The sequence below is a fragment of the Stigmatopora argus genome, chromosome 10 (genome assembly GCF_051989625.1).
Source record: "Stigmatopora argus isolate UIUO_Sarg chromosome 10, RoL_Sarg_1.0, whole genome shotgun sequence".
NCBI lineage: Eukaryota > Metazoa > Chordata > Actinopteri > Syngnathiformes > Syngnathidae > Stigmatopora > Stigmatopora argus.
The window spans coordinates 18,297,871-18,369,959 of record NC_135396.1 but is presented as its reverse complement, the minus strand read 5'-3'; positions in this window follow the sequence as shown (position 1 = coordinate 18,369,959).

Sequence of the window (72,089 nt, the reverse complement as noted above, 5' to 3'; positions counted from 1 at the left end):
CCTTTTGCATATGGCTTTTGCAACTGCCCTGGCGTCCGCTTTCTTGGATGGGCATATCTCAACCCACTTGGTCGATGGCCACCAGACAGTACCTGTATATGCCACCTTGGTTCAGCTCGATGAAATCCATGTTCAGAACCTCGAAGGGATATGTCCCTGTCTGCCTTGTTCCGCGCTTGGGTCTTTCATTGCCTTGAGAGTTGTGTCTATAGCAGGTGAGACAGTTTCTGCAATTTTTTAAGTAGGTTTAAAGACCTTTGGGGACATGCAGTTTGTTGTACTATACTATATATAGGATTTATTGTATCCTTGCATTTAAAGTAGTAGCCATTTGGACACGCAATGCAATTTATCAAAGCTGGGGATTTATGTCTGACACAGAAAAAACAACACTAGAAGACTTATGTGAAATTCTAAGTGCCTTGGACAGACTAGAGGGCTTGGAGAACAATACCTGGAAATGCCATGGAACACACTTTTACTTCTAGTTTAATTTTAAATAATTTCCCATTATTTTAGGAAATAAATATTCAAAATGATTTGCTGAGAACCTTAATTCAAAGATTAATCTCAATGTTTTCTATGCTGGTGTAAATTTTCTGGAGTAGGATTTCTGGATTTACAATTTCATTACAGGAGTACTTACTGTTACTACTACTTTGTTTTCTCTATTTCTTCTGTCACATATCTATCTGTGTGATCTCCAAATGGCTACTACTTTAAAAGCAAGGATGAAATAAAAAATATAAAAAATTGGCAGCACATTGTACTTGTATTTAGAAATATGTCCAGCGGGGGGCAGTACATGCCCTTGTTATTCCTAAATGAATGTTATCTGTAACGGGCCGTATATGGCCCGCGGGCCGAGGTTGAAAAACATGTACACACACGATCTGGGGGCGGGTCGAGCGCTTCGGCGAAACATCCGTTCTAAACTGTCCGTCGGCCAAACGTCCGTCGGCGAAACGTCTTTCGGCGAATCGTCCGAGCACCCTGTTCCTGAACAGTGGTTCCTAGGATGTGTGATTGGTCAATGATTGTATTTGAAACTGAGTTTTCGAAAGGTCAACTGAAATAGTGGAGGATTGTTTTTACTGTAGTTGCACATTCAACACCATTTATAAACAGAAAGATCGAGCAGCAGGACCCAAATATTGAACGTTGCACAAAGTTTGCAAATCAATTGAATGATGCCATACAGTGCTACCGCATCATTTATGATGAAAAAAAGAAGAAAACTGTGCAATCGTCATTAGGTCGCTTCTTTTGGCCAGTTTCTAATACATAAATCTATCTCTCTCTCTACAGTACTGTACATATTCTCTCCATTTTATTAAATGTTTTTTTTTTCAGTACAAACCAATGCGTGTTACTTATACAAGCCTTAAACATACAAATGCACTTATATAAACCTTCAATATACTTATATCGGCCTTAAACATAAATTATAATACAAAATATAGCACTGAATCAACTTACAAACAAATTCAACTTATGAACAATCGCTCGGAACCAATTGCGTTCGTAAGTAGGGGAGCGTCTGTACTTTGTGTTAATTTTTCCAACCAACACCACGGCTAGCTCCACATCATGTTAAATTGAGATTATAGTACACAATTGTTATTTGCAGATAATACAACAGTGGTGGGGATGATCACAGGGGAGATAGACTCAGCGAGTGGTATGCTCTCAAAAAATTGGTGCTGAACGTCTTCAAAACCAGAGAACTCATCCTGTACTTCTGAGGGAACGAGGCTTCTCCGTCGCCCCTGTATATCAATGGCGGATGTGTGGAGAAAGTGGAGAGTTTCAAATTCCTAGGAGTCCACATCTCTGCTGATTTCACTTGGGCGGCAAATACCACAGCACTTGTCAAGAAGTAGAGGCTACATTTCGTGAGTTCTCAGGAAGGAGCAACTGAACACCAACCTGCAGAGGGTGATCAACACAAACCAGAAAGATCATCAACTGCCTACCCACCCTGTCAAGCATCTACGAAACCCGGTGCATTAGAATTTCAGAGAGCATTATAAAAGACAATGCACATCAAGTCTTCCACCACTTCAACCTGCTGCCCTCTGGAAGCCATAACTGCCAAGACAAACAGTGTTTCTTCCCAAGAGTTGTCACCATACTCAACTCGAGTTCTTCACCTAAGACCTAATCAAGACTTATTACTACTACTTATACTACTTATTTATTATGTTGACGACTAATTTATCTATTACTATTTAGTTATTATTGTTTTATCATTACTATATATTGATTATCTATGCGTTTGTTTTTTGTTGCATCCATAGACTCAGCGAGTGGTGCACTCTCAACAACTTGGAGCTGAACGTCTCCAAAACCATGGAACTCATCCTGGACTTCAGACAGAGCTATGCTGCCCTCACTCTGACTACTTATTTATCGATTTCTCATTTATTGATTATTTATTTGTTTGTTGTTGTTATTTGTATACTATGGGGTAAACGCTTTAAATCTAATTATACTTGTATAATGAGAATAAAAGCATTCAATTCAATTCAATAATTGTTGAATATAAAGTGCAATACTTGGGCTGATTGAGTAATCCAAATTGGCTGTAGATATGAGTGTATGCCTGCGTGGATGTTAGCATGCATATGTTCTGTGATTGGCTGGAAACCAGTTCGGGGTTTCCCTGCCTATTGGCTCTTGATGATAAGCGGCTCAGATAAAGAATGAATGAATGAATAGTTGTATTCATATAAAATATTATGAAGTGAGTTTTTTTTATTATTATTATTTTGTTAACACCCGAGACTCTAACCATCCTGCAGAAACATTTTCATACATAAAACTGGTTCATAGTGCAAAAAAAGCTTGGAGACCACCCCAATTAATGAACATGAAGTTCAGGGTTTATGTATTTTGAATATTTTTCAGGTTTTAATAGTGTAATGTCCTTTTGCATTCGGAGCACATTCGGAGCACACAGTCAACCGCCAGCCTTCAGGAAGGTAGACAATTAAACAGGTCAGCATGAGGTAACCTCAGTCAACCTGTGGGGGTGCAGCAGACACGCAGCTGGAAGTCGCAGGACAAGTGAGAAGAGCAACACCTCCTACAGATGCGGTCTCAGTTTCAGAAGCATACAATGACAGAGACAGATAGGATACAGATGCACTTGCTCAAACAAACTAAGCTTCTGATATGAGAAACTGAGGAATAAAGATTGTTGCCGCTGATCTGGGAAAATTAACAAGAAACCTCAAAGAGAATGTATCAAAATAGTAAAGTAATTCAGCTTTTGTCAAGAATTAGCAAATCAACGATTTGGAGTTTTGAACGCTCTTTAGTGTTGGAAGCAGACACAATCCATTTCTGTATGTGAGTGCACAGGTTTTTATGGTAGTGTCACTCGTTTGAGTTACTTCAATTCACGACATAAGTAAGCAATACATTTCTAGAGTAGAGGCTAGTTCTTTGTTCATTAATTAATTATTTGAATTATTTGCCTTCTCTAAAATGGGCTCCCTTTACAATTGTACCGTCTTTAAGGGGGGAAAAAGGCAGTCGTAAAAATGTCATGAGAAGACATCAGTTTCAGAATTTGAGTTACACTGCCATCAAGTGGACAGAGTCACACATTAATCAAAACATGTTTATGCCTTTACAAAGTATCGTGTCTTGTCAGTGAGATTTTTTTATTATCTTTATGTCTAAAGACAAATTACACTGTAGGCACATTTATTAAATGCATATTATATGTTTAATAATATTAAATAATGCCAACCACTGATGGAGTGGTTCTTCAGCCTGAATCAGTGCGGGCAGTCTGGGTTGGATTCGCACTCGGTGGTAGTGTACTTTTGAGCGTGAGTGGTTTTGTGTTTCATTGTACCCTGTGATTGGCTGGCACTGTGTTGTCGTGTTGCCACAGTTTGTCTCACTAAAGTTTATAAATAAATATTAAGTACGTGACAAAGACAATATATAAAGAAATTAAGGATGGCTAAAACAAAAGTGGGGCAAGGCAGAAAAAGGTGCATTGTATGGGCCAATCAGGGGTTGATTGAGTCATGTTCCTTATTGGTATAATGTTTTGTATATTGTACCTTTAATATTTTCATATTTGATCATTGCGATGATTTCATAGCATAGTTACATTTAGAATGTGTTAGTTTAAAAGTATAGACAGAGACAAGGGAGATAAAAATATATATTTAGAATTGTGTACATGGGGTTGGTCATGTGACCTGCTCTCGCTGTTGAGAGGTGTGGCCCAGGTTTCTCCAGTCAGTTGAAACCGCCTTCTGATAGCGTCACAGTTTTTTGACCATACGACATGTTTTGTATTATGAAGATTGTTATTTATTAGGTTAAATATAACTTGCTTGTCCTGTCGTCTGCGTTCAAGACTTTACAGTTATCCGGTTTAAAGAGGTGTATTGAAGATGTTGGAATTACCTATACACCTACATTTATCAAAAAACTTGCTAAGGTACCTTGCATCACATTGATTTAAAGAAGAAAAGTGGCTGACGAGTAGACAGATCTTATCCCAAGGTGGGTGGATGCTCATAAAGGGAGACGATTGGAAGTAGTGGGTAATCCAGGGGTGTCAAACCGATTCCGCAAAGGGCCGCAGTGAGTCCTGGTCTTTGTACCATCCGATCCAGTGCCGACAGTTTAACCAATGAGTTTAACCAATCAGTGTCTTCTAAAATAGGTAGCACCTGACTTTAATTCAACGTATTATACTTGCAAACGATTTCCTCTTGTTCAGTTGGAATGAAAACCTGCACCCATTGAGGCCCCTTGAGGACCGGTTTGACACGCCTGGCCGGTACTGTATTTTATCGCATAATAGCCGCCTCAGCATGTAAGCCGTAGCCTTAAAATTGCCTTAAATTTGTTTAATTTTACAATTTCTCTCATATAAGACGCCCCCTGATTCACAATGTTCACTTCCATGTTCATGAGTACAAATGTGTTACTTTGAAGGGAAAATCTTAAGAAAAAACATCGCATGTGGTAGTTCTGAGATACTGTATCAATCAAAAGGATTGTCTGCTGGATTGCACATTTCTAAATGGTGTTGCCTAAAAGTAGACAAATTCAAGAAGGAAGTCACCTGGGCAGTACAACCAGGAAGTGTGTCCGTAGCGGTCTAGTTTGTCATCCTTGAGTAAGATGGCGGCGCGATGAGTGAGCAATGATAGGCACAGGTAAGTGAGTTTTTTCACGTTTTATGCAAGATACATTCTTTTTTCATGAATTTCATTCAGAAACGGCTAAATGAATGTTCTTAATGTTGTTTATGATTTCTCTATTTTGAAATAAATGACCGTATTGGCCACATTGTCTTGCGTTATGGTGTGGGAGATTTATAGATAGAGGGAGAGAGGGAAAGGGAGATTGATAGATAGAGGGATAGAGGGAGAGAGGGAGATTGATAGATCGAGAGACAGAGACAGAGAGAGAGATTGATAGATCGAGGGAGACAGGGAAAGAGGGAGATTGAGAGATGGAGATTGAGAGATGGAGATTGATAGATCAAAGGAGAGAAACAGAGAGGGAGATTGATTGATCGAGGAGAGAGGGAGATTGATAGATCGAGGGAGAGAGATTGATAGATCAAAGGAGAGAGGGAGATTTATGGATCAAGGGAGAGAGGAAAAGAGGGAGATTGATAGATAGAGGGAGAGGGGGAGTAGGGAGATTGATAGATAGACAGAGAGAATGAGATTGATAGATAGAGGGAGAGAGGGAGATTGATAGATAGAGGGAGAGAGGGAGACTGATAGATAGAGGGAGAGAAGGAGATTGATAGATAGAGGGAGAGAGGCAGATTGATAGATAGAGGGAGAGGGGGAGTAAGAGGCAGAGAGGGAGTAAAAAGCAGAGAGGGAGTAAGAGGCAGAGAGGGAGTAAAAAGCAGAGAGGGAGTAAGAGGCAGAGAGGGAGATGATAGATCAAGGGAGAAAAGGGGATTGATAGATCGAGAGATAGAGGGAGATTGATAGATCGAGGGAGAGAGGGAAAGAGGGAGAGAGGGAGTAAGAGGCAGAGAGGGAGATTGATAGATCGAGGGAGAAAGGGGGATTGATAGGTCGAGGGAGAGAGGGAGATTGATAGGTCGAGGGAGAGAGGGAGTAAGAGGCAGAGAGGGAGATTGATAGATCAAGGGAGAGAGGGAAAGAGGGAGAGAGGGAGTAAGAGGGAGAGAGGGAGATTGATAGATCGAGGGAGAAAGGGGGATTGATAGGTCGAGGGAGAGAGGAAGATTGATAGATCGAGGGAGAGGGGGAGATTGGTAAATCGAGGGCGAGAGCGAAAGAGGGAGATTGATAGATAGGGGAGAGAGGGAGATTTATAGATAGATGGAGAGAGAGACAGAGGGAGATTTATTGATAGAGGGAGAGAGGGAGAGAATGAGATTGATAGATCGAGGGAGAGCGACAGAGAGGGAGATTGATAGATCGAGGGAGATAGGGGGATTGATAGATTGAGTGAGAGAGGGAGATTGATAGATAGAGGGAGAGAGGGAGATTGATAGATTGGATTGGATTGGATAACTTTATTCATCCCGTATTCGGGAAATTTCGTTGTCACAGTAGCAAGAGGGTGAGGATATCAAAAATAGGAAAGGCATTTTAGACATAAAAAGATAGGTAATAAGTAAGTTAATAAATAAATACATGAATAAATATATAAATAAATAAGCGTGTTTCTTAGCACATATATACATACATACACATAAATGTGCATGCATGCATACGGTAGGTCTTAACACTCAGCCATTTTTTTGTTAAAGAGCCTGACAGCTGATGGGAGGAAGGAGCTGCGGAAGCGCTCCTTCCTGCAATGAGGGTGCCGCAGTCTATTGCTAAAGGAGTCCCTCCACAGACTAATGCAGGGGGTGGGAGGTGCTGTCCATGATGGACATCATCCTGGTCAGCATTCTCCGCTCTCCCACTTCCTCCACAGAGTCCAGAGCTTATTCAGCCTGTTCCTGACCCTCTCCGTGTCCCGCATCCCCAACAGAGCACTGGATAAAACACTGTAGATGCCACCACTGTGTCATAGAAAGTCCTCAGCAGTGTCCTGATCACTAGGGTAGGTAGAGGCTGCTCTGGCCCCTTTTGTACAGGGCATCTATGTTTTGTGGACCAGTCTAGTTTGTTGTTCAGGGAGAGAGGGAGATTGATAGTTCGAGGGAGAGAGGGAGATTGATGGATCGAGGGAGAAAGGGAAAGAGGGAGCTTGATAGATAGAGGGAGAGAGGCAGAGAGGGAGAGAGGGAGAGAGGGAGATCGAGGGAGAGAGGGAGAGATGGAGAGAGGGAGAGAGGGAAGGGAAATTGATAGATAGAGGGAGAGCGGGAGATTGATGGATTGAGGGAGAAAGGGAAAGAGGGAGCTTGATAGATGGAGGGAGAGAGGCAGAGGGAGAGAGGGAGATCGAGGGAGAGAGGCAGAGATGGAGAGAGGAAAAGAGGGAGAGAGGGAGATCGAGGGAGAGAGGGAAAGGGGGAGATTGATAGATAGAGGGAGAGAGGGAAAGGGAGATTGATAGATAGAGGGAGAGAGGGAAAGGGAGATTGATAGATAGAGGGAGAGAGGGAGATTGATAGATAGGGGGAGAGAGGGACATTTATTGATTTAGGGAGAGAGGGAGAGAATGAGATTGATAGATCGAGGGAGAGAGACAGAGAGGGAGATAGATAGAGGGAGGGGGGAGTAAGAGGCAGAGAGAGAGATTGATAGATCGAGGGAGAGAGTGAGATTGATAGATCAAGGGAGAGAGGGAGATTGATAGATCGAGGGAGAGGGAAAGAGGGAGACTGATAGATCAAGGGAGAGAGGGAGAATGGGAGATTGATAGATCGAGGGAGAGGGAAAGAGGGAGATTGATAGATCGAGGGAGAGAGGGAGATTGATAGATAGAGGGAGAGAGGGAGACTGATAGATAGAGGGAGAGAAGGAGATTGATAGATCGAGGGAGAGGGAAAGAGGGAGATTGATAGATAGATGGAGAGAGGGACAGAGGGAGATTTATTGATGGAGGGAGAGAGGGAGATTGATAGATCAAGGGAGAGAAACAGAGAGGGAGATTAATAGATCGAGGTAGAGAGGGAGATTGATAGATCGAGGGTGAGAGGGTGTTTGATAGATCGAGGGAGAGAGGGAGATTGATAGATTGAGGGAGAGAGAGAGATTGGTAGATCAAAGGAGAGAGGGAGATTTATAGATCAAGGGAGAGAGAAAGATTGATAGAAAGAGGGAGATAAGGAGATTGATAGATAGGGGAGAGCGGGAGATTTATAGATAGAGGGAGAGAGGGAGACTGATAGATAGAGGGAGAGAAGGAGATTGATAGATAGAGGGAGAGAGGGAGATTAATAGATAGAGGTAGAGGGGGACTGATAGATAAAGGCAGAGAGGGAGATTGATAGATCGAGGGAAAGAGGGAGATTGATAGATCGGGAGAGAGGGAGATAGATAGATCGGGGGAGAGAGGGAAAGAGGGAGATTGATAGATGGAGGGAGAGAGGGAGAGAGGGAGATTGATAGATAGAGGGAGAGAATGAGATTGATAGATAGAGGGAGAGAGGGAGACAGATAGATAGAGGGAGAGAAGGAGATTGATAGACCGAGGGAGTGAAGGAGTTTGATAGATCGAGGGAGAGAGGGAGATTGATAGCTAGAGGGAGCGAGGGAGAGAGGGAGATTAATAGATGGAGGGAGAGAGGCAGAGAGCGAGAGAGAGTTTGAGGGAGAGAGGCAGAGAGGGAGATTGATAGATTGAGGGAAAGAGGGAGATTGATAGATTGGGGGAGAGGGGGAAAGAGGGAGATTGATAGATAGAGGGAGAGAGGGAAAGGTAGATTGACTGATAGAGGGAGAGAGGGAGATTGATAGATCGAGGGAGAGATAGACAGATCAAAGGAGAGAGGGAGATTTATAGATCAAGGGAGAGAGAAAGATTGATAGAAAGAGGGAGATAAGGAGATTGATAGATAGGGGAGAGAGGGAGATTGATAGATAGAAGGAGAGAGGGAGACTGATAGATAGAGGGAGAGAAGGAGATTGATAGATAGAGGGAGAGAGGGAGATTAATAGATAGAGGGAGAGGGGGACTGATAGATAAAGGCAGAGAGGGAGATTGATAGATCGAGGGAAAGAGGGAGATTGATAGATCGGGGAGAGAGGGAGATGGATAGAACGGGGGAGAGAGGGAAAGAGGGAGATTGATAGATGGAGGGAGAGAGGGAGAGAGGAAAATTGATAGATAGAGGGAGATAAGGAGATTGATAGATAGGGTAGAGAGGGAGATTGATAGATCGAGGGAGAGAGGGAAAGAGGTAGATTGATAGATAGAGGGTTTGAGACAAAGGGAGATTGATAGATAGAGGGAGAGAGGGAGATTGATAGATAGAGGGAGATGGGGAGATTGATAGATAGAGTGAGAGAGAGAGGGAGACTGATTAATTGAGGGAGAGAGGGGAGAGGGGGATTGATAGATAGAGGGAGAGAGACAGATTGATAGATAGATGGAGAGAGGGAGAGAGTGAAAGGGAGATTGATTGATAGAGGGAGAAAGGGAGAGAGGCAGATTGATAGATAGATGGAGAGACGGACAGAGGGAGATTGATAGATCGAGGGAGAGAGGGAGATTGATAGATTGAGGGAGAGAGGGAGATTAATAGATCGAGGGAGAAAGAAAAAGAGGGAGCTTGGTAGATAGAGAGATAGAGGCAGAGGGGGAGAGAGGGAGTTCGAGGGAGAGAAGCAGAGAGGGAGATTGATGGATTAAGGGAGAGAGGGAGATTGATATATAGATGGAGAGAGGGAGATTGATTGATAGAGGGAGGAAGGGAGATTTATAGATCGAGGGAGAGAGGTAGAATGATAGTTTGAGGGAGAGGGGGAGATTGATAGATTGAGGGAGAGAGGGAAATAGGGAGATTTATAGATAGATGGAGAGAGACAGAGGGAGATTTTTTGATAGAGGGAGAGAGGGAGAGAATGAGATTGATAGATCGAGGGAGAAAGAAAGAGGGAGATTGATAGATCGAGGGAGATAGGGGGATTGATAGATCGAGGGAGATAAGGAGATAGATAGATAGAGGGAGATAGGGAAAGAGGGAGATTGATAGATCGAGGGAGAGAAGGAGATTGATAGATAGAGGGAGATAGGGAAAGAGGGAGATTGATAGATAGGGGAGAGAGGGAGATTAATAGATAGAGGGAGAGAGGGAGACTGATAGATAGAGGGAGAGAATGAGATTGATAGATAGAGGGAGAGAGGGAGATTAATAGTTAGAGGGAGAAAGGGACTAATAGATAGAGGCAGAGAGGGAGATTGATATATCGAGGGAAAGAGGGAGATTGATAGATCGGGGAGAGAGGGAGATGGATAGATCGGGGGAGAGAGGGAAAGAGGGAGATTGATAGATGGAGGGAGAGAGGAAGATTGATAGATAGAGGGAGATAAGGAGATTGATAGATAGGGGAGAGAGGGAGATTGATAGATAGAGTGAGAGAAGGAGATTAATAGATAGAGGGAGAGAGGGAGACAGCTAGATAGAGTGAGAGAAGGAGATTGAAAGACCGAGGGAGAAAGGGAGTTTGATAGCTAGAGGGAGCGAGGGAGAGAGGGAGATTAATAGATGGAGGAAGAGAGGCAGAGAAGGAGAGAGATTGAGGGAGAGAGGCAGAGGGGGAGAGGGAGATTGATAGATCGAGGGAGAGAGGTATATTGATAGTTCGAGGGATGGAGGGAAAGAGGGAGATTGATAGATCGAGGGAGAGAGGGAAAGGGAGATTTTATTGATAGAGGGAGAAAGGGAGAGAGGCAGATTGATAGATAGACGGAGAGAGGGACAGAGGGAGATTGATAGATCGATGGAGAGAGGGAGATTGATAGATCGAGGGAGAGTGGGAGATTAATAGATCGAGGGAGAAAGAAAAAGAGGGAGCTTGGTAGATAGAGAGCGAGAGAGGCAGAGGGGAGAGAGGGAGTTCGAGGGAGAGAGGCAGAGAGGGAGATTGATAGATTGAGGTAGAGAGGGAGATTGATAAATAGATGGAGAAAGGGAGATTGATTGATCGAGGGAGTGAGGGAGATTGATAGATCGAGGGAGAGGGAAAGAGGGAGATTGATAGATCAAGGGAGAGAGGGAGATTGATAGATCAAGGGATAGAGGGAGGAAGGGAGTTTTATAGATCGAGGGAGAGAGGGAAAGAGGGAGATTGATAGATAGGGGGAGAGAGGGAGATTTATAGATAGATGGAGAGAGACAGAGGGAGATTTAATGATAGAGGGAGAGAGGGAGAGAATGAGATTGAAAGATCAAGGGAGAGAGACAGAGGGAGATTGATAGATTGAGGGTGATAGGGGGATTGATAGATTGAGGAAGAGAGGGATATTGATAAATAGAGGGAGAGAGAGATTGATAGATTGAGGGAGAGAGGGAGATTGATAGTTCAAAGGAGAGAGGGAGATTGATAGATCGGGGGAGAGAGGGAGATTGATAGATAGAGGGAGAGAGGGAAAGGGAGATTGATAGATAGAGGGAGAGAGGGAAAGGGAGATTGATAGATAGAGGGAGAGAGGGAAAGGGAGAATGATAGATAGAGGGAGAGAGGGAGATTGATAGATCGGGGGAGAGAGGGAGACTGATAGATCGAGGGAGAGAGGGAGATTGATAGAGGCAGCAAGGGAGAGAGGAAGATTAATAGATCGAGGGAGAGAGGCAGAGAGACAGATTGATAGATTGAGGGAGAGATGGAGAAAGGGAGATTGATACATCGAGGGAGAGAGGGAAAGAGGGAGCTTGATAGATAAAGGAAGAGAGGGAGATTGATAGATAGACGGAGAGAGGGACAGAGGGAGATTTATTGATAGAGGGAGAGAGGGAGATTAATAGATCGAGGTAGAGAGGGACATTGATAGATCGAGGGTGAGAGGGTGATTGATAGATCGAGGAAGAGAGCAAGATTGATAGATTGAGGGAGAGAGAGAGATTGGTAGATCAAAGGAGAGAGGGAGATTTATAGATCAAGGGAGTGAGGGAGATTGATAGATCGAGGGAGAGAAGGAGATAGATAGATAGAGGGAGATAGGGAAAGAGGGAGATTGATAGATCGAGGGAGAGAATGAGATTGATAGATAGAGGGAGATAGGGAAAGAGGGAGATTGATAGATAGGGGAGAGAGGGAGATTGATAGATAGAGGGAGAGAGAAAGAGGGAGATTGATAGATCGAGGGAGATAGGGGGATTGATAGATCGAGGGAGAGAAGGAGATAGATAGATAGATAGAGGGAGATAGGGAAAGAGGGAGATTGATAGATCGTGGGTGAGAAGGACATTGATAGATAGAGGGAGATAGGGAAAGAGGGAGATTGATAGATAGGGGAGAGAGGGAGATTGATAGATAGAGGGAGAGAGGGAGATTAATAGATAGAGGGAGAAAGGGACTAATAGATAGAGGCAGAGAGGGAGATTGATATATGGAGGGAAAGAGGGAGATTGATAGATCGGGGAGAGAGGGAGATGGATAGATCGGGGGAGAGAGGGAAAGAGGGAGATTGATAGATGGAGGGAGAGAGGAAGATTGATAGATAGAGGGAGATAAGGAGATTGATAGATAGGGGAGAGAGGGAGATTGATAGATAGAGTGAGAGAAGGAGATTAATAGATAGAGGGAGAGAGGGAGACAGATAGATAGGTAGAGAGAGGGAGACAGATAGATAGAGTGAGAGAAGTAGATTGAAAGACCGAGGGAGAAAGGGAATTTGATAGCTAGAGGGAGCGAGGGAGAGAGGGAGATTAATAGATGGAGGAAGAGAGGCAGAGAAGGAGAGAGATTGAGGGAGAGAGGCAGAGGGGGAGAGGGAGATTGATAGATCGAGGGAGAGAGGTATATTGATAGTTCGAGGGATGGAGGGAAAGAGGGAGATTGATAGATCGAGGGAGAGAGGGAAAGGGAGATTTTATTGATAGAGGGAGAAAGGGAGAGAGGCAGATTGATAGATAGACGGAGAGAGGGACAGAGGGAGATTGATAGATCGATGGAGAGAGGGAGATTGATAGATCGAGGGAGAGTGGGAGATTAATAGATCGAGGGAGAAAGAAAAAGAGGGAGCTTGGTAGATAGAGAGCGAGAGAGGGAGAGGGGAGAGAGGGAGTTTGAGGGAGAGAGACAGAGAGGGAGATTGATAGATTGAGGTAGAGAGGGAGATTGATAAATAGATGGAGAGAGGGAGATTGATTGATCGAGGGAGTGAGGGAGATTGATAGATCGAGGGAGAGGGAAAGAGGGAGATTGATAGATCAAGGGAGAGAGGGAGATTGATAGATCAAGGGAGAGAGGGAGATTGATAGATCAAGGGATAGAGGGAGGAAGGGAATTTTATAGCTCGAGGGAGAGAGGGAAAGAGGGAGATTGATAGATAGGGGGAGAGAGGGAGATTTATAGATAGATGGAGAGACACAGAGGGAGATTTAATGATAGAGGGAGAGAGGGAGAGAATGAGATTGAAAGATCAAGGGAGGAGACAGAGGGAGATTGATAGATTGAGGGAGATAGGGGGATTGATAGATTGAGGAAGAGAGGGATATTGATAAATAGAGGGAGAGAGAGATTGATAGATTGAGGGAGAAAGGGAGATTGATAGTTCAATGGAGAGAGGGAGATTGATGGTTCGAGGGAGAAAGGGAAAGAGGGAGAGAGGGAGAAAGGCAGAGAGGGAGAGCGGGAGATCGAGTGAGAGAGGGAGAGAGGGAGATCGAGGGAGAGAGGGGAATTGATGGATCGAGGGAGAGAGGGAGATTGATAGCTAGAGGGAGCGAGGGAGAGAGGGACATTAATAGATTGAGGGAGAGAGACAGAGAGGGAGAGAGATTGAGGCAGAGAGGCAGAGAGGGAGATTGATAGATTGAGGGAAAGAGGGAGATTGATAGATCGGGGGAGAGAGGGAGTGTTAGGTTCATCCAATAGTAGGTTTATTCCTTAGGTATTCCCAATTCAGCTTTCAATAAAAAAGGCATCTGTAGTCACATCACATTTAATTCTTGCAAGAAGAGAATACATCCGGCAGCTCGCCCCACAAGATTATTCTAAAGAGCGGCATTATGTCCTGCCCATTTAAGGCTTCAAATCAAAACAATTACAAGGTTATCGATTCCATTTGCGTAAGCAAGAAACAAAACATTTCAACCCAAGCGTCAACCTAGCGTCACAAATTAAAACAATATGCGAGTAATCGATCCAATTGCGTAAGCAAGAAACAAAACAATTCCATATCAAGCGTCACAAAGGAAAAACAATATGCGAGTTGATTGATAGCCATCCGCTGACCCAACAACAATTTAAGCGTCCTTCACCGATCTTCATTGCGAACTCGCATCTGGGGAAGGGGTTGAGGCGTATCTTCCAGTAATCAGTCCTCGGAGCAAGAACTCAGTGGATTGTTTTATGTCCTTTCGAACTTGTATCTATCGCTGGACCCAGCTGTCCTGGAGAGCGACCTTGGCGTAAGCGTTTGTCTTCGTTGAAAGCGATCAACACATATAACTATATTGTTTAATATAGTTACACATTTAGGATGAGCATTACTATTCCTAATAAGCAAATATATTGATTAATATAGTAAGCATGTATATTATAAGGCTTTATATTCATTGCAAACACATTTATAATAATGATTACCCCAACATTCCCCCCTATATTATAAATTTGCACATGATCCCCTTAATAAAACTTCCTTTCAGCTTTATTCCATTAATTCCAAATGAACATATAGTAACATCCCAGAATTAACCCAACATTCCCCCCTTTTTTATTATATGTTCGTTATTTATTTTATGGCAAATCCAAGAAGAGAGGGATATCTCCGTTGGCTGTTTTAATTTTACCCGCTTAGGCCCTACTCGTTCGGCAGGTCTGAAAGCAGAAAACAAAATAATTTTCGCCATCATTTTTCATCCTCGAAATTACCATGCTCTTGAAATTCACTGCTTCCCTCAGTATGTCTCATCAACAGAGGATATAATTCATGCAATTTAGAATTCGTAGGGGCAATCGCAGTGGTTATAAGTCGGCTCATCAAAGATCTTAAGCAGGGAATAATACAACACCCACATAATGTCAAAATCGTAGCAAAAAGGGCTACCACAAATTAGGCCAAATCATTATTAGTGAGGCCACAAATCTGTCAGCGGACATTATTCTACTCCAGGATGCTTTTTCATCTTGCGGTTTAGGGTCTGCAGGCCATCGTTGGCCCTGGTGTGGGACCCAGTGGGGGGCGTGTTGTTGAGTGCAACATTTTCAAACGTTGCATACGCCCCCTGCTCCTTCAAGAAGCATTTCAACCGCTGCACGATCCTGGAACGCCATCAGACTAGTGGCTGCCAGTTGTTCCTTTATCGCCACAAATCCCTGTTCAGTATAATTTCCAAGTTTTTGGACATTGTAATGCAGGTAATTTATCCAATCAACATTTTTGTTTGGAGTAGTTAAAAGAAAAATATACTCCCAACCTGCTGCGATCTGATTAGCCAACTTATACTCATCTGGTACGCCCCGTGGATGCCAATCGCATCAATGTATGTCGGATCACCCTCTCTCCATGCCGATCGACGCCGTCGCGAGGGGCCCACCATCATACCGGATTTCTGTGCAGCCAATTGTATCTCCTCTACTGTAGATGGAAAAACAGACACTGGTAATAGCAGTGAGACCAAGGCACAAAGTCCTGCTGTCATTTTGGCAGGCGTCGTATAATTTATTTCCACCCCACCACCATTATAGGTCAGAACGTGGTACCAGGGTGTAGTCGGGTTTAGGACGTGGGCACACCACGTCTCATTTATCGCCTCCAGCTTCAGACCATGCCCTGTAAGATTTTAAGCAGGTAAAATGATTTAAAAGCTTACATTTTCATTTGTCATTATCTCCATTACACAATCAGGAGTAATTTGCGCGGGTACTGCTCGTAAGAGATGGCGGGGCACAATACATGTTATCCAGGTTTGATTTATAGTATTAGCTGCATTTTCCATCAACAGTAACCAATTTTTCTTACTGCCTCCCGTTTGGGAACTCCCTGTTGCAGAAATGAATTCTCTGGTCATTTCAGATTTTAATTTTACTATGGCGGATCCGGGTGTTTCCATCTCTGACGACCTTCCCACCGTCTCCATAGACATGGTTCTCCACCTGCCCATGGACTTAGAAAAACGTCAGACAAGGAGCCACAAGTTAATTTGTCAGTCTGAATTATGATTTGTAATGCCCCCACCGTATGGGTTAATTTTATCGAAGGCCTGATGTTTTTTTTTGCACGCGTGTGTCATCCCAGCTTGCCAATCTAGACCAGTTTCTGCAACAAGGTTTCCCCAATCTGTTTTAGGACTGTTATGTACCACACATATTCTATAAAATCCATGTGTATCCTTTGAAATGGATATGTAGCTTGACATAAGGGGGAATCGCCCGTGTTTTTGCCATATATCTGCATATAGGTTGATAATAATAATAGTATTATTCCTTAGCCGCTGACTGTGACCTTCACGCTCGCTGCAGAAGCAGCTTATCAATGTTGACATTCCTAAGCGACCTCTTTTTCTTTCTGCGCACAATGTTTCACCTCCTGTTACAACGCTTTTTAGAGAAGACTAAATTAATTACACCAAATTAATTACTCTCCCGATTAGTCGCTTGTGCGGTCCGCGCGCATACTATACTGTATTATAATGTCAACACCGTCAAATCAGCCGCACCAAAACAGAGCGCTTCCCCGCAATCAACGCATTATTTGGCAAGTTTAGAATATGACAAAAACGCAATCAACGCAGTTTTGGCAAGCCCGCTAAATATTTAATTTGCCGTTTTGTATTTCTGTTAACCAAAATATTCCCGCTGACAGGATAAAACCAAGATAATCCGCAATAAGCCATTTTAAATTGACAGTACATTTAGGTACTATTAACAAAGTATGCCTAGGACTTGGAAATAACCATTTTAATTGCCGTTTTACAACTTTCAGCATCACACAAAAAATTCCAATTGAATTCATTCACAAAGAATGTGATCTCTGGTTTAAAATTAGCTCAATATCCTCATTCAAATCATTTTGAGCAGGCCTGTCTTGTTTTTAGAATAAAACAGCCCATCGCCTCGCTCCTATCAACCAGCCGAGGACCGCTATCATTTACAAAACAGCACGTTTTGCCTTTCCCCGCCTCGTCATCAAAAACAATAATTAGTATCTGTGGAACAAGCCGTGTCGCTTGTGTCTCCCTTCACATATTATATATAGATTACTTCTATGCTTAGTGCGTATTTTATCCCGCAGGTTTTAATATTTCATGCATATTTAAGCTGGCCAGCAAACCCATATTTGTTTATCCATAAATTTAGGTGTTTAACCCTTGTAGCGCTTTGATTTTCAACACATTTCAAAATCCCCATTCTTTGATATTTGAGCTGCCCATCTTTGGATGGAGCTCGCGTGCACTCAGTTATCAGTTAGCAAATTTCTTTTCCGCGGAAGGACACACGTAACACACGCAACACGTACCACACGCAACACAAATGTATACCCTAGCTTGATATACTGTCAGAGTTATATTTGTACCTTTCCGGACCACGGCACAGGACACCCCGAACTGCCCCTAGTTTTATAGACTCATGCTCTGTCTCGTTACCTGGCAGCGACTAGTATACCCAGGTTTTGTAACGCAGTCCCCTGGACGCGTGTCGCAGTCCCCTGGACGCGAGTCACATTTAAAAAATGGACCTCACGTGTAATGCCCCTTCAACAAACGCAGACATTCACGTGGACTTACCAGATATGACCCCAGATGTCTCTTTCAGAGGGTTAGTCGTCGAAACCGTCGAGAACCCAGGCGCTCCTTCGAGTTATCCAGCCCGGAAAAGGGTATTTAGGCGCCGTGCACGGTCTTTCCAGATATCGAACGGGAGCGACCTGGATTCTGCTTCGGTATCTTGACCACAGGCTCGAAGGACCAAATGTTAGGTTCATCCAATAGTAGGTTTATTCCTTAGGTATTCCCAATTCAGCTTTCAATAAAAAAGGCATCTGTAGTCACATCACATTTAATTCTTGCAAGAAGAGAATACATCCGGCAGCTCGCCCCACAAGATTATTCTAAAGAGCGGCATTATGTCCTGCCCATTTAAGGCTTCAAATCAAAACAATTACAAGGTTATCGATTCCATTTGCGTAAGCAAGAAACAAAACATTTCAACCCAAGCGTCAACCTAGCGTCACAAATTAAAACAATATGCGAGTAATCGATCCAATTGCGTAAGCAAGAAACAAAACAATTCCATATCAAGCGTCACAAAGGAAAAACAATATGCGAGTTGATTGATAGCCATCCGCTGACCCAACAACAATTTAAGCGTCCTTCACCGATCTTCATTGCGAACTCGCATCTGGGGAAGGGGTTGAGGCGTATCTTCCAGTAATCAGTCCTCGGAGCAAGAACTCAGTGGATTGTTTTATGTCCTTTCGAACTTGTATCTCTCGCTGGACCCAGCTGTCCTGGAGAGCGACCTTGGCGTAGCGTTTGTCTTCGTTGAAAGCGATCAACACATATAACTATATTGTTTAATATAGTTACACATTTAGGATGAGCATTACTATTCCTAATAAGCAAATATATTGATTAATATAGTAAGCATGTATATTATAAGGCTTTATATTCATTGCAAACACATTTATAATAATGATTACCCCAACAGGGAGATTGATAGATAGAGGGAGAGAGGGAAAGGGAGATTGATAGATAGAGGGAGAGAGGGAAAGGGAGATTGATAGATAGAGGGAGAGAGGGAAAGGGAGAATGATAGATAGAGGGAGAGAGGGAGATTGATAGATCGGGGGAGAGAGGGAGACTGATAGATCGAGGGAGAGAGGGAGACTGATAGATCGAGGGAGAGAGGGAGATTGATAGAGGCAGCGAGGGAGAGAGGAAGATTAATAGATCCAGGGAGAGAGGCAGAGAGAGAGATTGATAGATTGAGGGAGAGATGGAGAAAGGGAGATTGATACATCGAGGGAGAGAGGGAAAGAGGGAGCTTGATAGATAAAGGAAGAGAGGGAGATTGATAGATAGACGGAGAGAGGGACAGAGGGAGATTTATTGATAGAGGGAGAGAGGGAGATTAATAGATCGAGGTAGAGAGGGAGATTGATAGATCGAGGGTGAAAGGGTGATTGATAGATCGAGGAAGAGAGCAAGATTGATAGATTGAGGGAGAGAGAGAGATTGGTAGATCAAAGGAGAGAGGGAGATTTATAGATCAAGGGAGTGAGGAAGATTGATAGATCGAGGGATAGAAGGAGATAGATAGATAGAGGGAGATAGGGAAAGAGGGAGATTGATAGATCGAGGGAGAGAATGAGATTGATAGATAGAGGGAGATAGGGAAAGAGGGAGATTGATAGATAGGGGAGAGAGGGAGATTGATAGATAGAGGGAGAGAGGTAGACTGATTGATAGAGGGAGAGAATGAGATTGATAGATAGAGGGAGAGAGGGAGATTAATAGATAGAGGGAGAAAGGGACTAATAGATAGAGGCAGAGAGGGAGATTGATATATCGAGGGAAAGAGGGAGATTGATAGATCGGGGAGAGAGGGAGATGGATAGATCGGGGGAGATAGGGAAAGAGGGAGATTGATAGATGGAGGGAGAGAGGAAGATTGATAGATCGAGGGAGAGAGGGAAAGGGAGATTGATAGATAGAGGGTTTGAGGGAAAGGGAGATTGATAGATCGAGGGAGATAGGGGGATTGATAAATTGAGGGAGAGAGGGATATTAATAGATAGAGGGAGAGAGAGAGATTGATAGATTGAGGGAGAGAGTGAGATTGATAGTTCAAAGGAGAGAGGGAGATTGATGGTTCGAGGGAGAAAGGGAAAGAGGGAGTTTGATAGATAGAGGGAGAGAGGCAGAAAGGGAGAGCAGGAGATCGAGTGAGAGAGGGAGAGAGGGAGAGAGGGAGATCGAGGGAAAGAGGGGAATTGATGGATCGAGGGAGAGAGGGAAAGGGGGAGATTGATAGATAGAGGGAGAGAGGGAAAGGGAGATTGATAGATAGAGGGAGAGAGGGAAAGGGAGATGGATAGATAGAGGGAGAGAGGGAAAGGGAGAATGATAGATAGAGGGAGAGGGAGATTGATAGATCGGGGAGAGAGTGAGACTGATAGATCGAGGGAGAGAGTGAGATTGATAGAGGCAGCGAGGGAGAGAGGGAGATTAATAGATCGAGGGAGAGAGGCAGAGAGAGATTGATAGATCGAGGGAGAGAGGGAGAAAGGTAGATTGATACATCGAGGGAGAGAGGGAAAGAGGGAGATTAATAGATAAAGGAAGAGAGGGAGATTGATAGATAGACGGAGAGAGGGACAGAGGGAGATTTATTGATAGAGGGAGAGAGGGAGATTGATAGATCAAGGGAGAGAAACAGAGAGGGAGATTAATAGATCGAGGTAGAGAGGGAGATTGATAGATTGAGGGTGGGAGGGTGATTGATAGATCGAGGAAGAGAGGGAGATTAATAGATTGAGGGAGAGAGAGAGATTGGTAGATCAAAGGAGAGAGGGAGATTTATAGATCAAGGGAGAGAGGGAGATTGATAGATCGAGGGAGAGAAGGAGATTGATAGATAGAGGGAGATAGGGAAAGAGGGAGATTGATAGATAGAGGGAGAGAGGGAGATTGATAGATAGAGGGAGAGAGGGAAAGGGAGATTGATAGATAGAGGGAGAGAGGGAAAGGGAGATTGATAGATAGAGGGAGAGAGGGAAAGGGAGAATGATAGATAGAGGGAGAGAGGGAGATTGATAGATCGGGGGAGAGAGGGAGACTGATAGATCGAGGGAGAGAGGGAGATTGATAGAGGCAGCGAGGCAGAGAGGGAGATTGATATATCGAGGGAAAGAGGGAGATTGATAGATCGGGGAGAGAGGGAGATGGATAGATCGGGGGAGAGAGGGAAAAAGGGAGATTGATAGATGGAGGGAGAGAGGAAGATTGATAGATAGAGGGAGAAAAGGAGATTGATAGATAGGGGAGAGAGGGAGATTGATAGATAGAGTGAGATAAGGAGATTGATAGATAGAGGGAGAGAGGGAGACAGATAGATAGAGTGAGAGAAGGAGATTGAAAGACCGAGGGAGAGAGGGAGTTTGATAGATCGAGGGAGAGAGGGAGATTGATAGCTAGAGGGAGCGAGGGAGAGAGGGAGATTAATAAATGGAGGGAGAGAGGCAGAGAGGGAGAGAGATTGAGGGAGAGAGGTAGAGAGGGAGATTGATAGATTGAGGGAAAGAGGGAGATTGATAGATCGGGGGAGAGAGGGAGATTGATAGATCGGGGGGGAGAGGGAAAGAGGGAGATTGATAGATAGAGGGAGAGAGGGAAAGGTAGCTTGATTAACAGAGGGAGAAAGGGAGATTGATAGATAGAGGGAGAAAGAGAGATTGATACATAGAGGGAGAGAGGGAGATTTATAGATAGAGGGAGAGAGGGAGATTGATAGATAGAGGGGGAGAGGGAAAGGGAGATTGATAGATAGAGGGTTTGAGGGAATGGGAGATTGATAGATCGAGGGAGATAGGGGGATTGATAGATTGAGGGAGAGAGGGATATTGATAGATAGAGGGAGAGAAGGAAAGGGAGATTGATTGATAGGGGAGAGAGGGAGAGAGGCAGATTGATAGATACACGGAGAGAGGGAGAGAGGGAAAGGGAGATTGATAGATAGAGGGTTTGAGGGAATGGGAGATTGATAGATCGAGGGAGATAGGGGGATTGATAGATTGAGGGAGAGAGGGATATTGATAGATAGAGGGAGAGAGAGAGATTGATAGATTGAGGGAGAGAGGGAGATTGATAGTTCAAAGGAGAGAGGGAGATTGATGGTTCGAGGGAGAAAGGGAAAGAGGGAGTTTGATAGATAGAGGGAGAGAGGCAGAGAGGGAGAGCGGGAGATCGAGTGAGAGAGGGAGAGAGGGAGAGGGAGAGAGGGAGATCGAGGGAGAGTGGGGAATTGATGGATCGAGGGAGAGAGGGAAAGGGGGGGATTGATAGATAGAGGGAGAGAGGGAAAGGGAGATTGATACATAGAGGGAGAGAGGGAGATTTATAGATAGAGGGAGAGAGGGAGATTGATAGATAGAGGGGGAGAGGGAAAGGGAGATTGATAGATAGAGGGTTTGAGGGAATGGGAGATTGATAGATCGAGGGAGATAGGGGGATTGATAGATTGAGGGAGAGAGGGATATTGATAGATAGAGGGAGAGAGAGAGATTGATAGATAGAGGGAGAAAGAGAGATTGATACATAGAGGGAGAGAGGGAGATTTATAGATAGAGGGAGAGAGGGAGATTGATAGATAGAGGGGGAGAGGGAAAGGGAGATTGATAGATAGAGGGTTTGAGGGAATGGGAGATTGATAGATCGAGGGAGATAGGGGGATTGATAGATTGAGGGAGAGAGGGATATTGATAGATAGAGGGAGAGAGAGAGATTGATAGATTGAGGGAGAGAGGGAGATTGATAGTTCAAAGGAGAGAGGGAGATTGATGGTTCGAGGGAGAAAGGGAAAGAGGGAGTTTGATAGATAGAGGGAGAGAGGCAGAGAGGGAGAGCGGGAGATCGAGTGAGAGAGGGAGAGAGGGAGAGGGAGAGAGGGAGATCGAGGGAGAGTGGGGAATTGATGGATCGAGGGAGAGAGGGAAAGGGGGGGATTGATAGATAGAGGGAGAGAGGGAAAGGGAGATTGATAGATAGAGGGAGAGAGGGAAAGGGAGATTGATAGATAGAGGGAGAGAGGGAAAGGGAGAATGATAGATAGAGGGAGAGAGGGAGATTGATAGATCGGGGGAGAGAGGGAGACTGATAGATCGAGGGAGAGAGGGAGATTGATAGAGGCAGCGAGGGAGAGAGGGCGATTAATAGATCGAGGGAGAGAGGCAGAGAGAGGGAGATTGATAGATCGAGGAAGAGAGGGAGATTGATAGATTGAGGGAGAGAGAGAGATTGGTAGATCAAAGGAGAGAGGGAGATTTATAGATCAAGGGAGAGAGGGAGATTGATAGATAGAGGGAGATAGGGAAAGAGGGAGATTGATAGATAGAGGGAAAGAGGGAGAGAGAAAGATTGATAGAAAGAGGGAGATAAGGAGATTGATAGATAGGGGAGAGAGGGAGATTGATGATAGAGGGAGAGAGGGAGACTGATAGATAGAGGGAGAGGAGGAGATTGATAGATAGAGGGAGATAGGGACATTGATAGATAGAGGGAGAGAGGGAGACTGATAGATAGAGAGAGAGAATGAGATTGATAGATTGAGGGAGAGAGGGAGATTAATAGATAGAGGGAGAAAGGGACTAATAGATAGAGGCAGAGAGGGAGATTGATATATCGAGGGAAAGAGGGAGATTGATAGATCGGGGAGAGAGGGAGATGGATAGATCGGGGGAGAGAGGGAAAGAGGGAGATTGATAGATAGAGGGAGAGAGGGAAAGGGAGATTGATAGATAGAGGGAGAGAGGGAGAAAGGGAGATTGATACATCGAGGGAGAGAGGGAAAGAGGGAGATTGATAGATAAAGGAAGAGAGGGAGATTGATAGATAGACGGAGAGAGGGACAGAGGGAAATTTATTGATAGAGGGAGAGAGGGACATTGATAGATAGAGGGAGAGAGGGAGACTGATAGATAGAGGGAGAGAATGAGATTGATAGATAGAGGGAGAGAGGGAGATTAATAGAGAGAGGGAGAAAGGGACTAATAGATAGAGGCAGAGAGGGAGATTGATATATCGAGGGAAAGAGGAAGATTGATAGATCGGGGAGAGAGGGAGATGGATAGATCGGGGGAGAGAGGGTAAGAGGGAGATTGGTAGATGGAGGGAGAGAGGAAGATTGATAGATAGAGGGAGATAAGGAAATTGATAGATAGGGGAGAGAGGGAGATTGATAGATAGAGTGAGAGAAAGAGATTGATAGATAGAGGGAGAGAGGGAGACAGATAGATAGAGTGAGAGAAGGAGATTGAAAGACCGAGGGAGAGAGGGAGTTTGATAGAACGAGGGAGAGAGGGAGATTGATAGCTAGAGGGAGCGAGTGAGAGAGTGAGATTAATAGATGGAGGGAGAGAGGCAGAGAGGGAGAGAGATTGAGGGAGAGAGGCAGAGAGGGAGATTGATAGATTGAGGGAAAGAGGGAGATTGATAGATCGGGGGAGAGAGGGGAAGAGGGAGATTGCTAAAAAGAGGGAGATAAGGACATTGATAGATAGAGGGAGAGAGGGAGACTGATATATAGAGGGAGAGAATGAAATTGATAGATAGAGGGAGAGAGGGAGATTAATAGATAGAGGGAGAAAGGGACTAATAGATAGAGGCAGAGAGGGAGATTGATATATCGAGGGAAAGAGGGAGATTGATAGATCGGGGAGAGAGGGAGATGGATAGATCGGGGGAGAGAGGGAAAGTGGGAGATTGATAGATGGAGGGAGAGAGGAAGATTGATAGATAGAGGGAGATAAGGAGATTGATAGATAGGGGAGAGAGGGAGATTGATAGATAGAGTGAGAGAAGGAGATTGATAGATAGAGGGAGAGAGGGAGAGAGATAGATAGAGTGAGAGAAGGAGATTGAAAGACCGAGGGAGAGAGGGAGTTTGATAGATCGAGGGAGAGAGGGAGAATGATAGCTAGAGGGAGAGAGGGAGATTAATAGATGGAGGGAGAGAGGCAGAGAGGGAGAGAGATTGAGGGAGAGAGGCAGAGAGGGAGATTGATAGATTGAGGGAAAGAGGGAGATTGATAGATCGGGGGAGAAAGGGAGATTGATAGATCGGGGGAGAAAGGGAGATTGATAGATCGGGGGGAGAGGGAAAGAGGGAGATTGATAGATAGAGGGAGAGAGGGAGATTGATAGATAGAGGGAGAAAGAGAGATTGATAGATAGAGGGAGAGAGGGAGATTTATAGATAGAGGGAGAGAGGGAGATTGATAGATAGAGGGGGAGAGGGAGATTGATAGATCGAGGGAGAGAGAGAGATTGACAGATCAAAGGAGAGAGGGAGATTTATAGATCAAGGGAGAGAGGGCGATTGATAGATCAAGGGAGAGAGGGAGATTGATAGATCGAGGGAGAGAGGGAAAGAGGGAGATTGATAGATAGAGGGTTTGAGGGAAAGGGATATTGATAGATAGAGGGAGAGAGGGAGATTGATAGATAGAGGGAGAGAGGGAAAGAGGGAGATTGATAGATAGAGGGTTTGAGGGAAAGGGAGATTGATAGATAGAGGGAGAGAGGGAGATTGATAGATAGAGTGAGAGAGGGAGAGAGGGAGACTGATAGATAGCGAGAGAGGGGATAGGGGGATTGAAAGATAGAGGGAGAGAGGGAGGAAGAGGCAGAGAGGGAGTTTGATAGATCAAGGGAGAGAGGGAGATTGATAGATCAAGGGAGAGAGGTAGATTAATAGTTTGAGGGAGAGGGGGAGATTGATAGTGTCAATGCTGGATTGCCTCGACAATAATCTTCATACAGAGGAAGCAGCAAACACGTAGTAGTTTTTGACTCCCGGCCGATGGAGGTTATCTGGGGGAGATTCATCTGAACAGTTCTCAAAATGGCCGCTGCCCGCTCTGCTTTCTTTGGTTTTTTTTAGCCCCCACTCTTCGTAGCCCACGTTCATGTGTAGACGTCTCTCAGCCAGATACGCCGTCCGAACGGGCGGTGATGGTATTTAATAGAAGTAGGCAAAGAAAAACTTTAGGCGGGAATACGAATGTTTGTGTTATATACAAAGTGATGACAGACCTTGACCTGTAGGTGTCAGTAAAATTATCTTCTAGTAACTTTAAATTCATAAGAGTGCAGAAGGGTGCAAGATTAAATATAAGAATACATTTCATATTTCACAGATAGATCGAAGAGAGAGGAAAAGAGGGAGATTGATAGATAGGGGGAGAGAGGGAGATTTATAGATAGACGAAGAGAGGGACAGAGGGAGATGTATTGATAGAGGGAGAGAGGGAGAGAATGAGATTGATAGATCAAGGGAGAGAGACAGAGAGGGAGATTGATAGATCGAGGGAGATGGGGGAATGATAGATTGAGGGAGAGAGGGAGATTGATAGATAGAGGGAGAGAGGGAGATTGATAGATCGGGGGAGAAAGGTAGATTGATAGCTCGAGGGAGTGAGGGAAATTGATGGCTCGAGGGAGAAAGGGAAAGAGGGTGCTTGATAGATAGAGAAGAGAGGCAGTGAAGGACAGAGGGAGATCGAGGGAGAGAGGGAGATTGATAGATCGGGGGAGAAAGGGAGATTGATAGATCGGGGGGGAGAGGGAAAGAGGGAGATTGATAGATAGAGGGAGAGAGGGAAAGGTAAATTGATTGATAGAGGGAGAGAGGGAGATTGATAGATAGAGGGAGAAAGAGAGATTGATAGATAGAGGGAGAGAGGGAGATTTAAAGATAGAGGGAGATTGATAGATAGAGGGGGAGAGGGAGATTGATAGATCGAGGGAGAGAGAGAGATTGACAGATCAAAGGAGAGAGGGCGATTTATAGATCAAGGGAGAGAGGGAGATTGATAGATTGAGGGAGAGAGGGAAAGAGGGAGATTGATAGATAGAGGGTTTGAGGGAAAGGGAGATTGATAGATAGAGGGAGAGAGGGAGATTGATAGATAGAGGGAGAGAGGGAAAGAGGGAGATTGATAGATAGAGGGTTTGAGGGAAAGGGAGATTGATAGATAGAGGGAGAGAGGGAGATTGATAGATAGAGTGAGAGAGGGAGAGAGGGAAAGGGGGAGATTGAATGGTAGAGGGAGAGAGGCAGATTGATAGCTTGAGGGAGAGAGGGAGATTGATAGATCTAGGGAGAGAATGAGATTGATAGATAGAGGGAGATAGGGAAAGAGGGAGATTTATAGATAGAGGGAAAGAGGAGAGAGAAAGATTGATAGAAAGAGGGAGATAAGGAGATTGATAGACAGGGGAGAGAGGGAGATTGATAGATAGAGGGAGAGAGGGAGACTGATAGATAGAGGGAGAGGAGGAGATTGATAGATAGAGGGAGATAGGGACATTGATAGATCAAGGGAGAGAGGTAGATTGATAGTTCGAGGGAGAGGGGGAGATTGATAGTGTCAATGCTGGATTGCCTCGACAATAATCTTCATACAGAGGAAGCAGCAAACACGTCGTAGTTTTTGACTCCCGGCCGATGGAGGTTATCTGGGGGAGACTCATCTGAACAGTTCTCAAAATGGCCGCTGCCCGCTCTGCTTTCTTTGTTTTTCTTTAGCCCCCACTCTTCGTAGCCGACGTTCATGTGTAGACGTTTCCCAGCCAGATACGCCGTCCGAACGGGCGGTGATGGTATTTAATAGAAGTAGGCGTAGAAAAACTTTAGGCGGGAATACGAATGTTTGTGTTATATACAAATGATGACAGGCCTTGACCTGTAGGTGTCAGTAAAATTCTCTTCTAGTAACTTTATATTCATAAGAGTGCAGAAGGGTGCAAGATTAAATATAAGAATACATTTCATATTTCACAGATAGATCGAAGGAGAGAGGAAAAGAGGGAGATTGATAGAATAGGGGAGAGAGGGAGAGCGGGAGATCGAGTGAGAGAGGGAGAGAGGGAGAGGGAGAAAGGGAGATCGAGGGAGAGAGGGGAATTGATGGATCGAGGGAGAGAGGGAAAGGGGGTGATTGATAGATAGAGGGAGAGAGGGAAAGGGAGATTGATAGATAGAGGGAGAGAGGGAAAGGGAGATTGATAGATAGAGGGAGAGAGGGAAAGGGAGAATTATAGATAGAGGGAGAGAGGGAGATTGGTAGATCGGGGGAGAGAGGGAGACTGATAGATCGAGGGAGAGAGGGAGATTGATGGAGGCAGCGAGGGAGAGAGGGAGATTAATAGATCGAGGGAGAGAGGCAGAGAGAGAGATATTGATAGATCGAGGGAAAGAGGGAGAAAGGGAGATTGATACATAGAGGGAGAGAGGGAAAGAGGGAGATTGATAGATAAAGGAAGAGAGGGAGATTTATAGATAGACGGAGAGAGGGACAGAGGGAGATTTATTGATAGAGGGAGAGAGGGAGAGAGGGTGATTGATAGATCAAGGGAGAGAAACAGAGAGGGAGATTAATAGATCGAGGTAGAGAGGGAGATTGATTGATCGAGGGTGAGAGGGTGATTGATAGATCGAGGAAGAGAGGGAGATTGATAGATTGAGGGAGAGAGAGATTGGTAGATCAAAGGAGAGAGGGAGATTTATAGATCAAGGGAGAGAGGGAGATTGATAGATCGAGGGAGAGAAGGAGATTGATAGATAGAGGGAGATAGGGAAAAGAGGGAGATTAATAGATAGAGGGAAAGAGTGAGAGAGAAAGATTGATAGCTCGAGGGAGAGAGGGAGATTGATAGCTCGAGGGAGAGAGGGAGATTGATACATCTACGGAGAGAGAGAGATTGATAGATCCAGGGAGAGAGGGATATTGTTAGATCAAGGGAGAGAGGGAGATTGCTAGATCGAGGGAGATAGTTATATTGATAGTTCGACGGAGAGAGGGAACGAGGGAGATTGATAGATAGAGGGAGAGAAGGAAAGGGAGATTGATTGATAGGGGAGAGAGGGAGAGAGGCAGATTGATAGATACACGGAGAGAGGGAGAGAGGGAAAGGGAGATTGATTGATAGATGGAGAAAGGGAGAGGCACATTGATAGATAGACAGAGAGAGGGACAGAGGAAGATTGATAGATCGAGGGAGAGAGGGAGATTGATAGATCGAGGGAGAGAGATCGATTAATAGATCGAGGGAGAAAGGGAAAGAGGGAGTTTGATAGATAGAGAGAGAGAGGCAGAGAGGGAGAGAGGGAGTTTGAGGGAGAGAGGCAGGGAGGGAGATTGATAGATTGAGGGAGAGAGGGAGATTGATAGATCGAGGGAGAGAGGGAGATTGATAGACGGAGCAAAGTCGAGATGGAGATTAATAGATGGAGGGAGAGAAGGAGAGAAGGAGTTTGATAGATCGAGGGAGAGAGGCAGAGAGAGAGATTGATAGATCAAGGGAGAGAGGGAGAGAGGGAGATTGATAAATTGAGGGAGAGAGGGAAAGAGGGAGATTGATAGATAAAGGGAGAGAGGGAGATTAATAGATAGATGGAGAGAGGGACAGAGGGAGATTGAAAGATCAAGGGAGAGAAACAGAGAGGGATATTGATAGATCGAGGTAGAGAGGTAGATTGATAGTTCGAGGGAGAGGGGGAGATTGATAGATCGAGGGAGAGAGGGAGATTGATAGATCAAGGGAGAGAGATAGATTGATAGATCAAAGGAGAGAGGGAGATTTACAGGGAAGGGAAAGGGAGATTGATAGATCGAGGGATAGAGGGAGAGAGGGAGATTGATAGATACAGGTAGAGAGGGAGAGAGGGAGATTGATAGATCGAGGGAGAGATGTAAAGAGGGAGAATGATAGTTAGAGAGAGAGAGTGAAAGGGAGATTGATAGATCAAGGGATAGAGGGAGTATGGGAGATTGAAATATAGAGGTAGAGAGGGAGAGAGGGAGATTGATAAAGAGGGGAGAGAGGGATATTGATAGATAGAGGGAAAGAGGGAGAGAGGAAGATTGATAGATAGAGGGAGAGAAGGAGATTGATAGATAGAGGGAGATAGGGACATTGATAGATAGAGGGAGAGAGGTTGACTGATAGATAGAGGGAGACAAGGAGATTGATAGATAAAGGGAGAGAGGGAGATTAATAGATAGAGGGAGAGGGAGACTGATAGATAGTGGGATAGAAGGAGATTGATAGATAGAAGGAGAGAGGGGGTAAGAGGCAGAGAGGGAGATTGATAGATCAAGGGAAAGAGGGAGTTTCATAGATCAAGGGAGAGAGGAAGATTGTTCAATCGAGGGAGAGAGGGAAAGAGGGAGATTGATAGATAGAGGGAGAGAGGGAAAGGGAGATTGATAGATAGAGGAAGAAAGGGAGATTGATAGCTAGAGGGAGCGAGGGAAAGGGAGATTGATAGATAGAGGGAAACAGGGAGATTGATAGATAAAGGGAGAGAGGGAGAGAGGGAGATTAATAGATAGACGGAGAGAGGGACAGAGGGAGATTGATGAATAAAGGGAGAGAAACAGAGAGGGAGATTGATAGATCGAGGTAGAGAGGGAGATTGATAGATCGAGGGTGAGAGGGTGATTGATAGATCGAGGGAGAGAGGGAGATTGATAGATCGAGGGAGAGAGATAGATTGATAGATCAAAGGGGAGAGGGAGATTAACAGGGAAGGGAAAAGGAGATTGATAGATCGAGGGATAGAGGGAGAGAGGGAGATTGATAGATAGAGGTAGAGAGTGAGAGAGGGAGATTGATAGATTGAGGGTGAGGGAGAGATTGATAGATTGAGGGAGAGATGTAAAGAGGGAGAATGATAGATAGAGAGAGAGGGAAAGTGAGATTGATAGATCGAGGGATAGAGGGAGACTGGGAGATTGAAATATAGAGGTAGAGAGGGAGAAAGGGAGATTTATATATAGAGGGAGAGAGGGAGATTGATAGATAAAGGGAGAGAGGGAGATTGATAAATAGGGTAGAGAGGGAGATTGCTAAATCGAGGGAGAGAGGGAGATTGATAGCTTGAGGGAGAGAGTGAGATTGATGGATAGAGAAGAGAGGCAGAGAAGGAGAGAATGAGATCGAGGGAGAGAGGGAGATTGATAGATCGAGGGAGAGAGGGAGATTGATGGATCGAGGGAGAGAGGGAAAGGGGGAGATTGATAGATAGAGGGAAAGAGGGAGATTGATAGCTCGAGGGAGAGAGGGAGATTGATGGATCGAGGGAGAAAGGGAAAGGGGGAGCTTTATAGATAGAGAAGCGAGGCAGAGAAGGTGAGGGAGATCGAGGGAGAGAGGGAGAGAGGGAGAGAGGGAGAGAGAGAGGGAGAGAGGGAGAGAGGGAGAGAGGGAGAGAGGGAGAGTGGGAGAGAGGGAGAGGGGAGAGAGGGAGAGGGGGAAATTGATAGATAGAGGGAGAGAGGGAAAGGGAGATTGATAGATAGAGGGAGAGAGGGAAAGGGAGATTGATAGATAGAGGGAGTGTGGGAGATTAATAGATCGAGAAAGAGAGAGGGAGACTGATAGATCGAGGGAGAGGTAGATTGATAGAGGGAGCGAAGTAGAGAGGGAGATTAATAGATGGAGGCAGAGAAGGAGAGAGGGAGATTGATAGATCGAGGGAGAGAGGCAGAGAGAGAGATTGATAGAACAAGGGAGAGAGGGAGATTGATACATTGAGGGATAGAGGGAAAGAGGAAGATTGATAGATAAAGGGAAAGAGGGAGAGAGGGAGATTAATAGATAGACAGAGAGAGGGACAGAGGGAGATTGAAAGTTTAAGGGAGAGAAACAGAGAGGGAGATTGATAGATCGAGGTAGAGAGGGAGATTGATAGATCGAGGGTGAGAGGGTGATTGATAGATTGATTGAGAGAGGGAGATTGATAGATCAAGGGAGAGAGATAGATTGATAGATCAAAGGAGAGAGGGAGATTTACAGGGAAGGGAAAGGGAGATTGATAGATTGAGGGATAGAGGGAGAGATTGATAGATCGAGGGAGAGATGTAAAGAGCGAGAATGATAGATAGAGAGAGAGTGAAAGGGAGATTGATAGATCAAGGGATAGAGGGAGTATGGGAGATTGAAATATAGAGGTAGAGGGAGAGAAGGAGATTGATAAATAGGGGAGAGAGGGAGATTGATAGATAGAGGGAGAGATGGTGATTGATAGATAGAGGGAGATAGGGACATTGATAGATAGAGGGAGAGAGGGTGACTGATAGATAGAGGGAGACAAGGAGATTGATAGATAAAGGGAGAGAGGGAGATTAATAGATAGAGGGAGAGGGAGACTGATAGATAGAGGGATAGAAGGAGATTAATAGATAGAAGGAGAGAGGGAGATTGATAGATAGAGGGAGAGAGGGAAAGGGAGATTGATAGATAGAGGGAGAGAGGGAGAGAGGGAGTAAGAGGCAGAGATGGAGATTGATAGCTAGAGGGAGCGAGGGAAAGGGAGATTGATAGATAAAGGGAGAGAGGGAGAGAGGGAGATTAATTTATAGACGGAGAGAGGGACACAGGGAGATTGATGAATCAAGGGAGAGAAACAGAGAGGGAGAATGATAGATCGAGGTAGAGAGGGAGATTGATAGATCGAGGGTGAGAGGGTGATTGATAGATCGAGGGAGAGAGGGAGATTGATAGATCGAGGGAGATAGATAGATTGATAGATTAAAGGAGAGAGGGAGATTTACAGGGAAGGGAAAAGGAGATTGATAGATCGAGGGAGAGAGGGAGATTGATAGATCGAGGGAGAGGGAGTGATTGATAGATTGAGGAAGAGATGTAAAGAGGGAGAATGATAGATAGAGGGAGAGGGAAAGGGAGATTGATAGATCGAGGGATCGAGGGAGACTGATAGATAGAGGGGGAGAAGGAGATTGATAGATAGAGGGAGAGAGGGAGATTGATAGATCGAGGGAGAGAGAGAGATTGACAGATCAAAGGAGAGAGGGAGATTTATAGATCAAGGGAGAGAGGGAGATTGATAGATCGAGGGAGAGAGGGAGATTGATAGATCGAGGGAGAGGGGAAGATTGATAGATTGAGGGAGAGAGGTAAAGAGGAAGAATAATAGATAGAGGGAGAGAAAGGGGAGAATGATAGATAGAGGGAGAGAAAGGGGAGAATGATAGATAGAGGGAGAGAGGGAAAGGGAGATTGATAGATACAGGGAGAGAGGGAGATTGATAGATAGAGGGAGAGAGGGAGATTGCTAGATAGAGGGACAGAGGGAGACTGATAGATGGAGGTAGAGAAGTAGTTTGATAGACTGAGGGAGAGAGGGAGACTGATAGATCAAGGAAGAGAGGGAGATTGATAGCTAGAGGGAGCGAGGGAGATTGATATATCGGGGGAGAGAGGGAGATTGATAGATCGGGGGAGAGAGGGAAAGAGGGAGATTGATAGATAGAGGGAGAGAGGGAAAGGGAGATTGATTGATAGAGGGAGAGAGGGAGATTAATAGATCAAGGGAGAGAGGGAGAAAGGCAGATTGATAGATAGACGGAGAGAGGGACAGAGGGAGATTTATTGATGGAGGGAGAGTTGCAGAGAGGGAGATTAATAGATCGAGGGGAGAGTGAGATTTATACATTGAGGGAGAGAGGGAGATTGGCTGTGTACTGAGTCCTCTTCTGTACTCCCTGTACACTTATGACTGTACACCAACCCACCAGTCCAACTACATCATCAAATTTGCTGATGACACCACTGTGGTCGGACTCATCTCAGAAGGGGATGAGGCGGCCTATAGAGACGAGGTCAACAAACACAAAACACAAAAACTAAAGAAATAATCCTGGACTTCCGCAAACAGAGCACAGATCTGGCCCCACTCCTCATAAATGGAGTTCGTGTAGACAGGGTCCAGTCCTTTAAATTCATGGGGGTCCACGTCACAGACAAGCTCTCCTGGTCCACAAATACCACGGCAGTAGTGAAGAAGGCCCAGAAACGACTCAATTTCCTGAGGGTACTCAGGAGGAACAACTTGGACACTAAGCTTCTGGTAACCTTCTATAAAGTCACTGTGGAGAGCATCCTGGCATACGGCATCACAGTGTGGTACGCTGGAAGCACGGCAGCAGACAAAAAGGCCATGCAGAGAGTGATCAACACTGCCCAGAGGATCGTCGGCTGCTCTCTGCCCTCACTGGAAGATATTGTCAGCCCTCGTTACCTCAGCAGAGCCGGGAACATTGTTGGAGACCCGGACCACCCTGGTCACGACCTGTTCCAGCTGCTTCCCTCCGGCAGGCGCTACCGGTCTCACAAGGCACGGACAAAGAGGCTTAAGGACAGCTTCTTTCCCACAGCCATCAGGACTCTAAATTGCAGTAGCACGACACACAATCCCCTCTGTGTAACATCTTCGGGGTGAGGAAACATGGACGTTGGGCGGCGATCTGCCTCCTGCTGGCTGACTAGGTAAGTAGGCAGACAGTGGGAGGTAAGTGATCCATTTTATTCTTTGTTGGCATCGGTGAGGCAAACCTTTTCGCAGTCGCCGGGAGTTGGTTGCGCTCGGGAGGTGATGCGATGTTTCCATCACGGCAGAATGCCAGCAAGTCTGAAACTATCACTTGGTTGGGCTTTTGCCTGAGAAAAGCGCACTTTGTGGAGAAGCACTTTCAATTTCGTCATACGCAGCTGGGTATGATGACAATTAGGCTTTTGTCTAGTCAATGATGATGACAAGCCTAAGTCTGATTTTATTTTATTTATTTGATAGATCGAGGAGATAGGGAGATTGATAGATTGAGGTAGAGAGGGAGCTTGATAGATCGAGGGAGAGGGAAAGAGGGAGATTTATAGATCCAGGGAAAGAGGGAGAAAGGGAGATCGATAGATCAATGGAGAGGGAAAGAAGGAGATTGATAGATCAAGGGAGAGAGGGAGATAGATAGATCGAGGGAGAGTGGGAGATTGATAGATCGAGGGAGAGAGGGAGATTGATAGATCGAGGGTGAGAGGGAGATTGATAGATCGAGGGAGAGATGGAGATTGATAGATCAAGGGAGGGAGGGAGAAGGGGAGATTGATAGATCGAGGGAGAGGGAAAGAGGGAGATTGATAGAGCGAGGGAGAGAGGGAAATTGACAGATAAAGGGAGCAAGGGAGATAGAGTGATTGATAAATTGAGGGACAGAGGGAGATTGATAGATTGAGAGAGAGAGATTGATAGATCGAGGGAGAGTGGGAGATTGATAGATCAAGTTAGAGAGGGAGATTGATAGATCGAGGGAGAGAGGTAGATTGATAGTTCGAGGGAGCGGGGGAGATTGATAGACCGAAGGAGAGAGGGAAGTGGGAGATTGATAGATAGAGGGAGAGAGGGAGATTTATAGATAGACAGAGAGAGGGACAGAGGGAGATGTATTGATAGAGGGATAGAGGGAGAGAAGGAGATTGATAGATCGAGGGAGAGAGACAGAGAGCGAGATTGATAGTTCGAGGGAGATAGGGAGATTAATAGATCGAGGAAGAGAGGGAGATTGATAGATGGAGGGAGAGACGGTGAGCGAGGGAAAGGGGGAGATTGATAGATAGAGGGAGAAAAGGAGATTGATAGATCGAGGGAGAGAGACAGAGAGGGAGATTGATAAATTGAGGGAGATAGGGGGATTGATAGATTGAGGGAGAGAGGGATATTGATAGATAGAGGGAGAGAGGGAGATTGATAAATAGAGGGAAAGAGGGAATAAAAGGCAGAGAGGGAGATTGATAGATCGAGGGAGAGAGGGAGACTAATAGATCGAGGGAGATAGGGAGATTGATAGATCGAGGGAGAGAGGGAGATTGATGGATCGAGGGAGAAAGGGAAAGAGGGAGCTTGATGTGGGACTGGTAGAGTAAACAAATGGTACGATAAAACTAAGACTAAAGAAAACCATGGAAGAGATAAAGAACCCATGGCCAGAACGCCTAACATTGGTCAAAACGTATATGAAGATAGTTCCAACTAGCTCGGGATTAACACCTTTTGAGATAGTTTATGGAAGACCATTCCAACTTCATCTATGGATAGATGAACCAGGACAAGAGACTAAGGTCGAGGCAGATCTACTCAGAGTGGATGTTAAAAATGTTTAGAGAGAAACTTATCCAAAAAACATGTAAGCTGCCGTGATCCCCTTTGTCTGTCTTACAGGAATTGGTGAAGCCAGGTGACTGGATCCTGACCAGTGTCATAAAAAGGAAGTCCTGGTTCTCTCCACGATGGGAAGACCCATTTGTTGCCCAACTCACCAACCTCCACAGCAGCAAAGATCGCTGTAAAGTCAAAGTGGATTCTCCAATCCCAGGTCAAGGGTGTTCGAGACACAGGTGACTCTGAGTAGACTGGAAGCCTTTGTCCGTGAAAAACTCATCAGACGTCTACTCACCTGCCACGAGCACCCCTCACTTAACCTTGACCTCCCATAGACTTTGCACCTCTACACAGAAGCCACAACAAAAGCTGTTGCCACCCTCATCGCAGTGACTGCACTGTCAGCGGCATCCTCGGCGTATCTGAACGCCCCACCCACAGACTCTCTAGCTGGAAAACAAGATGGTGACATACTCCTATCACAAACAAGAGTGAAGTGGTATGAGAAGAACAATCCGGAAAACTAATATGAAGAAGATGTGTGGTATAAATTCATGGTTTTCCAGAAGAAACTGATTGTTGTGAATGAAAGTTGTTGTGTGTAGTCGTATACGCGTTTCCACTGGTATATCGACATCCTGAATTCACTGGGTCTAAGCGTCACACTTAAATCTGCAGTGGTGCAGATGGTCTAAGATGCATTCCTTTTAAGGGGAGTGAACATAACAGTAAGAGATAAGAGATAAAAATCAGTGGAAAATCAGTACAATTCAAACCACGTGATTCAATCTGGGGCACTGATTTTCCTGGTGACCATAAGTTGTGGTTCACCCCCCAGAAAATCATACTGTCACTACTTTCCCAGCTTGGAGTGGGTTAAGTTATGCTCTGTGTAAAGACATTGAACTGTTACATGAGTGTTCATTAACCAAACTGTCAAAGGCCTACAGGGTCTAGCAGATGATTTAAAAGCCCTTAGCGAAATGGAGTTGCAGGACCGGATGGTCCTGGATCTGATAACAGCCAAGGATGGAGGTGGGTGTGCTATAATGGGAGAACACTGCTGCACCTTCATCCCAGATGAAACTCGTGCCATAGCTGAAATGAAGGCCCTAGTCAACACCATGGCCCAGGATCACTCAGCTGTAAGTGCATCACTGTGTTCGTGGTTTACAACCTGACCATGATTCTCCATTCTCATTTAATTTACAACCCCCGTTCTTGAGATTATGATACTATTTAGAATTTTTGTGTGAAAGCTATGATTCAAAACACAATCCAGCACACGCTAGTAGCTTACAGTGACATACAGTATAACCGCATGGCAAACCATACTGGAGATTCTCACACTCTTTCGAAGTGTGACGAGTCCCAGGATGTCGAGTCCTCTGTGTAAATGTACTTGTATTGACATAAAAATTGTGTTCGCTCATTAAGAGGGACATAGATGAATTTTTCTCGAGTGACCCTAAATACCTCGAGTTTTTCTCCTCTGCCTTGACAAGTGACTTTGTTATTTTCCATACCCTTTGAAGAGTAACTGTTGATGATATTTGTATTGTAGAATCTGGATAGGAGGGATACAAATTGATGTATTTAATGAAAATTCTTTCAAAGTTACTACAGGGGGGAAATGTGAAATATGGAATGTATTTCTCTTGTATTCTTTAATCCTTTTAGCAACTAGAATAGAATTTTAGTGTCGCCTACCTTGAATAAAAAGTCTCGCGGCCCGTTCCCGTATGTGTATTTGGAAGAGCAGAGCTACCAGATCGATGTGGACTCTGTCAGTCCCCCCTCAAGAAGGGTGGGGGAAAACAAGAGACAAAGAAGCGAGCGAGCCGCGTCCATCTCGGAAAGCGGCCTGCCATTTCACCACTCCGGACGGCCAACGGAGTCTGAAACTATCCTCTGCTTGAAGATTATTTTGATGTTGTGAATTAACCCTCATACTTCCCTTCAAAATTTTCCCAAAATAATGAACAAAAAAGTCCTCACAATAGTATAACGCACAACCACTTGCCAACGAGAAGTAGTATATACGCCATTTGCACCGACTAAGGGGAAAAAACACTGAAAAAATGCAACACTCCTCCCAGTGCTCGCAGAGACATTACAACGAGGGAGTTGCGACCACAGAGACATTACACGAAGGAGTTGCGGGGAGATAGACAGTGCCCTTGATGTTCTTATCAGCAGCCCCTAGCATCTGCTGTCTGCTCGTATATCAAAATTTGTCTTGTATCGCAAGATAAATATTTGCCCAAAATTTTACACGTATCTCAAGATAAATATTTGCTCAAAATTTTACTCGTATCTCAAATTGCTCGTATGTCGAGGTATATATATATGTATATATATATATATATATATATATATATATATATATATATATATAATGCTTTTTCATACGCATTGGCATTTTGCTGGCTGGGATACGTCATTGCTTTCACCAACTATGATTGGCTAGTAGGCGGGCCAAAGCCATAGTGAGGCAGCCAGAGATCGCAAACTCCACCCACAAGGGCCGACAGAGGCAAAAACAAATTTGGTTGCAGATTTGCTCACAAAGCTATTTTCCAGACGAACTTTTCCAAAAAAAAATGGACATCATTAAGAAAGGGCGGTCAACTCCGAATCTAGCAAGCCTGTTACAGCCGGAAAAATGGTGTGTGCGCCACTTTCAGTGCACTAACTTAGCTGCACAAGCAAATATATTGTTGTGTTGATTTAAAGCCATTTTCAAGACGGACTATGCCGGAAATATGACAGGACAGGGTCGACTTTCATCATTAGCTTCGATGGCGATAGAAAAGAAGGAAGAAAGAAAGGAGGATGGATATTGTGTACAGTTAAAAATATTTTTGGGTGAGTATAATATGGCTATATTCCTAAAAAATATTTCAATTGTGGGCCCGGTTCTGATATCTGAAAAGCTCCAGTGTTTGTATTTAATCACTAAATGCTGCTAGGATGTGGATTTTACCCCAGTTAAATTTTTCCAGTTTCGCCATTGACGTCCATTGCTGTATTTTCCCGAGGAAATCACCCCCCTGGCCTGGTTGTAATGTCTCAAAAGCTCCAGTATTTGTATTCAATCAATAAATGCTGCTAGGAAGTGGATTTTACCTAATTTTAGTGCATTTTTGTCATTTCACGTATGGACGTATCGACGTTCATCGCTGTCTTTTTACTAAGGAAATGATACTCCGGGCCCGGTTCTGATGTCTAAAAAGCTCCAGTAATTGTATTTAATCAATAAATGCTGTTTTCGGCTGGATTTTACCCCATTTTCGGGCAATGTTTGCCCGTACGCCATTGAAGTTCATTGCTGTCTTTTCCCGGGAAAATCGCCCCCCTGGCCTGGTTTTAATGTCTGAAAAGCTCCAGTATTTGTATTTAATCATGAAATGCTGCTGGGAAGTGGATTTTACCCCATTTTTGTGCATTGATTTATTGATTATTTTTTATGTGTCGCACCTCTAGCTGCAGTAGAGGTTTTATAGCCTTAAAAAAAAAAATCAGGGTTGGATTGATACGTTGACGGCGCTACGAGATGCACCGACCGCCACTGATATATATATATATATATATATATATATATATATATATATATATATATATATATATTTATATTTATATATATATATATTTATATATTTATATATATATATATTTATATATATATATATATATATATATATATATATATATATTTATATATATATATATATATATATATAATAATCGGACATAGGCCCTGTCGTCATCATCAACAACAAAAAGGCTACTTGTCATCACACCCAGAAACTGCGTAGGACGAAAATGGTAGTGCTTCTCCATAAGGTGCGTTTACTCGGCAAAAGACCTAAATAAGTGATAGTTACGGACTTGTGATTTGGCATTTTGCTGTCATGGATACAGGTCACTTACCTCTCACTGTCTTTCACTTACCTTCAGTCAGCTAGTAGGAGGCAGATCACCACCCAAACATCTTTTCATATTACCTCAGAAGGGAATGTGTGTTGTGTTACCGCAAATTTAGAGTTCTGATGGATGTTGGGAAAAAACTGTCCTTAAGCCTCTGTGTCCGTACTTTGTCGGACCTATAGTGTCTGCCAGAGGGCAGCAGCTGGAACAGATTGTGACCAGGGTGGTATGGGTCCCCTATGATGTTCCTGGCTCTGCTGAGGTAACGAGGGCTGGCAATATCTTCCAGTGAGGGCAGAGAGCAGTCGACAATCCTCTGGGCAGTGTTTATCACTTTCTGCATGGCCTTTTTGTCTGCCGCCATGCTTCCAGCGTACCACACTGTGATGCAGTACGCCAGGATGCTCTCTACAGTGGTTCTATAGAAGATTATCAGAAGCTTGGTGTCCAAGTTTTTCCTCCTAAGTAACCTGTGGAAATGGAGTCGTTTCTGAGCCTTCTACACTACTGCCGTGATGTTTGTAGACCATGAGAGCTTATCCGTGACGTGGACCCCCAGGAATTTAAAGGACTGGACCCTGTCTACACATACTCCATTTATGAGGAGTGGGGCCAGATCTGTGCCGTGTTTGCGAAAGTCCAGGATTATTTCTTTAGTTTTCGTGGTGTTCAGTGTGAGATTGTTCACCGAGCACCACGAAGACAGTTTGTTGACCTCATCTCTGTAGGCCGACTCATCCCCTCCTGAGATGAGTCCGACCACAGTGGTGTCGTCAGCGAATTTGATGATGGTGTTAGACTGCTGGGTGGGTGTACAGTCGTATGTGTACAGGGAGTACAGAAGAGGACTCAGTACACAGCCTTGAGGGGAGCCAGTGCTCAGTGTAATGGAGGAAGAGAGGTGGGGACCAAGTCTAACAGTTTGTGGTCGGTTGGTCAAGAAGTTCTTGATCCAGCAGCAGATTGAAGAGGATATTCCAAGGTGGAAGAGTTTGTCAGTCAGAATGTCCGGTTTTATGGTGTTGAAGGCTGAGCTATAGTCAATGAAGAGCACCTCTTGCCACTGGAACAACGAAATTTCCCGAATACGGGATGAATAAAGTTATCCAATCCAATCCAATCCAATCCTCACGTAGTTCCCTTTGTGTTCCTGGTGGCTCAGTGCTCTCTCTCTCTCTCTCTCTCTCTCTAAACAATTCCTGTAAGTCCCATGTAGTGTGCATGACCTCCATTTACTTTTGCTTTCTGTCATACCCATTTGAGCCATTGATGCCTTGATGACGTGTGGAATAAAGATATACAGTTTCTTACACTGCTTTGGACAAAATAAATTTTTGGTCAAGGTGCTGTTGAAAAGCGGCCCGGTGGAGCGAGTGGTTAGTGTGTGAGCCTCACATCTCTGGGGTCCTGGGTTCAGATCCAGGTCACGTCCACCTGTGTGGAGTTTGCATGTTCTTGCGTGGGTTTCCTCTGGGTACTCCCAGATTCCAAAGACATGCATGGTAGGCTTATTGGACACTCTAAATTGCCCCAAGGCATGGGTGTGAGTGTGCATGGTTGTCCGTCTCCTTGTGCCCTGCGATCGGCTGGCTAATGATTCAGGGTGTCCCCCGCCTCTGGCCCGGACTCAGGTGGGATAGGCTCCAGCACCCTCCGCGACCCTAATGAGGATAAAGTGGTTCAGAAATTGAGATGAGATGAGTGCCCTTGAAAAATCTCTAACCACACCAGCGTTTGGGCACATATCAGTTTGTGTGCCAATGTCTTTATCGTGTATCCTTGCATGCATGTTTGTTCTGTTTTTGTGTAATGTACGTATAACAAAAATGTTTAGAACATTAATAATAATAATCCTTCTTTAAGATTGTTACATATAGGATTCTTCACCTTAAAATAAAAACGAATGCTGGATAAGAAATAACTGGAGGTCAATGTGTCAATGTCAGCTGTTGTGTTTGTGCGTGCTACTAGACCGAACTGTATATATTAGTTCCTGCATATTAGGCAAAATGGGCTCATAATTTTCTCTGGAAATAGTTGTGTCAATGTTCTGCTTTTCTGTAACTTGAATGAAATGAATTGATGATTTTATTTTAGTGTCCTTGTTACAATAACTTTTGTAGTTGCGTAGTCCAGTGCTGTCAAATCAAGTCCATGAATTGTCCTTGATTTAGTTCTATCAATCTGATCTATTGCAAGTATAATCAATTGATTGCATTCAGATGGTGCCTGTTTCAGCAGAATTTTTTGGGGTAAACTATCTGAGCTGAATTGGTTGGAATGAAATCCAGCGCCTACTTGGTCCTTTCTAGAATTGGTTTGACACCCCTGGCCTAGTCATTCTTTGGTTCACTAAATGTGATAAAACAATAGTGACATCTTGAGCACGTTTGCATATTTTCGCTGCACATCCAAGCATTTTTTTTTACCTAGGATAACCAAAGAGGAAGAGTGGCAGTATTTTAAGACGGTTGCCTTTTTTTTTACTGTTTCTAGAAATTGTCAAATATTTTTGACTCTGCAAGTATGAACATGACAGGTGTGCCAATGAGGCCTGCTCTCCAGGCTGTTTTTCTGTTGTCTTGCATTCACATTTTCATGACATGGTTGTCCTTATTTTTTCTTGTATCCTCAACTTTTAGTTTTAAAAGTATAACACCAGTAGAAAAAATACAAGCACCGTATTATCAAGCTTAATCAAATTTGAGTCTAATAATTAGAAGAAGAACGCATTTCTGATACAAAGGAAGACCGAAAGGGTGGCTGGCTGGCCAGCAATGAGCAATGAGATGTCTTATCCTTTGGGCGGATCACATTTCAAACAAATGAGAGTATATAGGAGGCGTCGGGAACCCTTTTTTACAGAGAGAGCCATAAACCATTCATATTTTCAAATGTTATTTCTGTAGAGCCATGATCTCAATTTAAAAGTACACATACATATGTGCCTTTTTAAAATGAATTTCACCTTTTGACATTGTTACGCTGTTGCTAATCAAAGAAATGAGCGTATGCATGCAGAAAGGTATAATAAAAATAATGTAAAAAAATGATTTAAGGTGGTGCCACATTGCCGACGTGATGCTCCCATTGGTGCGTCCGGGATTCAGTTCTTTGAGCAACGGTTTCCATATTTTAGCCCACAGGTTAGCGGAGAGCCATATGCATCCATCAAAGAGCCACATGTGGCTCCCGAGACATAAGTTCCCTAACCCTGGTCTAGAGAGTATTCATTCTTTCATTACTTCATTCATTTTCTGAACGTCTTTATCCTCACTAGGATTTCAGTGGGTGCCGGAGCCTATCACATCTGACTTCGGGCATAAGCATAATCTGCATGTGATCAACCAAAGTGTGTCCGAGCGGTTGTGGCTCCATCAGTAGTGTTGTTTCATCCTCTGACATGCTGTCTCCACACTTCTGGTACAGAAGAATATGCAATTTTTGTCATCTGCAATACATTTGCATTACCCTAATTATTTTATAGTCACTATAGAACTATAATGAGATTTAAAGCTTCACCACAAAGTGCACAAATAACAACAACAATCAAACAAATACATTATAAATAACAATGCATAATAAATAAATAATAAATAAATAAGTAGTAAACAACATACATAAGGTGGGAAGTGAACAAATAACAGCAACAAACAAATGAATGAACAGATAAATAATCAATAAAGAATAATAATAAATATTCATTCATTTTCTGAACCGCTTTATCCACAGAAGGGTCGCAATTCCCTTGTCTTTCCTGTGTCCACCCTCCTCTGCACTCTTTCCTCTGTTCTTGTAATTTTCTCTTGAAAGGAGAATGACCATTGAGGCAACCTCCCAACTCCGCTCTGACCTTAAACATATTTTCTCTTGTTTTATATAAATTTGAGGTTTTGAATACAATGTACGTCTAAGCTTTAAAGGGAGGGGTGGAAACACAAGTGAGACGTTTGAGCGTACATGTGCGTTGATGCATGTGTTGTCAATACAGCAGTTCCCAGATCAGATTCACACCACTGAGAGGCGTTCAGGATCCTCTTTGTTTTGTCCAGTCCCAACAGTCTTAGGCGTTTTGGCTTCTCTTTGTTTTGTCCAGTCCCAACAGTCTTAGGCGTTTTGGCTTCTCTTTGTTTTGTCCAGTCCCAACAGTCCAAGGCGTTTTGGCTTCTCTTTGTTTTGTCCAGTCCCAACAGTCCAAGGCGTTTTGGCTTCTCTTTGTTTTGTCCAGTCCCAACAGTCCAAGGCGTTTTGGCTTCTCTTTGTTTTGTCCTGTCCCAACAGTCAAAGGCGTTTTGGCTTCTCTTTGTTTAGTCTAATCAAGGTTTTCAGGAGTAAAGCTTTTACTTCATTGCAAGCAAATATGATAATAATATTCATTCATTCATTCATTTTATGAACCGCTTTATCCTCACTAGGGTCGTGGGGCGTGCTGGAGCCTATCCCAGCTGACTTCGGGCCAGAGGCGGGGGACACCCTGTCTCGGTGGCCAGCCGATTGCAGGGCACAAGCAGACGGACAACCATTCACACTCATACCCATACCAGGGTGCAATTTAGAGTGTCCAATCATCCTACCATGCATGACTTTGGAATGTGGGAGGTACCCGGAGAAAAAACACGCAGGCCCAGGGAGACCATGCAAATTTCACACAGGTGGACCGACTTGGATTTGAACCCAGGACCCCAGAGCTGTGAGGCCAGCGTGCTAACCACTCAAGCCGGCCTTAAACTCTAGTTTAATAGTTGAGCAAAATTCGTTGGAAGCAAATGTATGATAAACAGGAAATACATTTCTGACAAACTCAAAACAAAGTTAGTAAAAAATATATAATTTTGCACATCAGTGGTGCTGCAGAAATGTTTAAAAATATGTTTGAATTGTCTGTCTTGTTTCCAGAAAACAAAGTAAACCCATATTATAGAGCATAGGTGTCAAACTCATTCCAGAAGGGGCTGAGTAGGTACATGTTTTCGTTCCAACCCACCAAGACGACACCTTTTCACCAATCTGTTCTCTTAGAACTGTAATCAGTTGATTGCAGTCAGGTGATGAATCTTCCATCATACCTCCTCATGGGCCTAACTCTTTGCACTGTTTTAGTAGGGAGGAAAACCTGCACCCTCTAGGCCTATTTCTTGAATCAGTTTGACACCTGTGTTATACAGTATAAGTAAACCTGATCTTTTTCATCAGATTCATCCTCTAAAATTCAGATGATATAAATATCGGATCAATGGAATTTTAGTCCAAATACAGTGGGGCAAATAAGTATTTAGTCAACCACCAATTGTGCAAGTTAGCCTACTTGAAAAGATTAGAGAGGCCTGTAATTGTCAACATGGGTAAACCTCAACCATGAGAGACAGAATGTGGAAAAAATACTGAAAATCACTGTTTGATTTTTAAAGAATGTATTTCCAAATTATTGTGGGAAATAAGTATTTGATCACCTACAAAAAAGCAAGATTTCTGGCTGTCAAATAGGTCTAACTTCTTCTAACGAGGTCTAAGGAGGTGTGAAATCGCTGCCTGTATCAATAGCATCTGTTTTAACCAAAGGAGTGGCTTCGTAAGAATCATTTCAAGGTCCTGGAGTGGCCAAGTCAGTCTCCAGATCTCAACCCCATAGAAAATCTGTGGAGGGACTTGAAAGTCCGTGTTGCCCAACGACAGCCCCAAAACATCACTGCTCTAGAGGAGGTCTGCATTGAGGAATGGGCCAAAATACCAGCAACAGTGTTGAACGCTTGTGAAGAGTTACAGAAAATGTTTGGCCAAATGTATTGCCAACAAAGGGTAAATAACAAAGTATTGAGATTAACTTTTGGTATTGACCAAATACTTATTTTCCACCATGATTTGCAAATAAATTCTTTTTTCCACCATGATTTGCAAATAAATTCTTTAAAAATCAAACAATGTTATTTTCTCTTTTCTTTCGACATTCTGTCTCTCATGGTTGAGGTTTACCCATGTTGACAATTACAGGCCTCTAATCTTTCCAAGTAGGCTAACTTGCACAATTGGTGGTTGATTAAATACTTATTTGCTCCACTGTATGTCAACCCTTCAATAGTGTCATGCTATTAAGCAGTTTCGTGTGTTTTCTTGGTGTGTGATGAATGGAGGGGGTAGGGAGTGGGTGTGATGTGTATATTGTCACTGGCAGCAAGTCATGACATTTCCAAGCCTCATTTCCACTAAAACGATTTCATACTTTCCTCCAGTAGCCCCCAATCTCTGTCTTCCTCCTATAATTGGTACTTTCACTTACAATTATTCTGTAATAACCCCCACCGCCCTAATAGCATGTCACCTTAGCCATAGCATCAAACATGCCCCCAGCCCTCTGTCCCATTTCATTCTCACTTCATTTGACTTGTGGAGAGACTTTACAGCAGTGTAATTGCCAACTAGGCTGAAGAGCCTCAGAGAACAGCCTGCCACCAAGCCACCCCATCCCAATTTACTACTCATGGACTGATGTGATAAATGAGCTTACCATCAGGGCTAGCAACTCAAGGATTCAGACATTAGAAACACACACACATTGTTTCTATAAATACCTCGTAGGATTATGACTCTCAAATATTTAAAGGAGGGAAACATTGTTCTAAATAAATGCAAACATGCTTCAATGTGTTGCTAAGTTTAAACAATAACAGTGGGGTCTCATTAATAAAACTTTTTAAATTGATCAGCCTTTTTTTACTTTACAAATGCAACAAGAAATGCCTTTCAGGTCTAGCCCAGCACGAGATTTATGACATTTGGGGTTGGGGGTTTGGCTGGTCTCTCTAGATGGATGCCAAGTTGCCATTGAAGATGCTCCAGAAACACTAAAAACAATGGGAACTTGGCCTGTCACTCCCATTTCGAAGGAAGAGAAATGACAGGTACCCCCCACCCCAAAAATCACATTAAAAGCAGTAGACGAGACACCAAAATACAAAAAAATAGGGATACTGACACGATATAAGTTATGGACAGGGTTGGATGAGAAATCTGCCCCGAGAGATGACGGCAATTGCAGCAATCATGGCACGCGAAATATTTGTACATATCTTGTATTGCCTTTCCTGCCTTCCTGCCTGTCCTATTAACTGATTATGTATTTGTGTTTGTTGTTGTTATTTGTGCACTATGTGGTGAAAGCTTTTAATCTCATTATTAGATTAGATTAGATCGGGTCGGATCGGATCAGATGAGATTCATTTCATCCCGTATTCGGGAAATGTCCTTGGTTGCAGTAGCAAGACAGACACAGAAGACATTGTAGACCTTGGTAAAAAAACTGAAGTCACACACAGTCCACAAGGTGGGGACCTTCTGCAGACTGAGACTAAATATGCAGAATCACTCTTTCAAGTTGATCCGCAGTCCCTCAGTAGTCTGGAGGTGATCATCTTCCTTGCCTAGATCCTCCTAAAATGTCCTATCACCTGAACAACAGCAGCGGAGAGGCCGGTTGGGGGGCTTTAAAGCACACAAGCATACAACTATCCCGTTGCAGCGGGGCAAGCAACGACAGCTCCTCCATCTTACCGGGGAGAGATCTCAAGCTCCCATAACAATGATAAAATGCTCGGTCTGGAACATTGCTTCTTCTCCCGGCAGTATCGTCCACTGCTCACAGCTGATCCTGCGTGCATCACAGCGGAGGCACGACTAAACGGCTCCAAACATGTCTAGGACTAGCACAAAGAAACCAAGCCACGCGATGGGTGGGGTCGAATCGCAAAGGTCCTAAAACAACAAAGCAAAAAGTACAAAGTACAGAGCAACAAAGTATATGGGAAAACATTAAAAATATTAAAATGCAATTAAAAAAGATAGGAAATCAGCAAAAACAGAACGAGCAAGAGCGGACGGAGCTACCACTACCACTTGAGGGGCGCCATTTTGGTTAAAGTAGCAAGAACTGATACAGACACAAGAAACAGACATTGTAGAGTTAGATAAAACTTGAACCATAGACACAGGAAGGCTTCCACAAGGCAGATAACTTCTGCATACTGAGACCGAGATTGAAAATATGCAGAGTCACTCTTCCAAGCTTATCCGCACAGTCCCTCAGTAGTCTGGACCATTCATGTTCATATTCATCATACCAATGGACAAATTAAACTGTTCAACCAGCCTGTCATGTTTCATTCTTTTTTCAACATGTCTGCCCTTGTCTGTCTTGTCCTTGTAATTGTTCATTGTTTTCACCTGTAGTTTCATCTCTTGTGTGTCTAAGCAAGGGATGGGCAAACTATTACACAGAGGCCCGCAGTGGTTGCAGGTTTTTGTTCCAACCCATAAAGAAGACACCTTTTTTATCAATCTGGTGTCCTACAAATGCAATCAGTGGATTGCAGTCAGGTGCTTCTTGTTTTTTTACAGCAATCTCATTGGAGAAACGGTCTGTGCCCAGCTTGGTTGGAACAACAATCGGCACCCACAGTAGCCCTTCAGGACCGGTTTGCCCACCTCTGGTTTAAGCCTATCCTCTGCCTCATGTTTCACCCACCTGTTCCCTATGTCTCGTTAACCAATTTAAGTGTATTTAATTTCCCTTTGTTTGTTCAGTTTTCATTGCATCATTGTCAGGTTGTGTCTAGTTGCGTGAAGTTGGTGTCGAGTTGCCAAGTTTTCAAAATCCTGTCTTTGTTTCCTTTTCTAGTTTTTGGTTTTCACTTTGTTTTGGACATGTAGTCAAACATTTTTTTAGTTACCATCACTCTGGCCTTGTTTCCGTGCGATTGGATCAATCCTGTATTTTTCCGCCCGCATGCCTCACTTCATGACAGAATGATGCAACCCACCATGGACGCAATGGGAAGTCTTCATGTTTACCGATGCCTGCCTGTCACCCACCTCCCCGCTCTGTCATCATTTCCACCCTCTGTTTGTCCAGGGTACGGCCAAGAATTTACTGATCTCCTGAACTCAGATTCGGATTGGGAATTCCTGCCATCCGACTCCCGGCCGTTGACTATAATGGGCTTATATCATACCTGTCAACCTCTGCCGATAACTGCCCTTATAAATGATTATGATTCCCCTTACAAACCCCCCAAAAACCTTACAAACACCGTACGAGTCGTACAGTGTTTGTAAGGTTTTTTGGGGGTTTGTAAGGGGAATCATAATCATTTATAAGGGCAGTTATCGGCAGAGGTTGACAGGTATGTTATATTTTCCCTTTTTAACAAAGTCACTGTGGTGTGAACCCCCCAGGTAGCCACAATTAATGACAGTAAGGCCACAGCTCCAAATTGGAAGTGCAGGCAATCACCGGTGGAGGCAGAGAGGTGCATTCACCACTGTCCAGGCTTCTGATCATGCTCCAGTCCAGTCAGGGCGGAGCCATGTCATCCATCCAGAATCTATCCAGTATGAGATGGTGCCCTGCCTCCATCCAGATTTTATCCAGGGTAAGACGGCAGACTGCCTCCATCCAGAGCAATGGGGAAGCTGATGTGCATCCAATGTCTATCTAGGGCAAGACGTCCACCTGCGTACACCCAGCGTCTATACGGTCGTCTAATCATCTTGACAATGTCATGTCATGTACAATAGCATATTTGTACTAAAAAAGAAACAGTGGTCACAACTCCTCATCACCATGTTCCTTGAGTGCCAAAACCATTTCACAGCAGCTCCTTCTGCAGCCCCTACGGTGCCACCATCGACAATTCAATGCCTCTGGAATCTTATGAAGGGTCTTTGGCAAAAGCTCCCAATAGCTTATTTTATTTTATTTATCTATTCATTTATTTTATAATAAAAATGAAAGTAACTATTTTCACAGTGAGTGCATTACTTAAAATCTTTATAATTTGTTTTTCATATATAGAATATTTTTAGATAATACATTATTAGTCTTTTCATATTTATGTAACTGTAACATTAATAAATGCACTTCTTGAGAATGGTACTTGTGTACTTGGATTTTTGTGTAGGCGCGAAAACATTGTATTATAATGATAATAGGGGTGATCCTACTTCATGGTAATTCAATTATCACAGCCATGTCTGCTCTACATTATATGCGGAATTCGAGTGATTCCTGTATTTTATTTGTATTATCATTCAAATCATGTATGTATTCTATTATGTACTTATATTTTAATGCCTAATCTTTTAGCTGCTTCTCAACACAGTGCTCATTTGTCTCGCAAATTCCACCATATGTATTGATACTCGTAAATCTTTCTTGAGGCCAAACACGCAAAATAAGACGATCTTCAGAATTGAAAATGCACTTTCTGTCTGGGTCCAAGATTGCAGGCACAAGAATATTAGCCTGGATGCAAATATAATCCAAAGTAAGTCTAAAGCTTTTCAGTATGTTATGGTGCCTGAAGGTGGTGAAGACGACGAAAACGATCCTCAGCCTCGTACCTCAAGCCAGACTAGCCCACGACGGCCACGTACAACTTTCTTTGCCAGCAGGGTTTGGTCCGATAAATTCAAGTGGCGATTCGACCTGCATACGTGTCGTTATGTTGACAGCAAGCCTCTGCAGATGAAGCAGCACCAAGGCAGTATAGTAGAGATGTTTTCCCTAAAATTATTGAGGAAAATGGCTATATCCCGGAGTAAATCTTCAACATGGATGAAACTGGCCTCTTTTGGAAGAAGATGCCTTCCCGAACATTTCTGTTCAAGGAGGCTAAAGAAGCCAGGGTTTAAGCCTCACAGAGATCGAGTGACTCTCCTCATGTGTGGGAATACTGCAGGATTCATGCTCAAGCCTTGCCTTATTCATAAGTCACAGAATACTCTAGCATTAAAAAAGGACAAAACCTTGCTACCAGTGTACTGGACAGAGCTGCCAACATCTCCGTAATTTCAGGAGTTTACTCCTGACAAGCAACGCAAACTCTGGGACCCCCGACAACCTGCATAAACTCCGGAAATCCCCAAAATTGTCACCTAAATTTTTTTAAAGCAACCATTTCGGAAAAGTGCCAAATTTCCAATTTAAATGCCTCGAAATTCATCATCCCTATGGCTTCCGCCATCTTACGCATTTGATTCAACTGCACTGTAAACCGGATGAATTCGGTAACACGAGTGTATTGTGAATCATCTGATAATAACAGTTTGATTTAAATTGACCGATATTTTTTTGGACATTTTATATCGAATTTGCGCGAATCACATTCACTACTGATGAAAATATAAAACTACTGAAATGGGACAAGGATACTCCTGAAATGGGGTCAATGGAGGTTGGCAGCTCTGGTACTGGATGACCAATAAAAATGCATGGATTAGAAGGCCCTCACACTTTACTGGTTCCTCATCTCCTTCATCCCACAGGTAAAGCCTTACCCATCTGAAAAGGGGCTGCCCTTTAAAGTGGTTCTCCTCGTGGACTGTGCAGGAGGTCATGTGACTGTTCTCCATTATGAAGGGATACAGGTAGATTTCCTGCCCCCCACCACCGCCTCCCTTATACAGCCCATGGATCAGTGGGTCATTAGGGGCTTCAAAGCCCTCTACACCAGGTCAACTATGGAGAGTCTCATCTCCTCCATTGATGAGACTGACGAGACCTTCAGCATCAAGATGTATTGGCAGGACTACAACATACAGTGGGGCAAATAAGTATTTAGTCAACCACCAATTGTTCTCCTACTTGAAAAGATTACAGAGGCCTGTAATTGTCAACATGGGTAAACCTCAACCATGAGACAAAATGTGAAAAAACAGAAAATCACAATGTTTGATTTTTAAAGAAATGATTTCCAAATTAGAGTGAAAAATAAGTATTTGGTCACCTACAAAAAAGCAAGATTTCTGGCTGTCAAATAGGTCTAACTAACTTCTTCTAATGAGGTCTCCACTCGTTACCTGTATTAATAGCATCCATTTTAACTCATTATCGGTATAAAAGACACCTGTTCACAACCTCAGTCTCTCACATTCCAAACTCCACGATGGCCAAGACCAAAGAGCTGTCGAAGGACACCAGAGACAAAATTTTAGACCTGCACCAGGATGGGAAAACTGAATCTACAATAGGCAAAACATTTGGTGTTGTTACGATCGGGGATGGAGCACCCCAAAGCAACCAGGGTGCGAGTCAGGTTCCTTCAAATCTTTATTAGGTTCGTCCGCGAGGCGGGCGAGCACTCGAGGGGACTGGCTTGATTTGAGAAACATGGAAGGTGGGGTGGATGCGGAGGGGCGGTGGGAGCTTGAGGCGCATGGCGCATGGGTTTATTATCCGTTCAATCTTGTAAGGCCCGATGAAGCGGGGGGACAGCGTCCGGTACTCGGTCCTTAGGGGAAGATCACGGGTGGACAGCCATACATCTTGACCCACAACGTAGGCTGGTGCGGGGGCACGACGGCGGTTGGCCTGCCCTTGGGCACGGTTGGAAGCGCGCTGAAGCGAGGCCCGGGCCTTCTCCCAGATATGGCCACATCTGGTCAGGTCTGCCTGGACGGAGGGCACGGCAATCTCCGCCTCTAGGGAAGGAAATAAGGGGGGTTGGTAGCATAGGGATCACCTGAAAGGGGACAGGTTGGAGGAGGCGTTAGGGAGGGAGTTGAGGGCATATTCGATCCAGGGCAGATGTTCGCTCCAGGTGGTTGGGTTGGCATGGGTGGCGCAGCGAATCGCTGCCTCCAACTGCTGATTTTTGCGCTCACACTGACCGTTTGACTGCGGATGATATCCCGAGGAGAGGCTTGCGGTGATCTTCAGGGCTGAACAGAAGGCAGACCAGACGTGCGAATTGAACTGTGGACCCCAGTCGGAGACGATGTCGGCCGAAATTCCATGCAGTCGGGAAACATAGTTTTGGGAGGGCGATGAAATGGACCGCCTTGGAAAACCGATCAACTATGGGGAGTATGGCGGTGTTACCCTGGGATTTGGGAAGGCCCGTAACAAAGTCAACCAAAATATGAGAACAGGGACGGCTTGAGTGGGAGGAGTAGACCGGAGCTTGGCTTGGTGGAGGATTTGTTGCGTGCGCACACTTGGCAGGCAGATAAGAAAGATTGCGTATCTGCCCTTAATGTCGGCCACCAAAAATGTTGGCGCAATACCGCCTGTGTGCGTGCAACCCCCGGGTGGCAGGTCAGGCGTGAGGTGTGAGCCCATTTTAGTACCTTGGACTGCATTGGGGTCGGAAAATACAGATCCTTATGCGTACCTCTTCTTGGGTCCGGCTTCAGATCTTGGGCCCGCAATACCTCGGCCTCCAGCCCCGTCCTCATACTAGCCACCATGCAGGAGGGGGGTACGATAGTTGGGGGCTCCTCCTCCGAGTTCGGGGACTGGAAAACGCGGGATAACGCATCCGACTTCCCGTTCCTGGAACCTGGGATATAGTTCAGCGTGAAATTAAACCTTCTGAAGAACATGGTCCACCTGGCCTGGCAAGGGTTCATCCTCCGGCCCGACCTGAGGTATTCCAGGTTTTTGTGGTCTGTCTGTACTGTAAACGGCTGGCTAGCCCCTCTTGGTGGTTTCGCCATTCCTCCAGGGCCATCTTCAACGCGAGCAGTTCCCTGTTCCCAATGCCGTAGTTGCGTTCAGCTGGGGACAGCCTACAGAAAAAAAAGGCGCAGGGGTGCAACTTCCCATCCGCCTGCTTGCGCTGGGAGAGGACAGTGCCAACCCCCACCTTCGAGGCGTCGACTTTCACCTGGAATTGCAATTCAGGGTCTGGGTGGGAGAGGACGGGAGCAACAGTGAAATCGGACTTCAGGTCACCGAACGCCGCCTCCGCTGCGTCTGACTAACGGAACGGGAGTTTCGTGGATGTGAGTGCTGTGAGGAGGGCGGCGACGCGGCTGTAGTTCCTAATGAAACGTCTATAGACGTTTGCAAACCCCAAAAAACGTTGCAACTCCCTTCTCCCCTTGGGCCTGGCCCACTGAGTTACGGCCTCCGTGTGCGGTCGTTTGGTCGCCGGTCTTTCTGTCGCCGGTCTTTTGGTCGCGGTCTTTTGGTCGCGGTCTTTTGGTCGCGGTCTTTTGGTCGCGGTCTTTTGGTCGCGGTCTTTTGGTCGCGGTCTTTTGGTCGCCTGGAAGTTTGGTTGCCGGTCTTTTGGTCGTGGTTTGGTCGCCCAAATGATCGGCTGCTGCCATCTACTGTCAATTTATTAAAAAGAAGACAAAGCAAATTCACAGATGGTGTTTTTATTGAAGCTGTAAAACTTCCAAATTCTAGCAACCTTCATTCTCTCTGGGAGAAATATGAGCACTCATTTAACACATCGGCTGCTGCCATCGACTGTCATAGGCGTCCAATGAACCTTCATTCTCTCTGGGAGAACTTGCAATGTTGAAATACTTTAGATGGTCATTTTTATCAAACAAATAAAAGTCTTAGTATACTTTTAGCCCGGAACTTTGACATTTAAATAAAAGGAAATAAGTAAAATTAATTTATTAAAAAGAAGACAAACCAAATTTACAGATGGTGTTTTTATTGAAGCAGTAAAACTTACTAATTCTAGCAGTAAAACTTACAAATTCTGTACAAAAATTACAAATACAAACTTACAAATTATCTATGTACAAACGGAATTCACAGGGTTCACTTTTTTATTATAAATTGTATGCAATGGCTTGCAGGTACTCTACATTGTTCGCGAATCGATCCGGGTTTCCATAGTCCTCCAAGTTCATTGGACGCCTATGACAGTCGATGCCAGCAGCCGATGTGTTAAATGAGTGCTCTTATTTCTCCCAGAGAGAATGAAGGTTCCTAGAATTGGTAAGTTTTACTGCTTCAAAAAAAACGCCATCTGTGAATTTGCTTTGTCTTCTTTTTAATAAATTGACAGTAGATGGCAGCATCCGATCAACCGCGACCAAAAGACTGGCGACCAAAAAGACCGGCGACCAAACTTCCGGACAAACAAAAGACCGCGACCAAAAGACCGGCGACCAATCGACCCTGTACCACGGCCTTCAGCTTCCTGGCATCCATCCGCATCTCCCCGGCGGCCACCACGTACCCCAGAAAGGTGGTCTCCGAGACGTGAAATTCATATTTCTCAGCCTTGGCGTATAGGCGGTACTCCAGGAGATGTTGCAACACCTGGCGCACGTGCTGCACATGCTTCTCAAGGCTGCGTGAAAAAATCAAGATGTCGTCTAGATAGACGAACACAAACTGGTTGAGCATGTCCCGGAGGACGTCATTGATCAGGGACTGGAACACTGCCGGGGCATTGCAGAGTCCGAAAGGCATTACCAGGTATTCAAAGTGGCCCTGGGGTGTGGAGAAGGCCATTTTCCATTCGTCCCCCTCCCGAATCCGGACCAGATGGTAAGGATTTCGGAGGTCTAACTTGGTAAAAATACAAGAACCGTGTAGTGGGGTAAAAGCCGAGTCGATGAGTGACAACAGGTACCTGTTTTTGACCGTGATCTCATTCAGGCCTCGGTTATCGACACAGGGGCACAGCGAGCCGTCCTTCTTGTCGACAAAAAAACCCAGCCCCGACAGGGGAGGAGGATTGGCGAATCTGTCCAGTTGCTAGCGCCTCAGAGATGTAGTTCTCCAGTGCCTCCCGCTCCGGCCTGGAGATGTCGTAGATCCGGCGCCTAGGGATAGAAGCATCGGGCAATACGTTAATGGCACAGTCATACGAGTGATGCGGGGGAAGTGCCAAGGCCTGGTCCTTGCTAAACACCCGTGAAAGGTCCCGATAGCACTTGGGCACTGCTGGCAGACCAGGCTCCAGGCTACCACCTTGGGTCCGCCCCAGTCGATGACCGGATTGTGCCGTCTCAACCACGGAAGGACCAGAACAATAGTCGCCTCCGGGCAGTCCAAGACATAGAAGCACGCCATCTCCTGGTGGTTCCCGGATAGTCAGAGTAGAACAGGGTCCGTCCTTCGCTCCACTCTACCAAAGGTACGCCCGTCCAGTGCCGATATCTTTAGGGGTCTCTCTATAGCCCGAGTCCCGATGCCGAGCTTAGAGGCCACGGAGCGATCGATAAAACTCTCGTCTGCTCCGTAGTCGATCAAAGCGGTGGTGTCGTGAGTTCTTCCCCCCAGGAAAGAGATGCTGACAGTAGAAAACGATGGGAGGATTCCCCAATAGCCAGGCTCACCATGACCTCCCCTCCTATTGGTGAGCCCTTGCTTTTACCGGGTGGACAGGGCATGTTCGTGAAAGATGGTCCTCCTTACCGCAGTAAAAGCATAGGAAAAGCTGGCGGTGTCGCGAGTGTTCCTCCTCAGACAGCCCAGCGCGGCCTATTTGCATATGCTCTGACATCACCAAGGGAGGAGGAGGCGCAGCCGCTGGGGGAAACCGGAAGCGGGCGCCGAAGTCCAACCACGGCGCCCACGTGCGAGCCACCTCGCCGCTGCCCTAGATGTCTCTGTAGTCGGCCATCGATCCTGATGGCCAATTCCACGAGCGCGTCGAGGGACTCAGGCTCATCTCGGCACGCCAGCTCCTCCTGCATCGCCACATTCAGCCCCCCCAGAAATGCGTCCTGGAGGGCGTTGTCATTAAAGCCGCTTCCGGCGGCTAAAATGCGGAACTCCACAGAATATTCAGCGGCGCTCCGTAGTCGATCAAAGCGGCCAGCTGCCTCCCGGCCGCCCACCGGGTGGTCGAAGACTTTTCGCATCTCTGCGGTAAATTTGTCGTAGGAGGTCCATATGTGGGAGCCCCGCTCCGATTCGACGTTCGCCCAGGCCAGGGCCTTATCACGAAGACAGCCAATAAGGTAAGCGATCTTGGCTCATTCAGAGGTGTAGGTGAGGCATTGCTGTTCAAATACCAACCGGCACTGAACCAAGAACTGCTGGCATGCGCCGAGGTTGCCTGTAGGGGCGGATGGGGTGACCATAGGTTCGCGGTGCGGCGATACCGGTGTTACCTTGGGAGGGGCTGGGGTTGGCTGTGCACTTGGTGAGTGAGGCAAGGGTGTGAGTTGTGCCTGTATGGACCTGAGGGTTTGAGTTATGTTCGATACCTCAGTCAAGAGAAAATTTATAGCTTGGGTGTGCTGGTCCACGACTTGCGCAGGTTGGTCGGTGGGGGCTTTGTCTGAGCCCGCGGGGTCCATTTTGGCTGGATTGTGCTGTTACGATCGGGGATGAAGGACCACAAAGCAGGCGAGTGTGAGAGTCAGGTTCCTTCAAATCTTTATTAGGATCGTCCACGAGGCGGGCGAGCACACGAGGGGATAGCGGTGGCGGGTCGTTAGCCGTAGCAGGAAGGTCGGTTGCCGTTGAGTCCGTGTGGAGGGTACAGGGTAGATGGCAAAGTCGTTGTCGGTGATCCGTGGTCGTTGTCCGTGGTCCGTGATCCGTGGTCATGGGGCAGGAATCCTGGGAACAAACAAGAGGTCGCATATCAATAAGGCAGGCAGGGAAAAACACAAGAGGGTACCTAACTGTGTGAACTGTTAAGACGATACAGCGTCATGGTCATGTTCCCGATGGCTTTAAATACTATTTGCTGGCTAATGACTCACACCAGGCAGCACTCGAGTCATTAGGGGCTGGACCTTTGATAGGGTGACAGGCGCAACCAGCCACCAGTCTAGTCTGGGGCCTGACAGGTGTTAAGAAATCAACAGTGGGAGAAATTATTCGAAAATGGATGACATACAAGACCACCAATAATCTCCCTCGATCTGGGGCTCCATGCAAGATCTCACCCCGTGGCGCCAAAATGATAACAAGAATGGTGAGCAAAAATCTCATAACCAAACCGTGGGACCTAGTGAATGACCTACAGAGAACTGGGACCACAGTAACAAAGGCTACTATCAGTCCCACAAAGCCCCGCCAGGGACTCAAATCCTGCACTGCCAGACATGGCCCCCTGCTGAAGCCAGTACACATCCAGGCCCGTCTGCGGTTCGCTAGAGAGCATTTGGATGATCCAGAAGAGGACTGGGAGAATGTGTTTTGGTCAGATGCAACCAAAATATAACTTTTTGGTAGAAACACAGATTTCTGTGTCTGGCGGAGTAAGAATACTGAATTGCATCTGAAGATCACCATACCCAATGTGAAGCATAGGGGTTGAAACATCATGCGTCGGGGCTGTTTTTTCTGCAAAGGGACCAGAACGACAGATATATGTAAGGGAAAAAATGAATTGTATCGAGAGATTTTGAGTGAAAATCTCCTTCCATCAGCAAGGACATTGAAGATGAGACGTGGCTAGGTCTTTCAGCATGACAATGATCCCAAACACACAGCCAGGGTAAAAAAGAAGTGACTTTGTGAGAAGCATTTCAAGGTCCTGGAGTGGCCTAGCCAGTCTCCAGATCTGAACCCCATAGAAAATCTGTGGAGGGAGTTGATAGTCCGTGTTGCCCAACGACAGCCCCAAAACATCAGTGCTCTAGAGATCATTTGCATGGAGGAATGGGCCAAAATACCAGCAAGTGTGTGAAAAGCTTGTGAAGTTACAGAAAACATTGGCTCTCCGTTATTGCCAACAAATGGTACTTAACAAAGTATTGAGATTATTTTTTGGTATTGACCAAATATTTATTTTCACCATGATTTGCAAATAAATTCTTTAAAAATCAAACAATGTGATTTTCTGTATTTATTTCGACATTATGTCTCTCATGGTTGAGGTTTAGGCATGTTGACAATTACAGGACTCTCAAATCTATTCAAGTAGGATAACTTGCACAATAGGTGGTTGACTAAATACTTATTCGCCCCACTGTATTTTCCTTATTCGTATAATGTTTTCTATATTGTTCCTTTAATATTTTCATATTTTATCAAAGAGTTAAAAAGACTGATAATTTCATAGCATAATTACGTTCATAAATCATTAGTTTAAAAGTATAGACAGAGATAAGTGGATTAAAAACATTGTTTTATTAGTGTGTTGGGTACTTGGATGATTCCCCAATAGATGTTATGCCGATGGATGTTTGGCCGACGGACAGGTCGCCGAACGGACGTGTTGGATTTATTATGGGATGTTTATATATGTTTTGTAAGCATTTTTAATAAGTAATAAGGCTATAAATTAATTCATGATTTATGTTGGGACCACGAGGACACTTTTCCCCACAGCTCGAGGCCACTTCATTGTTTTCAGGACTATGAACCGTGTTTGGACTGGACTCTGGCAGATGGCGATAATCACATTATTGTTTACCTTATAATGAAAATATTATGCAATTCCTTTCACCGTTGTTTTGGCTCGGGTCAACTTGTATGCAATTCTTACACATTTGTTTTTTAACCTTCTAGAAATGTTTTCCGTTTGTTGCGACTAAATACGATGAAAATATACTACACGTCAGAAATGCTCAGGAACGAAGTGACATTATGAGTGTAGCTCCTTGCAAGTTGTAACCAGATATGTGAAAGATGTCTTCCAATTTTAATTAAATATTACTAATAATGATTTACTGGTATTAATCATTATTCCAACATTTGGTCCTTCGAGTAGCCGGGGTCAACACACCGATAAGGAATCCAGACGCTGTGGTTCAATATCTGGAGTGACCGTGCACGGCGAGAAATCCCTTTACCAGGCTGGATTATTTCTCAGCAGCGCCTGGATTCTGGTCGGTTGAAGACTATCCATCTTTGGCAGGCATCTATCGGCATTCTGGTGAGTCCGCGTGTGATTTCTGCATATTGTTGACGGGTTCCAAATATGCGAAGGGCATCACACGCGATGGCCTTATTTTGAGAAATAAGGCTCGTGTCCTGGGGATTAGCGATTTTTAAAACCCTGCGGATACTAGTCACTAGCAGGTAGACACGGGTGTGGTCTATAAAACGTGATGGTCGATGTTGTTTTGGTTGTGTGCGTAGTTGTTAAAGCCTAAGAAGAAACAGGAGGAAAAAGAAAAAAGGTACTACGATCTTACACACGAATCCACTCCAAAAATGGGTGGCTCAAACATTAAAGCGGCTATTGACGATGCTCCAAAGATGGGTCTGCCGTGTAAAGATTGGAAATTTGTTGAAAATCAGAGCGCTTTTAGAATTAGACATCTAAACTTATTGATAAAATAAATATGGTTTTGCTAGCTTAATATGCATAAAATATTGATACTACGGGATAATGTACGCACTAATGCATAGAGGTAATATATATGTATAATATATGAATGGAGATACAAGCGACACGGCTTGTTCCACAGATACTAATTATTGTTTTTGATGACGAGGCGGGGAAAGGCAAAACGTGCTGTTTTGTAAATAATAGCGGTCCTCGGCTGGTTGATAGGAGCGAGGCGATGGGCTGTTTTGTTCTAAAAACAAGACAGGCCTGCTCAAAATGATTTGAATGAGGATTTTGAACATGAGGATGTTGAGCTAAAATTAATGGAAACACTGGCATTTGATTTGGTTAAAACAGAGATCACATTTTTTGTGAATGGAATTCAATTGGAATTTTTGTGTGATGCTGAAACTTTTAAAACGGCAATTAAAATGAGTATTTCCAACTGCTAGACGTACTTTGTTAATAGTACCTAAATGTACTGTCAATTTAATGGAATGAAATGGCTTATTGCGGCTTATCCTGGTTTTATCCCGTCCGCTAGCGGGAATATTTTGGTTAACAGTCGAAAAGAAATACAAAACGGCCAATTAAATGTTTAGCGGGGTTGCCAAACCTGCGTTTTTGTCATACTCTAAACTGGCCAAATAATGCGTCGGGTCGGCTGCGGGGGAGCGCGGCTGTCTTTGCTGCTGATTTGAACGCGGAAAAAACATGTGGACCGCGGGGCGGTGGAATTGACGGTGTTAGGCATTCAGTATGCGCGCGGACCGCACGAGCGACTAAATTTTTTTGGACCACTTCCGTGAAGACATTACAATAATTGGCCTTGGGGGTGCTGAAGCAAACTTGAGGGCAGAAATGGGTTTTGCTATGATATAGTTATGCTTGCAGCATATTGTGATTATGGGGTATTGGCAAAATATTGTGATATAGTTGGATATCGGGAGAGGAATTAATTTAGTCTTCTCTAAAAAGCGTTGTAATTGTGCACAGGAGGCGAAGCATTGTGCGCAAAAAGAAAAAGAGATCACTTAGGAATGTCAACTGAGATAAGAATGCTGCTTCGCAGCATTCGTTAAGGTCACGGTTAGCAGCTAAGAGCGCGCTTCCGATAAACATTTCATAATAAAAGAAGCAGGGTTTCCGCAATGACTTTCGCATTTATTTTTGGGATTTAATCAGGAATGTCTTTCGAAGTGATAGGAAATCTGTTTAGCAAAGATTAATTTGGTTAAAGCTTTGGAATTGGGAATAGAGCAAGATAGCCATTTTTGACCAATTTGTGAAGTTCAAAGGGCTCTTAATTAAAGAGAGCTAGTTTTGGAGGATAAAACAATATTAATACTGTTTTTGAATGGTTGGATTGTTCAAAATACTTTGATACAGGAGATTGGCTGGTTGAAGAAAAAAAGGGATTGGAAAATTTTCAATATTATGGCATAATGGTGACAATTTGTGGGTCCCTTATAAAACATAGAAAATTTTAATTAGGGAATACCTAGTAAAAGGTTTATTTCTCTAATTTAATTATTGTAGATTTTTATTGTGGTAACAGAGAGCCATAAGAAATAGCTCTTATCTTATTAGGTATTGAGGGTTATTTGGTTGTTAATGATATCAGACAGCGAATTAACAATGCAGAAATGGCATGGGAAAATTCATGGCATTCGTCCAAATTATTAGGTAAATTGAACCTGGCTGGGGTAGATAAGATAATTGATTTAGGATAGGCATAGTTTCCCTAGAAGAAACATGGAGCGTTTTTAAGTGCACAAAAGACATTCCCTGTTTGTCCTGAAGGGGGAAATATGCTTTGGTATAGGTCATATTGATGACTATTAGGATTAGCATTCATCAATTGATACAACCAAATGGCGTTGCTGTCTATTGCTTTAGGGGCATACAAATTAAGAACTTTAGCCAAAACTTACTGCATTGCAATTATGGGGTTAATACACCTAAATGTTACAGTGATAACGATTGGCAATAACAAGCTTAGATAAAGGGAAATATCTACAACAAATTCTGGTGGGGCATTTCATGGTGTGAAACAAGTGATGAAATAATGCCTATGTTTCAAGAATAACATCTCCAAATTATAAAATATCAACCTTTGAGTAATGCTTTAAGTCAGGGGTCTCAAACTCAATTTACCTGGGGGCCGCTAGAGGCAGAGTCTGGGTGAGACTGGGCCGCATCAGGATTTCCACAAGAAAAGCGCTGATAAAACATTCCAACGTTATCAAATATCTTTATATTTTAACAAAAAATAATGAAATAAACCTCAGTGAAGTAGAGCACATCCCCATATTCTGACTCCATTTCCTCTAAAAAAGCAGGGAACCTTCTGTGCTTTAAGCCCCTGGATCTGATTTGGTTGATGCATTTCACAACGACAGACATCACATTGTCAAACTTCAGGCATCTGCTGCAAAGGGCCTGCTGATGGATAATGTAGTGCAGAGCTATGGCCTCCTCCACAACCTCCTCTTCCAGTTTTTTTTGAACAAGTGCTACCAGTCCATTCTTCCTCCCTGTCATTGATGGGGCTCCATCGGTTGTTATTCCAACAAAGCTCTTCCATGGCAAACCGGCATTCTCAATGGCATCATACAGCTGGTGAAATATTTCCTTAGCGGTGGTCGCCATGCATTGGAATTACTGTGAGCAACTCCTCCATCACTTCAAAATTGTCATCAACACCACGGACATATATTGCGAGCTGGGCAGTGTCTGTGATGTCTGGTCTCATCAAGAGCCACTGAATATACACAGAAACATTGTGCTTTCTCACACAGTTGATCATAAATATCACTTGATAGGTCAGAAATGTGCTCTGCCACGGTGTTGGCAGAAAGGCTGATGTGGTTGAACTGACTTCTTTTCTGGACAGACAAAATGTGCACCCTGTAATATGCACTTTTTGATAAATTCACCTTCTGTGAATGGCTTTCCTGCTTTAGCAATCAACTCACAAACGGCGTAGCTAGCTTCAACTGCTGCATTACTGTCTTTGGTAGCCTTCTTGAAGAAATCCTGTTGCCTCAGAAGACGTGTTTTAAGACTGGCAACCTGGTTGGCTCTCATCTCCCTGGTATTTTTCGTACTCCTCAGCATGTCTTGTAGTATAATGACGTTTCAAGTTGCATTCCTTGTGCACCGCAACTTTTTCAGTGCAAATGAGACACGTCGGGGTGCCCCTGTGCTCAACAAAGAAATATTGCACTCCAACTTTTCTTGAAACTGTCTGTGCTCATCACCGACCTTTCTCTTCACGGCAGGCTTTGAAAGAGACATCTCTGGGGCTCTGTAATATGTGTTTCCACTTGGAATGAGTCTCGGGTTGAACTTTCACTTTCAGTCGCGCGGGTCTGGGGCGCATGTGCACTTTCGCTCTCCGATTGTATTGGATTACGGCAGTTGTCCGAATTTCTCAAGTGTCATGTTAACGCACTTACTGTTAAGTTTCAGTTTTACTCGCGGAGATGGCTACAGACACAGACTCAGGCTGGATCACGGATCATAGCGCCTCATTAAGTTCTATGCTGAGAGCAGCGGAGGACTGTGCGCGCCGAGCGGAGTGATCGGCTTCACGGCTTCTCCTCCGCCCAGCTGATTGGAGGAATGAATGAATGAGTGAGTGAGCGAGGCACTGGACAGCCCGGCCGATGTCCCGCCCTCCAGAGCCGTATACCTCACCGTGATTGGTTCATTCAGCTCCGAACACAAGTGTCATTCATATCAATCTTGCGGGCCGCACGAACATTAATCTTTCATATTAAGATGGGGGCCGCAAATTATCGTCGCGGGGGCCGCAGTTGGCCCGCGGGCCGCGAGTTTGAGACCCCTGCTTTAAGTAGATGGGTTGTCTAGAATGGGCAAAATTCGATAGCCTTGAAAGGGGTGTAACTTAATGCAGAACATGGAGGTAAAGTTTTTACAAACGGTTAAAAAACTTAAAGGGTGTGTGTGTGTGTTTCAATGTGTCACAACCTTTCCATTATTGCATTATTGGCGAATAGATAGTTAATCACAGCCACTCGCATGGCAGTCCACGTGCTGACTGACGGGTAAGGAGCGGTGGCAATTGAACAAATGTCTATTTTTAGATATGTGGCACGCAAATTTAATACATTAATTACCTAGTTTCTTCAGGCATCAACCTTGCGGTTCGAGGATCTACTAATGTGGGGTGGATCCAGACCTTCCGGAGTGTGGAGTATTCCTGGTGTCCTCAAGAATTCATAGGTTTTCTCCGGTTACTCCAGTTTTACTCCAACAAACCAAAATTATGGATGATTGGGGGAGCACTCTAAATTCCTTGATTATGAGTGCGAGCGTGGATGAGTGTCTGTCTTTTGTGTTTTAATTGGCTAGCCACCAAGATATATCAATATTCTAATATGAAGGTGGAAGATTTCTGAAATCGCTGATAAGCCTTTTGAGGACGGCGGTGGCAGAGTAGGACAGAAAAAAAGAAGGGAAAATAATTTCGCCAAATGAATATTTTTGATTTCTGCAATGGGAAATTTGGGAACCTGGGGGACTAAACAAAAACAAAAGACTTATCTAGGAGGGCTGCCATTTTGAGTCATGGGAAATTTCATGCCTCAAAAAGGGGGAGATTATGGATTCAATCTATATGCAGATATACGGCCAAAATACGTATGGATTTTATAGAGAATATGTGTGGTACATAACAGTCCTAAAACAGAGATTGGGGAAACCTTGTTGCAGAAACTGGTCAAGATTGGCAAGCTTGGATGACACACACGTGAAAAGACCATCAGGCCTTTGATAAAATTAACCCATACGGTGGGAGCATTACAAATCATTATTCAGACTGACAAATTAACTTGTGGATCCTTGTCTGACGTTTTTCCTAAGTCCATGGGCAGGAGGAGAAGACCCTTTTTACAAATTTTACATTTGTGTCTCAACAACAATGACCATGTCTATGGAGACGGTAGGAAAATCTTCAGAGATGGAAACACCCGGATCCGCCATAGTAAAATTAAAATCTTAGATGACCAGAGATGATGAATTCGGCCGCAACAGGGATTTCCCAATTAAGAAATAATTGGTTATTGTTGATGGAAAATGCAACTATTACTATAAATCAAACTTGCATAACATGTATGGGGCCCCGACCTCTCTTAAAAGTAGTACCCACGCAAATTACCCATGATTGTGTGAAGGAAAAGATGTAAGCCAAAGTGTGAGAAATGAAATAATGAATACCCTGTTCCAAGAGCAGCAAAGGACAAAGCAAACTTTTCAACACATGTTGTGTTTGATCATTTTACCTGCTTAAACCTTACAGGGCATGGTCTGAAGCTGGAGGCGATAAATGAGACGTGTTGTGCCCACGTCCTAAAACCGACTACACCCTTATACCACGTTCTGACCTATGATGGTGGTGGGGTGGAAATAAATTATACGACTCCTGCTGAAACTCGGCAGGACTTTGTGCCTTGGGGTCACTGCTTTTACCAGTGTCTATTTTTCCATCTATAGTGGAGGAGATACAATTGGCTGAAATCCAGTATGATGGTGGGTCCCTCCCGACGGCGTCGATTGGTATGGAGAGAGGGAGATCCAACATACATTGATGCGATTGGCATCCCCCTGGGCGTACCAGATGAGTATACGTTGGCTAATCAGGTTGCAGCAGGTTGGGAGTCTATTTTTCTTTTAAGTACCCCAAAACAAAATTGTGATAAATTACCTGCATTACAATGTCCAAAACCTTGGAAATTATACTGAACAGTGATTTGTGGCGATAAAGGAACAACTGGCAGCCACTAGTCTGATTGTGTTCCAGGATCGTGCAGAGGTTGAAATGCTTCTTGAAGGAGCAGGGGGCGTATACAATATTTGAAAATGTTGCACTCAACAACACGTCCCCCACTGGGTCCCACACCAGAGCCAACGATGGCCTGCAGACCCTAAACCGCAATATGAAAAAGCATCCTGGAGTAGAATTATCCGCCTGACAGATTGGTGGGATAAGGCCTTCGTACATACAAAGATTTGGCCCAATCTGTTGCATTTTTTGTAGCCATTTTTGCTACGATTTTGACATTATGTGGGTGTTGTGTTATTCCCTGCTTAAGATCCTTGATAGGCCGACTTATAAGCAATGCGATTGCCCCTACGAATTCTAAAATGCATGAATTATATCCTCTGCTGATGAAACGTACTGAGGGGAGCAGTGAATTCCAGGAGCATGGTAATTCCGAGAATGAATTGGGCGAAAATTGATTTTGTTTTTTGTTTTTCAGACCAGCCGAACGAGTAGGGCCTAAGCGGGTAAAATTAAAGCAGCCAACGGAGATATCCCTCTCTTCTTGGATTTGCCATAAAATGAATAACAAACATAATAAAAAGGGGGAAATGTTGGATTTATTATGGGATGTTTTTATATGTTTTGTAAGCATTTTAATAAGTAATAAGACTATGAATTAATTCATGATTTATGTTGGGACCACGAGGACACTTTCCTCCGCAGCTCGAGGCCACTTCATTGTTTTCAAGACTATGAACCGTGTTTGGACTGGACTCTGGCAGATGGAAGATAATCATATTATTGTTTACCTTATAATGAAAATATTATGCAATTCCTTACACTGTTGTTTTGGCTCCGGTCAACTTGTATGCAATTCTTACACAGTTGTTTTTTTAACCTTCTAGAAATGTTTTCCGTTTGTCGCGACTAAATACAAAGAACAGGATACTGCCCGTCAGAAAGCTTGTGAACGAAGCAGCGTTACGAGTATCCTCCTTGCAAGTTGTAACAAGATATATTGAAAGATGTCTTCCAATTTTAATTAAATATTACTAATAATGATTTACTGGTATTAATCATTATTCCAACAGGACGTTTCGCCGAAACGGGATTTGTGCGCTCGCCACGCCCCCGGATCGTGTGTGTACATGTTTTTCAACCTCGGCCCGCGGGCCATATACGGCCCGTTACAGATAACATTCATTTAGGAATAACAAGGGCATGTACTGCCCCCGCTGGACAGATTTCTAAATACAAGTACGTACCACACTACAATGTGCTGCCATTTTTTATTTATTTTTTTTATTTTAACCTTGCGTTTAAAGTAGTAGTCACTTGGAGATCACGCAGAACAGTACGTGACAGAAAAAATAGAGAAAATAAAGTGGTAGTAACAGTAAGTACTACTGTAATGAAATTGTAAATCCAGAAATCCTACTCCAGAAAATTTACACCAGCATAGAAAACGTTGAGATTAATCTTTGAATTAAGGTTCTCAGCAAATCATTTTGAATATATATTTCCTAAAATATGGCAAAAGGCTACTACTTTAAACGCAAGGATAAAATAAAAAATATAAAACATTGGCAGCACGTACGTACTTGTATTTAGAAATATGTCCAGCGGGGGGCAGTACATTTTAAGATGAAGATTTAAAGTGGAAGTAGAAAGCGGTCTTGATGTTCTTGTTGTCTTTTGTTCTCTAACATCATAAATTTCATCCAACGTATATTAATTGTAATTTCTTGTAAACTGTGTGAGTGAAAAAAAATAAAGTGTTTAATTTATTATTTTATTAAACAAATAAAAGTGGGGATGTTTCGATTGGATGTTTACACCGGACATCCAGGTTGGCTAGGTGAGCCAAGGGGAAGGCGACAGCGACGCGGTCCATGTTTTGCTATCCCCTTATGGAATGTTAGAGAAAAGACCTTGCTGGGAATACCATGCACTAATAATTCTGTTGAAGGTTGGCACCGCAAATTTCAATGTAGAGTGTCCAAATTTATCTCGTCTGATAAGCAAACTCAAATTAGAGCAAAGTGATTGGGAAATATGAATACAACAGGCTTTTGGCGGTATTATGCCCAGAAAGACCAAAAAGTCATACGCAGCTGTTAATGAACTATTAAAAAAGCAAAGCAGTGGGTGAACACTAAGCTTGTCTCCAAGAATGGCATCGAATAATTCATAAAAGGGGCAGTTGTTAGTTTAGGTTAGGTTAGGTCAGGCGGCAGCCGGTGGCAGTAGCTCTGTCCACTCTTATTTGTTTTGTTGTTTCTTACAGCCTTACTATCTTTTTTTTATTACATTTTAATATTTCTTAATACATTCCTTTCTTCTTTCAAGATGGCGGCGCGCACTGACGCAGCGGCTCTAAGCAGCTCTCCAGTTCGGTGTCGTTCGTTATCTTACAGTCGCCAGGATTTACTCACTATCCGAAGGATATGCGATACATCCGCTTTCTTAACACACTCTCCGGGATCTCCGTGGCTAGCCAGCCCACCAAAAGCACGTCGAAGGCGGCGAAGGGACAGGAAACAGAAGCGTGGATGCCGGGCGGGCCTGGCTGCTAAGCTGAAACAACAACCACACCGCGCACCGCTTCCCAGTATCCTTTTGACCAACGCCCGATCCATCACCCACAAAATGGATGAGTTGGAACTTCGTATTGCTACCAACAGCTTTGTTAGAAACTGTAATATTATCATCATCACAGAAACGTGGCTACACCCGCTTATCCCCGACGCCGCGGTATCGCTAGCTAGCCGAACGCTTTTTCGAAATGACCGTTCGAAAGTATTAACAGGCAAAAGCAAGGGAGGAGGACTGTGCATGTATATACATAATGAATGGTGTTGTGACAGTAAAATTATTGACACTCACTGTTCCCCGGATTTAGAGTTATTAGCAATACGATGTAGGCCCTATTATCTACCAAGAGAGCTAAACGTCGTCATAGCAACGGCTATCTATATACCTCCGAATGCTAACGTTAACACGGCACTTCACCTCCTGCTAACGGCTATAAACAAACAACAGCTTGACCACCCCGATGGCGTTTTTCTTGTCGCTGGTGATTTCAACAAGGCGTGTTTAAAGACTGTTTTACCTAAGTTTATTCAGTACGTAAATTGTAATACTAGAGGAGACAAAACTCTTGACCATGTCTATTCTAACATCAAACATGCTTATAAAGCCACTTCCCTCCCTCACCTAGCTGGATCAGATCACCTCTGCCTATCTCTCACCCCCGCTTACACTCCACTCCGGAGGCAAACAACGCCACAAATAAAGATAATAAAAACTTGGCCCGACAACGCACTCTCTCAGCTGCAGGACTGTTTTTCCCGCACCAACTGGGAACTTTTTGTACACGACAACCTCCCGGACTACACGGACTCTGTACTTTCTTACATAAAAAACTGCATTGACAACGTCACTACAGATAAACGAATACGGGTTTTTTCCTAACCAAAAACCCTGGATGACCAATGAGACACAGGCACTCATCAAAGGCCGTAACTCCGCCTTTAGATCAGGGGACAAGATAAAATATAGCGCTGCCAGAGCTGAGCTGAAAAGAGGCATTAAAAAGGCCAAGGCAGCATATACCAAAAAAATTGAGGAGCACTTCACAGGAAATAACCCAAAGAAGATGTGGCAAGGAATACGACATATTACCAACTACAAGAACAATAATATGTCTGTTAATGCAGATGCCTCACTAGCGGAGAAATTGAACCGGTTCTTTGCCCGCTTTGAGACTGACAAATCAGACCCAGTCTCAACACCCCCACCACCACCCGGCAGCAATACACTGACGTTCCGGGAACAGGAAGTGAGACTGGTAATGCGGTCCGTGAACACCAGGAAGGCTGCTGGCCCAGACGGAGTACCTGGGAAGGTGCTCAAAGCCTGTGCTGACCAGCTGGCTGGAGTCTTCACAAATATTTTCAATTGTTCCCTGCAACTAGCCATCATTCCATCTTGTCTGAAATCTGCCACCATCATCCCTGTCCCCAAAAAGCCAACCATTGGCGGCATGAATGATTATAGGCCTGTTGCCCTCACGCCTGTGATCATGAAGTGCTTTGAAAAGTTGGTAGCCCGCCATATCAGGAATACAATCTCTCCCTCAATTGACCCTCACCAGTTTGCTTATAGAGCAAACAGGTCCACTGATGATGCTATTGCCATTGCTCTTCATACAGCACTGAGCCACCTGGAACACCCTGGGAACTACGTTAGGATGCTCTTCATTGACTACAGCTCAGCCTTCAATACCATAAAACCGGACATTCTGACTGACAAACTCTCCCACCTTGGACTATCCTCTTCAATCTGCTGCTGGATAAAGGACTTCTTGACCAACCGACCACAGACTGTTAGACTTGGTCCCCACCTCTCTTCCTCCATTACACTTAGCACTGGCTCCCCTCAAGGCTGTGTACTGAGTCCTCTTCTGTACTCCCTGTACACCCACGACTGTACACCCACCCACCAGTCTAACACCATCATCAAATTCGCTGACGACACCACTGTGGTCGGACTCATCTCAGGAGGGGATGAGTCGGCTTACAGAGATGAGGTCAACAATTTGTCTTCGTGGGGCTCGGTGAACAATCTCACACTGAACACCACGAAAACTAAAGAAATCATCCTGGACTTTCGCAAACACGGCACAGATCTGGCCCCACTCCTCATAAATGGAGTATGTGTAGACAGGGTCCAGTCCTTTAAATTCCTGGGGGTCCACGTCACGGACAAGCTCTCATGGTCTACAAACACCACGGCAGTGGTGAAGAAGGCTCAGACACGACTCCATTTCCTCAGGGTACTTAGGAAGAACAACTTGGGCACCAATCTTCTGAGAACCTTCTATAGAACCACTGTAGAGAGCATCCTGGCGTACGGCATCACAGTGTGGTACGCTGGAAGCACGGCGGCAGACAAAAAGACCATGCAGAAAGTGATTAACACTGCCCAGAGGATTGTCGGCTGCTCTCTGCCCTCACTTGAAGACATTGCCAGCCCTCGTTACCTCAGCAGAGCCAAGAACATCATAGGGGACCCTTACCACCCTGGTCACAATCTGTTCCAGCTGCTGCCCTCTGGCAGACGCTATAGGTCCCACAAAGCACGGACAAATAGACTTAAGGACAGTTTTTTCCCCACATCCATCAGGAATCTAAACTCGCGCTAACATAACACACATTCCCCCTCTGCGGTATATGAACAGATGTTTGGTTGGTGATCTGCCTCCTACTAGCTGACTGAGGAAAGGTAAGTGGAAGACAGTGAAAGGTAAGCGCGAGGTAAGCGACCTGTATCCTCAACAGCGGAATGACAAATTACAAGTCCGTAACATACACTTATTAGGTCTTTTGCCGATTAAACGTAGCTTATGGAGAAGCACCATCAATTTCGTCACACGCAGTTTCTGCGTGTGATGACAAGTAGGCTTTTTGTGTCGTGATAATGACGACAGGGCCTATGTCCGATTATTATTATTATTTTCATTTTACTTTGTAATTTATACTTTTTACTTTAATGTTTTTACAACTTTCTTTGTTCTATTAGCTTGGTTTCTTTCTGCTTGTTCATGGGATGAGCTGTGAACAATACGCAGCAGAAAGAGCAACACCTCGATGCCACTGGAAATCCGGAGCTGGACAAAAGTGCCGGGAGGAGAAGCGACGCTTCAGACCAGACCAATCATTTCATCTATTATTATGGGGAAAATGAGATCCCTGCCCGATAAAATGGAAGAACTGTTGGCCCTTATCAGGGCGGAAAGGGAGTATCAAGAGTGTTGTACTGTTACTGTTGATTCTTCAGCTCCAGACTACTGAGGGACTGTGCGGATAAGCTTGGAAGAGTGGCTGCATATTTTCAACCTCGGTCCTTACCCCACTTTTGCCATTGCTGTGTTTAATTATACACAAGCGATGGCATGTGTATGGCGTTCTGATGGTCCCATTGGTGCAATGGTGATGGTACCGTGGCGCCACCGTGAGCATTATTTTGCATGAGGTTATGGTGGGTGGGTGTTGCTGAATAAAGGTGGGCAACAATTGAGTCTTTCTTGCTTGCTTACATCGGAAAATGAATTCTGCCATAAATTTTCACAAGTGTTACATTGGTGTCAGAAGTATAATCCAGGATGGCAATCATGATTTGCTATATTGAATAATACATAACATTCTTACAGACCTTCCTATTGGATACCATGACTATGCTGATGATGCCATTGGCAAGCTACTTAAGCATCACCAAGATAAAATTAGTCATTGGCCCCCTATCCAGTAGACTAAGCTTTATGCACATCACATCTTGTCTGACAGTGTGGGTGGGTCAAGTCACTGAGCGCACTGCCTTGAACTAGAAGCCTGTGAGGATGCTAAAACACCGAAGTGGCTTGCCAAACTGCTGCTGCTCCGCACACCTGGTACAGGCTGCAGAGGTGAAAGATTGGCCAGTGCCAGGGAAGAGCTTTTTGTGCTCGCCATCCTACTACCAACAATTTATCTGAGACCTTGCCCCCATTAAACCAGCTGCACGAGCGGTACTCGGATGATTCGCCGAAAGACGTTTTGC